At 44.0% G+C, this 72,089-nt stretch overlaps 2 protein-coding genes and 1 pseudogene across 2 annotated transcripts; 2 read left to right on the top strand and 1 right to left on the bottom strand.

Moving 5' to 3' along the window:
- Positions 1–13,536: 13,536 nt before the first annotated feature.
- On the bottom strand, positions 13,537–15,048 carry LOC134352515 (probable G-protein coupled receptor 139). Its single transcript, XM_063059780.1, has 2 exons — positions 15,009–15,048; positions 13,537–14,453 (listed from the first exon to the last, which is right to left on the bottom strand). Exons 1-2 carry the CDS (start codon positions 15,046–15,048, stop codon positions 13,537–13,539), a joined length of 957 nt encoding a protein of 318 aa, XP_062915850.1.
- A 425-nt stretch (positions 15,049–15,473) lies between these two features.
- Positions 15,474–17,702, top strand: LOC134352514 (probable G-protein coupled receptor 139; annotated as a pseudogene).
- Positions 17,703–37,150: 19,448 nt separating this feature from the next.
- Positions 37,151–39,912, top strand: LOC134353281 (probable G-protein coupled receptor 139). Its single transcript, XM_063061312.1, has 2 exons — positions 37,151–37,220; positions 39,011–39,912. Exons 1-2 carry the CDS (start codon positions 37,151–37,153, stop codon positions 39,910–39,912), a joined length of 972 nt encoding a protein of 323 aa, XP_062917382.1.
- Positions 39,913–72,089: the final 32,177 nt, after the last annotated feature.

Here is a 72,089-nt window from a genome sequence, read left to right as displayed (position 1 = left end):
AAAAGGGGAGGTGCAACGAGACCTGGGTGTCATTATACACCAGTCATTGAAAGTGGGCATGCAGGTACAGCAGGCGGTGAAAAAGGCGAACGGTATGCTGGCATTTATAGCGAGAGGATTCGAGTACAGGAGCAGGGAGGTACTACTGCAGTTGTACAAGGCCTTGGTGAGACCACACCTGGAGTATTGTGTGCAGTTTTGGTCCCCTAATCTGAGGAAAGACATCTTTGCCATAGAGGGAGTACAAAGAAGGTTCACCAGATTGATTCCTGGGATGGCAGGTCTTTCATATGAAGAAAGACTGGATGAACTGGGCTTGTACTCGTTGGAATTTAGAAGATTGAGGGGGGATCTGATTGAAACGTATAAGATCCTAAAGGGATTGGACAGGCTAGATGCGGGAAGATTGTTCCCGATGTTGGGGAGGTCTAGAACGAGGGGTCACAGTTTGAGGATAGAGGGGAAGCCTTTTAGGACCGAGGTTAGGAAAAACTTCTTCACACAGAGAGTGGTGAATCTGTGGAATTCTCTGCCACAGCAAACTGTTGAGGCCAGTTCATTAGCTATGTTTAAAAGGAAGTTAGATATGGCCCTTGTGGCTACAGGGGTCAGGGGGTATGGAGGGAAGGCTGGGTTCTGAGTTGGATGATCAGCCATGATCATAATAAATGGCGGTGCAGGCTCGAAGGGCCGAATGGCCTACTCCTGCACCTATTTTCTATGTTTCTATGTTTCTATGTTTCTATGTTTCTATATCCGAACCGTGGTGACAGCAAGTCTCGAGCAGAAAGATGGACCCAGCAGGGCAGGGTTGGAGGAACTCCTCTCTCCCGCAGAGTCACATCTGCCAGAAGTGCATGCGGCTGGGTGATCTGGAAGACCGTGTAAGGAATCTGGAGCAGCAGCTGGACGACCTTCGACTCATAAAGGAGAATGAGGCAGTCATAGATGAGAACTACAGGGAGGCAGTCACATCTAGGCTGTCGGAAGCAGGTCGTTGGGTGACAGTCAGAGGGGGGAAAGCGAAGGTGAGCAGACAGGTAGTGCAGAGCACCCCTGTAGCCATTCCCCTGAACAATAAGTTTACCGTCCTGGATACTGTTGGCGGGGACGACCGATCAGATGTGAGCCACGGTGGCAGGGCCTCTGGCACTGAGTCGGACCCTGTGGTGCAGAAGGGTGGGACGGAGAAGAGGAGAGCTGTCATCATTGGAGACTCTATGGTCAGAGGAGTAGACAGGAGATTTTTGGACGTGAGAAGGACACCCGCATGGTTTTTTTGCCTCCCGGGTGCCAGGGCCCGGGATGTCTCTGACCAGATGCACGACATCCTGGTACGAGACAGAAAGCAGCCAGGAGTCGTGATACATGTTGGGACCAACGACATAGGCAGGAAGAGGGATGAGGTCCTGAAGTGCGAGTTTCGGAAACTAGGCAGAAGGCTGAAGAACAGGACCTCAAGGGTGGCGTTCTCAGGATTGCTGCCAGTGCTACGTGACAGAGATGGTAAGAATTGGAGGAGATGGCAGTTGAATGCGTGGCTGAGGAGTTGGTGCAGGGGACAGGATTTTAGATTTTTGGATCATTGGGATCTCTTCTGAGGAAGGTGGGACCTGTGCAGATTGGATGGGTTGCACCTGAACTCGAGGGGGAGGAACATCCTTGCAGGTAGGTTTGCTAGCATGGTTTGGGACAGTTCAAACTAATTTGCGAGGGTAATGGGACCCGGAGCGATAGAGCAGTGAAAGAAGTGCATGGAGTAAAACCAGATCTAACATATCGAGAGGCTTTGAGGAAAGAGAAGCAGAATAAACGGTGTAAAGACAGTAAGGTAGAAGGGCTGAAATGTGTGTACTTCAATGCAAGAAGCATCAGGAACAAAGGTGATGAACTGAGAGCTTGGATACATACACGGAATTATGATGTACTGGCCATTACAGAGACTTGGCTGGCACCAGGGCAGGAATGGATTCTCAATATTCCTGGATTTCAGTGCTTTAAAGAGTACAATACAGCAACGGACAAAATGAATATGAAACATGTAAGTATGTGGAATATCAAAAGGTAAAGAAAATAGGGAAAGGGAAAACGTTAAACAGAATTTAAGCCAAAGCTTAATAAATTCTACAAAATTGAGCACAATAGCAAAATATAACAAAGCCAATAAACAGTGTCATTTTACCCACACTAACACATTCTTCTGACACAACATCGTGGTCCGAAACCCATCTGGAAAAGTCATCTTCTTGCGATTTCTGTCAAGGGTATTTGGACCTAGAAGATGAGAGCATTAGGAAAGTCATGCAGACTAGGAAAACAGTTTTTGTTGCTTGACTGAGGCTCGGAGACAGTATTATTACATGAATGTCTGAAATGACTTTGATTACTATATTCTAAAGCAGAGGTTTATGAAGCTCTGCCGTTGTCATGTAATGACAAAAAGGGAAATGTGGAAATATACTCTAAATTTTGAGATTTTTATATATTAGTTAGTTTTATACGTTAGTTTAGTGATCTGAGTGTCGCTAGTTCGAGCCTTGGGTGAGGGAGCGTGTTGTGTCCTTGAGCAAGGCACGTAACCATACATTGCTCTGCGATGACACCGGTGCCAAGCTGTATCGTCCCTAGTGCCCTTCCCTTGGACAACATCGGTGGCGTGGAGAGGAGAGACTTGTTGCATGGGCAACTGCCGGTCTTCCATACAACCTTGCCCAGGCCTGCGCCCTGGAAACCTTCCAAGGCGCAAATCCACAGTCTCACGAGACTAACGGATGCCTATATAAAACGTGGCAAAATGGAAACTGTATAGTCCCAGAGCGCTTTGCTATGAGCGAAGAGTGTACGTGAGAAGAGGCAGGTTATGTCTTGATCATTATCTATTATGTAACTGAGGGGAGATTCAAATACTGCATGGCCTTGAGTACTGATCCTGTTGAGAGGCCTACTCGCAGAACAGAAAATAGGCAAAGAATAGCCAGAACTCTTGCTTTAAAAAAGGAACTTTGTAAGTTGTAAAGCAGTAGCAGCCTGCTATTCATGGAATTGGAGATATTTTTCCTTGCAAGTAACAATCATGTCTTTGAACAGATCCACTGTGTTTTCTGGTTCTTTGTTGTAAGATGCAGCAAAAGGTACACGACAATACCTATTTTCAAGATAATTATGGTGAAGAACTAGACAACGGGCTGACACTTTGGGGCACCCTTTGAGAGAAGGGTAGTGCAGTCTGATGTGACCAGAATGAACATTAAATTTCCCTGAATGTTTTTGGTATCGCTTTGCTTTGGAAACTGAAGTAGAAAACCTCAGTTTATTAAAGAAGAACGACACGTAGCAAAGAAAGTATAGCTCCTCCTCGTTTAACGAAGAACACTTTTAATGGCATCATTTCTGGTTTATCTGCCACCCTTGTGTCTATTGTTGTCATTCTGGAGACATGCAGTCGTTTCATCCCCCGTCTCTACATCTCTTCTGCTGTTTGTTGTTTGTCTCTGATCCTGGAGACGTGCATGCCTCTCCTCCTCTGTCTCTTCTTCTCTCATCTTTTTTTGTCCTGACTCTTTGATCCTGGAGTCGTGCAGCGCTGGCCTCATCCGATTCTTGTTGTCTCCCTCTCCTTGCCGCTTCCCGACGACGTTTGGCGTCATTTCTTGACCATAACGTCCCTCTTCCCTTTCCACGCGGCGTAATTAGTCTGACCATTTTTTTTTTACTCTAATGCTGGATAGAAGATACGAAGCAGTAACACCAAAGGATGCTGATTATTCTTGATGATGTGGTTGGCTCTCGTAAATGGACGGGATATAGTCACTGCTGTCCTTTGACTGCAGCAAACGGTTTTATGGTGTCTCGAAGTACGTCATTACAATAAGATTTAATTATCTGTTATTGATGGGTGGCAGTTAGATCTGTCCTAATCCTGCACATGCTGATGGTGATGAACAGAATGTGACCCATCGAAATAGAGCTGCCCTGTCCTTTCTCTCCGATAGGTGTCGCTGCTGAGACTGGCCGTGTGCATGCGTCGGGCTGTCGCGTCCCGATTTCCATGATGGCCGATCGGCTCTCGGGTGAAAGGCAGCCTGTTGATTTTTAGTGAATGAGCAATTTTATACGAATATCTAACTCTGAACTCTGTCTGCATTCGGTAAATTAACGCATTTTAATTCGATTTAGCCAAAAAAAGTGCTGCTGTAATGCACCGTTTGCGCTAATTGGAGGTCACAAACAGATAAACAGACAGACAGAGCATGAGGGTTTTAGTAGCATATAGGTAAGTCGCTGAGGTGACGCCGATTGAGCGTTCTGGCCCTTTGCTGTTTCCGAGGGTTCTCTGTGAGGCTTCGAGCGAAGCGTGCAGTTTAGAGGAAAAGAAGCCTGGAGACAGAGAGAGAGAGATCATTATTGACTCCACTTGTCGCCGATTTGACGACTAAAGCGTCGAGGAAGTTTGAAATAATTGACATGAGAGCGGAAGGCGAATGGGTGTTCCGCGCCGTCAATAACCTCACGTTCGCTTCTGCCGGAGGAGGTGTCTGCTCGCTTTTGCCGGAGGTAAGAATCTACATGTGACGGTCTCTCTCCCTCTCGCTCTGTGTTCCCGGAGGAAGATCCATGCGCTCGAATGGCCCCCCTCTCTCCTTCGATGATGCCATGGGATGGTGCCAGAGTCCTGCGTCTTGTGCAAGGTTTATTGACGCGGTTTGGGGACTCTGTAGTTCACGTTGTGATGTATTTCTGGTTTCTCGTCGCTCCTCTACTTTGATTCTGCTATTTTGTGCGATTTTGATCGGGGTGGCCTGCAGATAACGACCGGCAGTGCGCTAAATTAAACTGGAGTCACTGAACCACTTCTGCTGGACTCTGTCCTTTACTTTGTGGGTTGGTATTTCATATTCCGTGTTTTCGTTCGTTTTTTTTTCTTCAGCCTGCGCGATTTGTATGGTTTTTTGGATTTTTTCAACGTGTTGGTGGGATGTGGGGTGTGTGTGTGTGTGGGGGGGGGGGGGTGGGGGTGTCTTCCCACTAAACAAAGAGAACGATGGTGGATTCCATCGTTCTCTTTGTTTAGTGGGAAGACGAATCTCGGACTTGGTGTTCGAGGGATATTCAGGCTCCAGTTAAGTGTAAGAGCGAACTACGTAGCAGGTAAAGGCAGAAAGGAAATAGGGTGATTAGACGGAATGCAAAGAAGAAAATACTGAGGGGTAAAGGAAGGCCTGAGTTTGTTCTGGTAGATAAAGTGAAGGAAAATCCCAAGGGCTTCTACAGATATATTTCTAGCAAAAGGGACCAAAATGCCTCACATGACGATCGGCCTAGTCATCTATGCTTGGCACCAAAAGAAATGGGGGACATCTTCATTGGATTATTTTTGCAACTGCATTTACTCGGGAGACGGACTGTGGACTGAGGCAAAACACTGGTGAGGAGCACGTACATGGATCGCATAGTCATAAAAAATACAGCACAAAACAGACTCCACGGTACATATAGTTCATACGGAAACTTTAAACTGCTTTCTTCCATCGAACTACTATAGTCCTCCATACATCAAACATCGCTTAAAAGCGAGCTCACATGTACCATTTTTGCTGGCAGTTTTTTCTACACATTCTCGACCCTCTCAGTGAAGAAGACTCCCCCCATGCTCCCCTTAAACTGCTCACGTTTAGCCCATAACACATGACATCTGATTGTAGTCCCACACAACCTCCGTAGAAAAGGCCTGCCTGCATTTCCGTATCCATTCCCCTCATAATTTTGTATACCTCTATCAAATCTCCTCTCAGTCATCTACGTTCCAAGGAATAAGTTCCAAACCTATGAATTCTTTGCTTATAACTCAGGTCCTTAAGACCTGACATCTTTGTAAATTTTCTATGTACTTATTTACATCTTCCTTGTAGGAAGGTGAACAGAACTGCACACAATGTTCCAAATTATTCCTCAACAACGTCTTATTCAACTTTAACATTACTTCCGAACTCCTACAGTGTTTTGATTTACGAAGGCCAATGTGCTAAAGGTTTTATTCACGACCCTATCTACCCGTGACGCCACGTTCAACGGATTACGAATTTATATTCCCAGGTCTCTGTTCTACCACGCTCCCGAATGCCCTACCATGCACAGTGTAAAATGGTTTGTCCTACCAACTGCAACACTTCACACTTGTCTGCATTTAATTCCATCTGCTATTTTCAGCCTATTTTTCCAGCTGATCCAGATCCCTCTGCACAGTACGATAGCCTTCCTCGCTGTCCACTACACCCGCAATCTTGGTGTCATCCGCAAATTTGCTGATCCAGTTAATCTCATTATATGGTATTGCTTATATAGTTGACAAACAACAACGAACCCAGCACCGATCCCAATGGCAGTCCACTAGTCACCGGCCTCCAGTCAGAGGCAACCATCTACTACCGCTCTCTGGCTTCTTCCATAAAGCAAGTGAATAATCCAATTTACTACCTCATCTTGAATCCTGAGCGACTGAAGCTTCTGTGCCATTATGCCATGCAGAACCTTCTGAAACGCCTTGCTAAACTCCATGCAGAGAACACCCCCTCCTTTGCCTTCATCCAATTTCCCGGTAATTTCCTCCAAAACTCTAAAAGACTGGTAAGCCATCAACTACCACACACGAAAACATGTTGATCAGGTCGTGTCTATCTGAATACTTTTATATCCGGTCCCTTATAATACCTTCAAATAACTTTCCCACAACCGATTTCAGAATCGATGGCCTACAATTTCCTGATTTATGTTTACGGCCTTCCTTAAAGAGAAGAACGACACTGGCCTCGGGTACCTCTGCTGTTGCTAAGGATGATTGAAATCTGTATTTGCCTTCCGTAGTGTCCGAGAGAATACTCTGTAAGCCCCGGGAATTTATCTACCCTGATTTGTCCCAGGACGGCAAACACCTCTTCCTCGTAAATTGTATCGGGCCCATGAGGTTGATGCTGCTTTGCACACTTCTGTAGTCTCGATGCCAGACTCCTGATAAGATCTCCAACATGTCTTTTGGCTTCACATATGTATTCCCATTCTGATCTTTCAGAGGTCTAATTTTGTCCGTTACAATACTTTTTCTCTTAATACACCCGTAGAATCACTAACGAGTATCCTTCACCTTGTCTACTAGGGCCACTTCATGCCTTCTTTAGCCCTCCTGCTTTCTATCGGAAGTGCTCTCGTACATGCCGTACACTCCACAGGCATCTCTTTCGTTCCTACCTGCCTACACCTGCTATGCGCCTCCTTTCTTCCTTAACCAGTGCGTCAATATCTCTTGAAAACCAAGGTTCCCTATACTTGTTCGCTTCACATTTTATTCTGACAGGCGAAGTTTTGCACTTTCGAAATTTCAGTTCTGAAGGCGTCCGACTTACCAAGAATACCTTTGCTAGAAAACTGCCTGTCCCCATCGATACTTACCCAGGTACTTTCTGATACCGTCAACATTGCTTTTTTCCCTTCCAATTTAGAGTCTCAGCCCGTGTACAAGTCCTACCGTTTTGCATATTTACTTTGAAACTAATGGCATTGTGATCTCTAAATGCAAAGTGTTTCCAACACAAACTTATGTCACCTGCCCCGTCTCATTCTCGAATAGTAGACCTAGTATCACACATTCTGTCGTTGGGATTTCTAGGAATGATTAAAGAAGTGTTCCTGAACACATTTGACAAACTCTATCCCGTCCAGTCATTGTGCAGTGTGCGAGCCTCAGTCAATATGTGGAACGTGAAAATCACGGACTATAACAACCTTATGTTTCTTGCAACAGTCTGCGACCTCTCTGCAAATTTGTTCCTCTAAATCCCTTGGACTGTTGGGTGGTCTGTAACTTAGCCCCATTAACGTGGCTATACCTTTCTTCTATCTCAGTTCCCCCCATAACGCCTCACGAAACGGGTTCTTCAGTCTGTCCTGACTGAGTACGGCCGCGACGTCATCCCTGATTAGTAACACCACCCCTTCTTTAATTCCTCCCGCTCTGTCACGTCTAAAACAACGGAACCCCGGAATACTGAATTGCCAGTCCTACCCCTTTTGCAGCCCAGTTTCACGAATGGCCACAATATCATAATTCCAGGCGTTGATCCATACTCTGAACTCATCCACCTTTGCATCGACGCTTCTTACATTGAAATATACGCAGATCAGGACATTAGTGGCAGCATGCTCAAGCTTCCGATTACTGACTTTGCCTGAGGTCTTACCAACGTCTGTGTGCACGAACTCTTCACTAACCGTTCTGTCACTTTGGTTTACATCCCTCTGCAACTCTATTTTAAGACCTTGACCTCTGGTTCTTCACCCTACTACTTAGGATTGGTGAGGACCCGATCCGAGATGTCCCAGACACTGGCACTCTGGTGGCAATATACCATGTGGGTACCTCGCTGTCACCCAAAGAACCTCTTTTGTGTTCCCCTAATTGACGAATCCGGCAACACCTCAGCTAACCTGTTCTCCCACCTCTCCCTGCCGAATTACAGAGTCAGACTCCCGACCGCTGTGACCTTCCTCTGATAGGTCACCACCACCAGCAACACTCACCCCCAACAATAGTACCCAGAGTGGTATATCTGCTGCTGAGGCGATGGCCACAGAGGTACTCTGGACTGGTGAAGAGGAGGTGATGCTGTCATGAGGAAAAATTCTCGTGGGAAGTACAGACGCTTGTTATGGCCTCTCCTCGGACCTTGTGGGAGGCTGGTTCAGAAACTGCGTGGAACATGGCAGAGATACCACTGGTGAAGTGCCAGGGGACTACAGGATAGGGAATGATGTTCGGCTTTTCAATATATGCCAGGAAATTATAGGTCATACAGCCTGCTTTCAATAGTGGAAAATTATTGGAAGATATTGGAAAGGGCCGGATATATGAGTATTTGGACAGACTTGGCCTACTTGGGAATAGACAACATAGCTTTGTGCGTGGTAGCTCGTCTCTGACCAGTTTTTTTTTCCCAGGAGCTTATCAGGGAAGTTGATGAACTAGATGATGTCTACACGGACTTCATTCAGGACTTTGGACAGGGCCCGCACGGGAAGCTGGGCAAGAGGTTCAGTTGCCTGGCATTCAGGATGAATTAACAAATTGGTTTCGTTATTTTCTTAGCAGGAGAAGCCAGAGAGTGGTAGTAGAAAGATGTGTCTCTGATTGGTGGCTTGTGACTAGTGTTGTACTGTAGATATATGACAATGTGGTACAATGGATTAACAGCTTTGCAGATGCCACCAAGATGGGGGATGTAGTGGACAGCGAGGAAGGGTAACAAAGCTATCAGAGGGATAAGGATCACCAGGAAAAAGATGGGCTACATAATGACTGATGGAACTTAATGTAGACAAGTGTGGGGTGTTGTAATATGGAGACAAATCTGGGTATGAGTAACACAGTGAACGATAGAACAGAAGTAACTGGGAATACAGGTCAGTAATACCGTGAAAGTAATCTCGCAGATACATACGGTCGTAAAGAGATCATTTGGCACATTGGCCTTCATAAATTAGAGTACATTACTGAGTACAGGCATTTGGATGTTATATTGAAGTTGTATAAGTATGTGACTGCATTTGGAATAGTGTGAGCCGTTCAAGCCACCTATACAGAGGAAATATATCCATAGGATTGAAAAAGTACAGAGAAGATTTACAAGGATTTACCGTGGCGCTGCTTGAGTACATGAGGTCTAAAGATGGCATTGAATAGATTAGGAGTTTTGTTTCCCCAGGAATGCAGGAGCATGAGTGGAGATTGATGGAGGTATATAAACTAATGAAGGGTATAAATGTTTTTAAGAGAAGCAGGCTTGATTCCACCGTGGTTGGATGATACTAGAACTAGACGTCATAGGTTAATGACGGAAGGTAAAAGGTTTAAGAGAGATGAGATTCGGTGATCCATCTCAAAACTGAGGTAAGACTTATTTAGTAAAACCACAATGAGGGTATGGTCGAGCCGCCAGATGAAGTGGTGGATGCGGGTTCAACTTCTACGTTTAAGAGAAGTGTAAACAGATACATGTATGGGAAGGGCATGGAGTGCTATGCCCCTTGCTGGTGAATGGGACAAGGCAGAATAACAGTTTGGCGCAGATTATATAGATCTAAGGGTTTGTTTCTACACTGTAATGCTCCACGATTCGATGGTTCGATGGTTCTACTCTGCATATGCTCCTCATTATCTTATAAAGTTCCATCAAGAGAATACATCACTTGTCCAACCTTTAGCTTTTTCATATATCCTCTAATCTATACTGCTTCCCGGTAAACTTCTGCATCCACTCAAAGTTTCCACATCTCAACTATAATGGGACAATCAGAAGTGAATGTGATATTACAGATGATGCCTACTACGGCTGCATGAAGCTCAAAGGATCTCAAAAATTGATTTATTATCAAAGTATACAACTCTGAGATTCTTCTTGCCCAGATAGCCACGAAACCAAGGAAACAAGAACGGCCACAGAATCAGCAACCTCTAAACCCCCACCCCCGCCTGAAACGCAACAAGAACATCGTTCCCCAAACGCCCACCGCCGCACAAAAAAAACGAAAAATAACGGGCGAAAAGCACAGAAAATATATAAAAAACATGACTGAAGGCAGTCCATAGACCATGGTCCAAATAAATATTCATATCCATATCCAAAACGCATAAAACCTCGGTACTATTCTCCGGACAAAGCAGCAGGCCACACAGGCTCCTCTCTCCGGCAGAAAAGTGATCCCACCAGCGATCAGAAGGCAGGCACACCGCGGTCACATTCAACATTCGGCTCGATGTTTCAATCTACCTCGTCGCTTTAATCGGCAAACAATGGCAGCTTTCTTCAGCGAAGTGTAGTCAAACACCCGCTCCGCACCCCACCCCGCAACCTCCACAGCCATCTCACCTCGAGGCTCGCTGCCTCCCGGAAGCCTCTCTGACACCGCAAAATGCTGGATGACCTAAACAATCTCCAAACTGTAAATCACAGTCTCCTACAATCCGAGAAATGCATTCAATACGAAAAGCAGACATAAAAGACATAAAAGAAGTGAAATACATAGTTTCGTGTTTATTCAGAAGAGATCGACAGCGGGAGCTTCGTACGCAGGCGCCAGCAGAGAATCGTGATACTTGAGCTGAATTCTTCGACAAATAAAGGCAATACTTAGCACAGTACAGGACCTACGGCCCACAATGTTGCAATGTTATACCGATGTTGTAGCCTACTCTAAGATCAATTTAACTCTTTCCCCCAATATAGCCATCCAGATGTTTATCATCATTGTACCCATCTAAGACTTCATTAAATGACTATAATGTAGCTGCCTCTATCACCTCCTGTTGCAGGGCATTCCAACACTCACAAACGTCTGTGTAAACAGCTTATCTCTGGCCTCCTTCCAATACTTTCAACCAATCCCATTAAAATTATACCCCCTCGAATAAGCTATTTGCGCCCTGGGAAAAAGTCTTTTTCTTATCCACTCGATCTGTGCATTTTATCATCTTGTATACAAGATCAGGTCACCTCTTGTTATTTATCGATCAGCAACCATAAAGTTCAAAGTAAATTTATCATCAAGGTAGATGTGTGTATGTCACAATAATAACTCTTGCGTTCATTGTTTTCTGGCATACTCAACAAATACATAATAGAATAATAACCACAATAGAACCAAGTGTAGACCACAAAAATTGGGTGTTCAATCAGTGTGCAAAAGACATCAAACTCTACAAATAGAAAAAGAAAGAAATAATAATAATAAATAAATAAAGAAACAAACAATAACTATTGAGAACATAAATTCAGAGTCCTTGAAAATAAGTCCATAGGTTACAGGGCTATTCCAGTAATGGGGCAAGTGAAGTTGAATGAAGTTATCCCCTTTGGTTCAAAAGCCTGATGGTTGAGGGGTAAGAAATGTTCCTGAACCTGTTTGTTTGAGTCCTAATTCTCCCGCACCTTCCTGGTGGCAGCCGCAAAAAGGGAGCATGACCTGGGTGGTGGGTGTCGCTGATGATGGATACTGCTTTCCTGCGAAAACGCTCCGTGTACATGTGAGAAATGGGGGGAGGGTTTTATCCGTGATGGACACGGCCGTATCATTGCCTTTTTATAGGATTTGAAATTCAAGAACATTGGTGTTTCGACAACAGGCTGTGATACTCTTCACTATACATCTATAGAAGTTTGTCAAACTTTTAGATGTCATGCCGAATCTCACAAACACTTAAGGAAGTAGAGGTACTGTCGTGCTCCCTCCGCATTGCAGCACCCCAGGCAGGTCCTAGGAAATGAGGAATTTAAAGTTACTGACCTCTCCGCCTCTGATCCTTCGATGAGAACTGGCTCATGAACGTTGGCATCCTCATCTTGAAGTCAAAAATCAGCTCCTTGGTCTTTCTATCAACGAGTAAGAAGTTGTTTTCGTGACACCACTCAGCCAGATTGTCATTCTCCATGCTATATGCTGATTCGTCATCAGTTTTGATTCGGCCGACACAGTCACACAGTCACACAGCCGCACAGTCAGAAGTATAACGCGAGTAGATCAGGGGGGCTAAGCACGCAGCCTTAGGCTGATGGAGACTGTCCAGGAGATGTTCTTGCCAATTCGAAATAACTGTGGAAGCGGTTCTAAATCTGTTGTCAGGAAGGAGTTGATATGGTTCATCATCAATCTGTCAGAACACTTGAGCACAGGTGGATATAAGCCTTACTGGACGATAGCAACCTGTTTTGGGCTGGGAACGTTCGTGGAGGGTGGAGCGTCCGTGGCGTAAGTAGAGCATGGAGCACGTGTTGCTATTTCCGAGTAATATTCCGAGCGAATTACAGACTATGTGGGTCTGATACTTCTAAAACAAGCAGCGATCATTATATTTTTCCTCTGCAATCCCAGTGTGGATTACTAACATAATATTTGAATATATCAAGAGACCATTTGGCCAGTCATGTCTCCTCTGCTATTTAATGAGATCAGGTATCATCAGAGCTATTCCATTTACCTCCAAAAACTCTCCGTAAAACCCGCATTAATTATTATTCAAAATTCTGTTGTACTTGTAACCGAGGCACCACTGTCCTCTTAGAAAGAGAATTCCGAAGTGTCACCAATCCAGGGCTATTTTTATATAGCTTTTTGCGGTCCTAAATGGCTGATCCCTACATTATGATGGTCATCATTGATCCATCATACTCCTGCTGGGGAATCTATCATTTCTAGACCAATTCGGTGAGCCCCGGGGAGAGTTTTCCTTTTTTAAAAAATAAATGAATTCAGAAAAAGGTCCGTGCGTCTCTCCATCACGATGAACCCAAGGTGTCCAGCGCGCTTCATTGGCAATGAGAGTGTTTTTGCCAGCCACAATGAGTAACAGACCGTCGATATCTGTCAGCAAAGGTTAGTTCCACGAATCAGAAAGACTACATCCGAGATAGATACACAGATGGGAACACGCGTGGCCTATTTGTGAGCGGATGCATGAAAAATCAGAACTGATCTCGAAGGCAAACTCACCTTCTATGATCGTGATCTCAGCTGTTTCCTAATTCGAATCAACGGATATTTCAAACCATTTATGAATTCCTCTCTGAATTTCGTTTGAGTACCCGCGTAAATACAAGTGTTTGTGCAGCAGCTCAGAAGCTGCGACATATTTCCTGTTTCTTGAAGAATAAACCAGGGGTCGTTGAGATTCGAGTCTGTCGAATAACTATTGATTGTAAATCTCACGTGAAAGAAATGTACGACATACAGTGTCCATAATACCAAAAAACTTCCAGAGATGGTGAAGAGTAAAACGATTGACTTTCTTCGGCTCTCCATCTCCGGATCGTTTTGCCTGTCTCCAGTATTCTGGACCCGGAGTCTCCGGCGGGCTCTGTTCGCCACGAGAATGTTTCTGACAGTCAATGCATTGAGTAACAACATCACGAGGAATGGGGCACAGGGGTTTAAAATGCGGTCAATCCAATCAAAAGCTGCCCAGAATAGTTCCGAATAAAAACTTGATTTAATGTTGCAGAACCACGGGTCACCGTCAATTATATATAAAGGTTCATAAACAAAGTACCATGGTATGTTTTTCACACAGCTCACAGCACAGACGGCTGCGATAACCATACGTGCCATTCTCTCCGTGCGATGTTTTGTTTTCCAGTTCTGGCAGCAAATCGCTACAAAGCGATCAAAGGTGAAAGCGACCGTTAACCAAACTGAGCTATCTCTAGCGGCGTATATCAGAGCTATTTTTAGGCTACACACAGGTGTGATGGAGTGGAAAAATACCGGGAGGTAAATGACACTCATCCGGTTTAATATAACCGCTATGATAAGAACCAGGAGATCCGTCACTGCCATCCCCACCAAGTATCGAGTAATACATCTAGAAAGACCGCATCTTCCGCGGGACAGGATCACAATTGTCGTTAGATTACCTATTTAAAAGAAAGAAACGTCGATATTAGTAACTTTAGATGTTGCTGCATCTGTGCAAAGCACAAAAACATAACAGTTTCCGCAAATCTCACAGAGGGAAAACAAAATTAAATCTAGAACGTTATTTCGGATGCTTTACTTTAAATAGCTCAATTCAGTTAAACAATGAACAGTCACATGTTGGATCTTCACTCAGTGCAGCATTGATTTTCATCTTGGTTCCCCCCCCCCCCCTTCCTTCGTATTAGCTCAAGGCTATCCATGATCTGCCAGGAATTGTCGGTGAACAGTAAAGAAGATTTCCCACCTCATTCTCTGCCACTGTTATTCTCCATTTTCTCACATCAGTAATAAATCAATCACCTCCGAATGTATGTACAGCAATCACATCACAATTGGGCCTTTCTTGTCTTTTGCCGTGCATAAGTACATAAGCCATATTTGGTATTGGTTAACTCTTCCCCACAATCCACCACGTTTGCGCTACCAACCTAATTGACTCGAATGATTTACCCAATTCAATGTATTGGTACTGAAATCAGCCTTCCCATTACGTTCATCGGAAGTGCCGTGGTCTGAATAAGCACTGGCCATTCAGGTTTACATATCTGCTGACAGTCATCTTGTGAAATGATTAATTTAAAGAACACTGCGCTCTTTCTAATTTAGTTAAATTGTCACACTCGATACTTCCGCGGTGCCGATCCAGCAGCGTTTACATATTACGGTAAAATAAGTCTAAAATAAGGTACGAAGTAATGCCATTGACTTGGCTAATAAGATGAGAACCAGCCGATAGAGATTAATCCAGATAAATATGAGATGACGAACGAGAAAACGTATTTACATGCATGAATTATGAGGGCAGAGGCAGGTCGATGAATTTGCTCAGAAGCAATATGGGATACTGGTTTTCATTAGCCGGGGCTCTCCATATAATAGCAGAGAGATTATGGTTTAACCTAATTAATCATTGTTCAGATTTATGTCGATCTACGAGATGTTCTGAGCACCACATCATGGAAAGTATGATATAGTGATGGTAGCGGTGAGAGGAGATTCACCAATAAGTTACCTGAGGAGAGATGGCAGAGGCGATGTCTGATTTTCCCAGAGCACTGTATGCTGAAGGGGAACACGATGGAGTGATGCGAAATTATGCCACCGCAGAGAGCAGGACACTTTTAACAGTATCAGAATTAGATAAAGTTATTGATCATAGATTTATGCATACGATTTACGTGGATTTTACTTTTCTTCTAGATCAGATAGAACAAAGTCGAAGAAGGATTCTGCCATCACATCCTCCTTCCCTTTCGCCCATGGCAACAACAAAGCAAACCACCGGGTCAGTCGCCGTTCTACATTGCGAGGCGACCAGATTCAGTACACTAGAAAATAAGATGTTCCTTCCAGAATCGCTTCGTCGAACACTTTTGATCTGTCCGCCTCAAAGCACAGTATCTGAGGGTGGCTACCTATTTCAGTTTGACTTTCCTTTCCCATTCTAACCATGGCCTCTCTACTGGCATGATGAGACAAAGCTCAGTTTGGAATATTAACACCGTTCCTCGTTCTACTAACCCTCTCACCCCTGGTCTTCCCCTCACTTGGCCATCACATCCTCCTTCCCTTTCGCCCATGGTCCACTATCCTCTCATAGCAGAATCCTTCTTCGGCTGTTTACCTTTCCTACCTATCACTTCCTAGTTTCGTACTTCATCCAGCCTCCCCACGCATCCATCTGCGTTCTCAGCAGGGCTCACCTAACAGCTACAGCTTGTACTCCTCACTCACCCCTTCCTTTTCAGTCCTAACGAAGGGTTTCAGCCCTAACGTTGACTGTTTAGATGCTGCCTGATTTCTGAGTTACTTCAGCATTTTGTGCGCTGTTTAAGATTTCCAGAATCTACGTTATAATAATGAAATTTTATATTCTATATCGTATGGAAGTTCGTTTAGGAATTGTGACTCGCAATTAACTTGTAAAACACATGTTATCCGACTGATTTTATTTCATTAACAAATTTCTGTCTATCCTCTCCCTGCACAATCCAAACGACCATCCCGCAACCCCACACCGCTATTTCTGAATTCCTTAAATGGCAGTAGAATAAAGAGTATTGACTATGCGGGTTATTGAACATGGAAAACTGACGAGGTTGATGTATTTAACATCGACGTTATTAATCGTTGTGCATATCATTATAAATGTAAACGCTTTATTTCTTTCGCCAGCGTCTACACCGCTGATATTTGTATCTTTGAGCAATATTTTTATCATTGCACTATATCATTGAGGTGTTTATTCCACATCATACTACTCTGTCTTTCCCTTCTTTATTGTAGCTAACTTAATGGCGATTGTGATCCTTTGCAAAGGAAGATGTGGTCTCTCCCGGTGTATAACGAAGTATCTGGTCTCAATGGCGGCGACCGATCTCCTAGTTATTATCACGGCTGTTTTATTAAATAGGATTCCCGGTATTTATTTCCCGAATAGCTTTCTATCCATTACACCCGTATGTAGTCTCTCCATTGCTTTAATTTCTATGTCCAAAGACAGCTCCGTTTGGTTGACAGTCGCTTTCACTTTTGATCGATTTGTGGCCATTTGCTGCCAAAAGCTGAAAACAAAATACTGCACCGAGAAGACGGCGGTTGTGGTTATAGGAACGATTAGTGTTTTGGGATGTTTGAAAAGCGTACCCTGGTATTTTATGCACGAACCAATGTTTCTGGTTAATGACGTTCCCTGGTATTGAAAAGAGAAGGAAATCCGTTATACTTCTGCCTTGTGGAGAGCATTCGACTGGTTCGACCGTATTTTGACCCCGTTCGCTCCGTTCTTCCTGATACTCCTGTTCAATGCTCTGACCGTCAGGTACATCCTAGTAGCTAGTAAAGCTCGCAGGAGGCTTCGTGTGCATGGCAATGGAGAGAAACAAGGTGACCCAGAGATCGACAACCGGAGGAAATCCATCGTTTTACTGTTTACTATCTCGGGTAGTTTCATCCTCTTGTGGATGACAAATGTTGTACAATTTTGTAATAAGCGATTTACGAATAATTATCAAATTGCCGGCTACAACGATCCCAAATTTATTTTACAAGAAAGTGCTTGTATGCTTCAGTTATTGAATTCTTGTACTAATACCTTTATATACGCGGTAACTCAAAGTAGTTTCAGAAAGCAGTTAAAGAACGCAGTGATATTTCCACTCAATATAATATGTAGAATAGCGTAATAATTAAAGTCTAAATCTGAATTAATACTCTTTTCAACAGAAGTATCTGTGCAACTATTCTAAGTCCAAAAACTTTATTACTGCAGTTATTATTCACCTGAATTTCAAATAATTTGAGCTTTCTCGGCTGCGACTTAATACAAGCAGAAAATACTGGAAGCACACATCGTATAAGCCGGCAACTGAGGAAAGATAATCAAGATTTCAGTTCCGAGACTCTTCAGCGGAACTGTAGGAAAATGAAAGCAATTTACTGTCAAACAGCAGAAAATTTTGCAGAGTACAGTAGAACCGAGGGAATACTTCGGATCGGGTAACTCCGTCCGAAAGTCCGTTAGAAGCACATTATGTTTCCTGGTAAGCGGACGGGATAGGGGAAAACAAATAACAGAACTAAATTAGTGGCAGGCAGAAAAGTCAAATTCAGATGAATTTTACAAAAATGTGTGAGTTGGGAGCATTCAAAATTAAATCTGGAAGGCTGCAATGACCCCAGGCTGAAGATGGAGTTGGCGCTTCTCATCTTGCATTGTGTTTTGTGGTAACAGTGCAAGAAGCTGCAGAGACAATTGTCTAAACGGGAATGGGAAATTTCCAGAACAAATGTACTCACATTGTTCGGCGTGATCGTGTACATCTATCCCTGTCTTCTGTTCCCTCTTCGCTACCCATCCTTCTCTTGATCCCCGATACCCCCAATCAGTCTCGATATTTGCACAATCTCTTACTGCCCTATTTCCGTCTCCATTCTCCATTCTCACGTTATCACTTTGTGTTTACTACAGTATATAAAAATTTATCCTTTGCTTGGTAGCCTTCAAAATGACACTGTCTCTAACCCTAACTTATTCGATATACACAAACATGTGCAACTCTCTTTCTACTCTCTCTCTGTCTATCCCTCTCTCGCTCTCTCTCGCCTCCCCTCTCTCTGTCTCTCTCTGTCTGTAAATATATAAATGTTTTATTGTTTTACAAAATTGAATCACAGTGGATTTAATTTGACTTTTTTGACACTGATTAACAAAAACAAAAAAAAAATTTGGTGTCAAAGTGAAAACAGATTTCATCATAGTTGATCCTGTTGCATCTCTACTCCGATCCCCTGCCTCCTCCCAGCATTCCGTTGTGCTCTGGCTATCAAGAAACTACCTCTGCCTCTACCGAAAGAACTGGCCTTCACTGCGGTTGGTGGTAAGAAACCGGCAGGTACACCACTCTCTTTCTAAAGGAATTCCTCCTCATCTCCGTAATGAATAGACGACCCTCTAATCCAGGGCTCTGTCATATTTTTTTTACAGCACCCCACCATAGGATACATACTCTCCACATCCACTTCATGGAGGCCTTTCTACATTCGACAGGTGTCAAGGAGATTCCCAGCCAGCCCTCCAATTTTCTGAATTCCAGTTTGTAGAGTTTTAGGGCTATCAAACGCTTCTCAGATAAGCTTTTCAATCCAGGAATCATTTTAGTGAATCTCCTTCAAACGCTTTCAAATGTCAGCACATCGCTTCTGAGATAAGGGGCCCAATACTGCTCACAATACTCCAAGTGAGACCGTATCTATGCCTTATAAAGCCTCCAACATTACATCCTTGCTTTTATATTCTTGTCCTCTTGAAATGAGTGCTAACATTGCATTTGGCTTCCTCACCACTGAATCAACCTGCAAATTAACCTTGAGGGAATCCTGCATAAGGACCTCTCCCTAGGTCCCTTTGCACCTCAGATTTTTGAAGTTTCTCTCAATTTAGAAATTAATCCACACTTTTATTCCTTCTACCAATGTGAATGACCACTCATTTACCGACGCTGCATGTCATCTACCATTTCATTGTCCATTCTCCCCATCCGTCTAAATCCTTCTGTAGCCACTCTGCTTCCTGAAATTTACCTACTCCTCCACCTATCCTTTATCGTCCACAAACCCGGCAACAAACCATCAATTCCGTCGTCCAAATCATTGTCATAAAACACAAAAAGTGGTCCCCATAAAGACTCCCTTGGAAAACCACTGGTCATTGGCAGGCAACCAGAAAGGGCTGCCTTTATTTCCACTCGTTGCCTCCTGTCAATCAGCCAGTGCTCAATCCATGCCAGAATCTTTCCTGTAATACGCTGGGCTTTTAACTTGATAAGCAGCCTCATGTGTGGCATGTTGTCAAATGCCTTCTGTCCCTCTCTTTTTCTAAAGGGTTGAGTGAAGTGACACTTGTAATTTGCAGTAGTCTGAAACCACGCCAGGATCCATTGATTCTTGTAGGATCATTACTAATGCCTCCACAATCTCTGCAGCTACCCCTTTCAGAAACCTGGGATGTAGACCATCCAGTCCAGGTGACTTATTTACCTTCAGACCTTTCAGTTACCCAAGCACCTTCTCCCTAGTAATGGCAACTTCACACACCTCTGACCCCTGACACTATGGAACTTCCAGCAAGCTTCTGGTGCCTTCCACAGTGGAGACTGATTCAAAATACTTTTTCAGTTAGGCTGCCACTTCTTACTACCCTATTGTCACCTCTCCAGCATCAGTTTTCAGTGGTTCACTATCTACTCTTGCCTCATCGTTACATTTTATACATATGCAGAAACGTTCGGTATCCCTTTTAATGTTATTGGCTATCTTATCTTTGTATTCCATCTTTTCCATCTTTATGACACTTTTAGTAGCGTAGTGTTGGTTTTTAAAAGGGTCCTAGTCCTCTAACTTACCACTAATTTTTGCTCTATTATATGCCACTGTTTAGCTTTTATGTTGGCTTTGACTTTTCTTGGCATCCACAGTTACATTATCCTGCATTTAGAATACTTCTTTGTTGGGATAAATTTATTTTACCCTTTCCTTATTTATCCCAGGTATTTCAGACATTGTTGTAAACCCTTGTGAGTTTTCCTTTCCGGTAAATCCTAATCCTCTCCCATGGCTCTGTATTTCCTTTTTAATACTCTTTAATATTGATACTTCTGACTTTGGCTTCTCCTTCTGAAATTGCAGAGTGAATTCCATCATATTATGATCACTGCTTCCAAAAACTTCCTTTACTTAAGTTCTCTATTCAATTCCAAATTCATTGTGCAACACTCAATCTAGAGTAGCTGGTCCCCATGTGGGCTCAACCACGAGTTGCTCCAAAACGACATCTTGTCGGCATTCTATAAAATTTCCTCTCTTGGGATCCAGTACCAACTTGATTCAACCAATCAAAGCACATTTATTATGAAAGTATGTATGTGGTATACAACCTTGAGATTCGTCTTCCCACAGAAAGTCACGAAAAAAACTAAAAAATACTTGGAACTGGTTCAAAGAAAAACACCAATACCCGAAGTGCAAACGGCAAAAACATAAACAAACAAGCTGAAAATACCTTACGTAAAACAGCAACCCAGAAAGGTAATTGAAGGAGCACAAGCGCATTCAACTCAGTTCAGCCCATCCCAATCCACTGCAGGCCACAGGCCACAGGCTGCCTTAATCAAAATCGAGCAACAACAACAACAAAATAATGAGTGACCAGAAACCAGAAGCACATCACATCACAAACCAGTGTCCAATCCATAAACTGCGCCGATTAAACCTTTTCCAAGACCAGAATTCAGGCAGCATCCTCTGACAGCATCGAGGGAGAAAGGTACCATTCGAACGCAGAGATATTCCTGAGGGAGCAGCAAGCGAGATGGAAACAGAGACCGCCACATATAGACACCATCCGCCAGCATCAGCGAGCGAGAGGCTGGTAGACAGCTCGCCTACCGCTCTCGCCTCTATTATTTCAGATTTTCTCGACGCTTTTATCAGCTAGATCAGAGAGAAATGGAGTTAATCAAGAGATTGCGCTCTCTCTCCAGGGTCCTTGGATTCCTGTCCGCACATTTCACTCGAAACCTCACAGGACACGCTCGGAGACTGCAAAGTGCCACATCGTCCATTGAGCCCGAAAACACGCCACCAAAATGTAGATCACAGGTCCCACAATAGCAGAACCAAACGTGAAAGCCGAAGAGGTTATGAAAGAACTGAAAGTAGTTCTTTGCACCAGCTGGAGGATGACGCCCTTGGTTACATTGTTCACTGGCGTCATCTTCATTCCCCCGCACCACCCCCCCCCCCACCCACACAATCGACCAGCATATTGAAATCCCCCATGACTATTGTAACATTGCTCTTTTGAGATGCATTTTCTATCTCCGTAGTTATTTGTAGCCACATCGTTACTGCTATTTGGAAGTCTGTATATAATTCACATCAGGATCTTTTACACTTACATTTTATTAGCGATTATACCCCTTAGAATCCTATGCCTTCTCTTTCTCTTAATTTGATTTCTCTTTTTTTTTAACCAACAGACCCACCCCCTCCTTTGGCTTAATTGTCTGTCCTATCGATAAAATATGCATCGTTGGACGTTCAGCTGCCAGCTTATTTGGTATACTGCGTGCATTCGAATATATCACTCACAACACGCTGGAGGAACTCAGCAGGTCGGGCAGCATCCGTGGAAAAGAACAGTCAACGTTTCGGGCCGGAACCCTTAATCAGGACTGAAGAAGGAGGGGGCAGGAGCCCTATAAATAATGTGGGGGGAGGGTGGGAAGGGAAAGGCTGGTTGGTGCCAGGTGAAAAACCAGTAAGGGGAAAGATGATGGGGTGGGAGAGGGGAAGCAAGGAGGGGATAGGCAGGAAAGGCGAAGAAGGAATAGGGGAAAGCACAATGAGTAGTAGAAGGAAGCAGAACTATGAGGGAGCTGATAGGCAGCTGGGGGAGTGGGAAGAGTGAAACTAGCATGGGGGAAGGGAGGGGGTGGGAATTACCGGAAGCTGGAGAATTCAATATTCATACCAAGGGGCTGGAGACTACCCAGACGGTATATGAGGTATTGCTCCTCCAACCTGAGTTTAGCCTCATCATGGCAGTAGACGAGGCATTTATGGACATCTCCGAATGGGAATGTGAAGCAGAGTTGAAGTGGGTGGCAACCGGGAGATCCTGTCTGTTGTGGCAGATGGAGCGGAGGTGCTCGACGAACGGGTCCCAATCTGCGTCGTGTTTCACCGATGTAGAGGAGGCCGCACCGGGAGCACCGGATGCAATATATGACCCCAACAGACTCACAAGTGAAGGACTGTTTGGGGCCCTGAATGGTGGCAGATATATCACGTTCAGTCCTGCATTCATCGCACTTTTCAAATTTGTCCCCCTTTTGTATTGCAACTTCTACTGTTCACTGCAATTTTGATCCATCATTAGCCTCTCCTTGCCAGCATATTCACTACATTCTGCATTTATTTGTAATCCAACTACCCCATCCTCAACTCTATCACTCCGACTTCCATCCTCCCGCCAAATTAGTTTAAACTCTCCCGACAGCTCGAGCAACCCTGCCTGCAGGGATACTGGTCTCCCTCCGATTCAGGTGAAACACATCCCTTTCGCAAAGATTGTACCTACTCCTGAAGAGATGCCAATGATCCATAACTCTGACCTCACGCCCCTGCACCAGTTCCTCAACCATGCAGTCATCTGCCAAATCATTCTGTTCTTACCTCAATGGTAAGTCCAGAGGCAGCAGTCTAGCGATTACTACCCTGGAGGTCCTGCTTTCCAGCTTTTTACTTCGCTCGTTAAAATCTCTCATTAGGACTCCCTCACCTTTCCTACCTATGTCATTGATGCCAACGTGTACTAAGGGTTCTGGCTGCCCACTCCGCCTTCATCCGCCAGCCCGCCCCCACAACCTTTGGACACGATCTGTGACATCAACGACCCTGGCATCTGCAAGGCAACATGCCTTCCGGATGTCTCTATCGCATCCACAGAATCTCTTCTGTATTTCACTGACCATGGAATCTCCAATCACTACTGCAGTTCTCTTCACCTCTCTACTTTTCTGAGCCAGAGTTCCACACTCAGCACCAGAGACACAATCGCTGCCGCTCTCCCGGGCAGGTCGTCCTCTCAACAATATTTCAAAGTAATATACTTATTATTGAGCCCAATAGACACAGGAGTACTCTGCACTGGTTATACAGTTCCCTTGCTTCTCCTGGAAGTCATTAATTTCAATGTTTCTCGCAACCTAGGATTTACTGCCTCCTTCTAGATCATATCTTTCACTCCCTCGGTTTGCCATAGGAGCCGAAGGTTATCAAGCTGCAGCTGCAGTTCCTTAACAGGTTTGCTGAGGTGCTACAGCTTGGTGCACCTAGTGCAGATGTGGTTATCTGGGAAACTAGACATCTCCCAGCATCACGCTGAACAAATCACGGCTGCTACAGTCATTCTTACTGCACTAAATGTGCCTTAACAAATGAGGAACGAAGGATAAGGAGGAAGAACAAGAAACTTATCAGATATTTACGTCGTCCAAGCCTGATGAAACAAAACCACTCCAACACTGGCCTATTCGCACAATGGCCGCTCCGCTTGCCCCTGACTATTTTCATTCGACCTTTCTAATGAAACCCGTTCACTGATTGGGCACAATCTATCAATGAAAACTGCTGCGACGTGCTGCCTTTTTACTCTTCAGCCTTGGACCTAAATAAAATCATTGCTTCTTCTTGTGGTTCCACTCAGATGTTCGTCAAGACTCCAGCAATCACGTCTCTTCCCTTTCTCAAAAACCTGGGCTACATATGTATATAATGGCCTGGAGACTTACATACCCTAATGCTCTTTAAGGGACCCATCGAGAACTCCTCATTAACATCGTATATTATTACTCTCTGCGCTGATCGCCTTATCCTCTATATCCTTCTCCTTGGAAAATACCAATGCAAAGTATTCATTGAGGACATCACCCGCATTCTCTGCATCCATGGAAATGTTACCACCTTTCATCCTTGAATGGTCTTACCCTCTCCCCAATTATTCTCTTACTTCTGATGTATGTATAGAATGCCCTGTAGTTCTCTTTAATCCTGCTTCCAAAAGACCTTGCATGGTCCCTCTTTGCTTTCCTAATGCTCTCTTTGAGTTATTTTCTCGTTTCATTATAAGGATTTTATTCTAAGTTCCTAACTTTGCATGTTTTTCCTTTTCCTTATCAATCCAAATTCATCACCTCCCTCGAGATCTAAGGTTCTCTTTATCTTGCTGTCTTTGTCCATCCTTCAGACTAAAACATATCTGTCCTGTACTCTGTGTAGGTCACCTTTAAACAAGCTTCATGTGGCGGATGAGGATTTGCTCCTGCCTGATGTGATGAGCAGCTTCAATGCCATGCATAAATTCGCCGACATTATCATTGTTGTTGACCGAAACATAAGTGGTGATAAGTCAGGCAACAAGAGCAAAAACTGACATTTGGTTGAGTGGTGTCACAACAACAAATGCTCGCTCACCATGAGTGAAACTAAAGAACTGATTATTGACTACAAGGAGAAGGAGGAAGAACGTGTGTATCGCCAATGGAGATGATAAGCAGCTTTAATTTCCTGGGTGTTAACATAATGGATAACTTGTCCTATGCCCACCAAGTAGATTGAAACACTGGTCAGATTTACCAGTGTCTTTACATTCGTAGAAGATATGGAGGTTTGGCTTGTCACCAAACACTGTAAGGAAGCATCTATACATATATTGTTTAAGTATCCTGACTGGTTGTATCATGTTCTGGTATGGCCAGAATGCACAGGAACATAGAAAGCTGTAGACAGAATAATACACACAGATAATACAGGAATTCAGGAATGAACCAATGATCAGCGGGGCAGTAAGACAGCGGTAGCACTAGCTGCGGCGCTGCGCTGCCCTCTGCCTGCCTTTGACAAGGTTTAAGTTGTCCATGTAGACGGGTCACCCTGAAAAACAGAAACTTTCCAAATACCGTGAACAACTTACACTATCAAATAGATGAGACAGATCAAAATTATAATGTTGATGATGAGAGCAATAATTAATGATCTCAGAATAAAAGATCCAGTGGGGACTAATGATAGAATTTACAACAACGAAGTGAAAATCTTCGGTATGACAGCTGTCTCAAACTCAGAAAAAGGTAATGGAATGTTGGAAAAATTGGCTAATGTGAACTCGAAAATGGATGAAACAGAAGGGTAAATAGGGACAATAATTAAAGAAGACAGGTCTTTATTCTTAAGGAAGATATATTGCATTACGAAGTAATAACGTAATGAGGAAAATTGTTCATCTCTGACTCTTCAAAAAAGGGCGGGGAAGAAATCATCTAACATGCTGGCCATCATAGTTTTGGGCATAGAATAGAAGATATAGGATATTCTGCTATAAGCCACTGATTAGCCCACAGGTTGATTATTATTTATAGAAAATAGAACATAGAACATAGAATAGTACAGCACAGTACGGACCCTTCGGCCCACAATGATGTGGCGACCCTTAAACCCTACCTCCGCACCTTAAATTCCTCCGTCTACCTGTCTAGCAATCTCCTAAATTTCACTAGTGTATCTGCCTCCACCACTGACTCAGGCAGTGTATTCCACGCACCAACCACTCTCTGAGTAAAAAACCTTACTCTAATATCCCCCTTGAACTTCCGACCCCTTACCTTAAAGCCATGTCCTCTTGTTCTGAGCAGTGGTGCCCTGAGGAAGAGGCGCTGGCTATCCACTCTATCTATTACTCTTAATATCTTGTATACCTCTATCATGTCTCCGCTCATCCTCCTTCTCTCCAAAGAGTAAAGCCCGAGCTCCCTTAATCTCTGATCATAATCCATACTCTCTAAACCAGGCAGCATCCTGGTAAATCTCCTCTGTACCCTCTCCAATGCTTCCACATCATTCCTATAGTGAGGCGACCAGAACTGGACACTGTACTCGAAGTGTGACCTAACCAGAGTTTTATAGAGCTGCATCATTACCCTGCGACTCTTACACTCTATCCCTCAACTTATAATAGCTAACACCGCATGAGCTTTCTATGGACATGTACCTCCAGATCCCTCTGCTCCTCCACACTACCAAGTATCCTGCCATTTACTTTGTACTCTGCCTTAGAGTTTGTCCTTCCAAAGTGTACCACCTCACACTTCTCCGGGTTGAACTCCATCTGCCACTTCTAAGCCCACTTCTGCATCCTATCAATGTCTTTCTGCAATCTTCGACAATCCTCTACACTATTCACAACACCACCAACGTTTGTGTCATCTGCAAACTTGCCAACCCACCCTTTTACTCCCACATCCAGGTCGTTAATAAAAATTACGAAAAGTTGAGGTCCCAGAGCCGATCCTTGTGGGACACCACTAGTCACAACCCTCCAAGCCAAATGTACTCCCTCTACCACGACCCTCTGCCTTCTGCAGGCGAGCCAATTCTGAATCCACCTGTCCAAACCTCCCTGGATCCCATGCCTTCTGACTTTCTGAGTAAGCCTACCATGTGGAACCTTGACAAATGCCTGACTAAAATCCATGTAGATCACATCCACTGCACTACCCTCATCTATATGCCTGGTCACTTCCTCAAAGAACTCTATCAGGCTTATTAGTCACGATATGACCTCACAAAGCCACGCTGACTGTCCCTGATCAAACCATGATTCTCTAAATGCCCATAGATCCTATCTCTAAGAATCTTTTCCAACAGCTTTTCCACCACAGACGTAAGGGTCGCTGGTCTATAATTACCCGGACTATCCTTATTATCTTTTTTGAAGACGGGGCCAACCTTTGCCTCCCACCAGTCCTCTGGTACCATTCCCGTGGACAAGTACGACATGAAAATCCTAGCCAGAGGCTCAGCAATCTCTTCCCTCGCCTCGTAGAGCAGCCTGGGGAATATTCCTTAAGGCTCCGGGGACTTATCCGTCCTAATGTATTTTAACAACTCCAATACCTCCTCTTTATTAACATCAACATGTTCCAGAGCATCAACCTCACTCATATTGTCCTCACCGTCATCAAGTTTCCTCTCATTGTTGAACACCGAAGAGAAGTATTCATTGAGGACCTCGCTCACTTCTACAGCCTCCAGGCACATCTTTTCACCTTTATCTTTAATTGGTCTTACATTCACTCCTGTCATCATTTTGTTCTTCACATAATTGAAGAATGACTTCACATATCCCCTTCTTGCTCTCCTCATCCCCTTCTTAAGCTCGTTTCTTGCTACCCTATATTCCTCAATCTGATCCTTGCTTCCTAAACCTCGTATGCTGCCCTCTTCCACCTGACTACATTTTCCAGCTCACTAGTCACCCATGGTTCCTTCACTCCACCATTCTTTACCTTCCTCACCGGGACAAATTTATCCCTAACATCCTGCAAGAAATCCCTAAACATCGAGCACCTGTACAGAAGAGCCGAGAGGTAATGTTTCAGCTGTATAGGACCCTGGTCAGACCGCACTTGGAGTACTGTGCCCATTTCTGGTCGCCTCACTACAGGAAGGATGTGGAAATCATAGAGAGGGTGCAGAGGAGATTTACAAGGATGTTTCCTGTATTCGGGTTGCATGCCCTATGAGAATAGGTTGAGTGAACTCGGCTTTTTTTGCTTGGAGCGACGGAGGATGAGAGGTGCCCTGATAGAGGTGTACAGGATGATGACAGACATTGATCGTGTGGATAGTCAGATCCTTTTTCACAGCGCTGAGAGGGCACAGTTTTAAGGTGCATGGAAGCAGGTACAGAGGAGATGTCAAGGGTTAGTTTTTTTTATTCAGAGAGTGGTGAGTGCGTGGAATGGGCTGCCGGCGATGGTGGTGGAGGCGGATACGATAGAGTCTTTTAACAGCATGGGTAACCCTATGTAATTTCTAAGGTAAGGACATGTTTGGGACACTTTGTGATGTCTGATTTCCCCAAAGCACTGTACGCTGAAGGGGAATACGATAGAATGATGCGAAATTATGCCACCGTACAGAGCAGAAAACGTTTCACAGTATCTGAATCAGATAAAGTTATTGAACACAGATTTATGTATACGATTTCCACGGATTTTACTTTTCCTCAGGATAGGATAGAATGAAGTGTCGGTGCAACAACAAAGAAAGACACCGGGTCAATCGCCGTTCTACATTGCAAGGCGACCAGATTCAGTGCATTATGAAATAAGATATTCCTTCCAGAATCGCATCATCGAACAGATTTGGTCTGTCCGCCGCTAAACAGAGTATCTGCGGGTGGCTACCTATTTCAACTTCACTTTCCTTTCCCATTCTGACAATGGCCTCCTCTACTGGCATGATGAGACAAAGCTCAGTGTGGAAGACTAACACCTTATCTAGGTATTACCGTCTATGTCGTCTCCATCCTTGTGATATGAACACTAGTATCTCCAATTTCGGGCAATTACTCCTAACCCATCTTTCTCTCTTTATCGGTTACTCATTCTACTTACCTTTTTACCCTCCTCAGAGGGTAAATATACGATGGTCCTCACTTGACCATCATATCCTCCTTCCTGCTCGCCCATTGTCCACTGTCCTCTCCAATCAGATTCTTTCTTCCGTACTTTACTATTCAAACTTATCACTCCCCAGCTTCGTACTTCATCCACCCTCCCCAAGCATCCACCTCCGTTCTTATCTGGTCTCACCTAACAGCTACAGCTTGTGCCCCTCACACCCCCCTTCCTTTTCAGTTCTAATGAAGGGTTTCAGCCCTAACGTTGACTGTTTTTTCCCCTCCATAGATGCTGCCTGAATTCTGTGTTCCTTCTGCATTCTGTGCGCGGCCTAGGTTTTCCAGCATCTGCAGAATCTTTTGTGTTTGTGGCGACAAAATAGTCACCGCAGCGCCTGGGTAGACGTAAGGCAGGACACTTTTCTATTATAAAAGTCAAATGACATTTGGATAGTATAAACGGCATGCACCACATCAAGTATGAAATATGTGAGATATTGTTTTTCCAAATTATATTGATCTATCGTGCTATAAAATAATAAAAACCGGAAGTTTTTTTTACAGTATGGAGTGCTGTCTATAATCGGTGAACTACAGTTAGAGTAGAACTCGAAGAACAAAATGTGAACTTGAATTATATTTATAGTTTCTATCCAGAGTTGCGTTTCCCCTATGCATTTCAACTTGCACATTATGGTTAACGCCGTGCTTTGTCATACAACTTATAGCAGTGTTTGAATGTGTCAGTTTAAGTTAACTTTAGGTGCTGGAGTCCTTTGATTGGAACGGCGTTTGTAATGCATAGAGATTTGTTGCCTACAATGTAAGGTAGTTTTATTGACGAATAACAATTAATATGGGGAATTCTGCTTTGACCAAATTGGTTGGGCCTAAATTTTTGGAAGCATTTATACTTTACAAATGGTGCGTAATTTGTACAATTAAGCAGGATTTTTTTCATTGCTCTTTGATGGCATATAAAGAATTTTACAAAGCGGCGGCGGGCGTGAGAATGCAGAGGCTGGCTTTATTTAATGCTGATATCGATGGAATTCATTTAAGGGCCATGGCAGAAGTGAAATCCCAACTCTGTGGTACAAGATGAAAAGATAAGCCATAAGCCATGAAATGTTGTATCTCTCCTGCCGCCGTTAGTGGCGAAGGAATTGCTCGATGCCAGTCAGATGAAGAATTCCATCCAGTACGTTAGCTATATGAAATAATATCTGACCGTTGTTGGTGAGCCTACAGAAAGGTTGATGTGGAGAAAGTATAGAACTGTGAAGAACACGTGATCATTTGCGAACGTAACTGGAGTCCACTGAATAAATTGAAAATATGGCTGTGTAAACGCCGTCTATGACAATGGGCTCTTTATCCCACATTCAAGACTCATGCTGACTTTCTCATCTATTTGCATCAACGTAATACTTGTCAACGGTCGGCGAGGCGCCACGTTAATAAGGCTCAGATGCACACAATTCCTTGTGTAAATTTCTTGCTGATTGTATTACATTTGCTCAGGCTTATCCCCACAAGTGGAAATATTATCCCTGTATCTACTCTATCCAAGCCCCTTTTCGTTAAAAGACAACCTCATATTTCTAACCTCAAGAGAGCGGGAGTTCGATACTTTCTCTCTCTTCTCCTGCTTTCACAATAGTTCTTTTGGCATTATATATCCTTTTGCATCCGAACCAATCCAGCTATCACCAGTTTATAAGATGACGAGGAGAATCTTGTGCAATAACCTTACATTGTCCTTGTGGGAATAAACCACAATACCTAGTATGCAAGTTTATTTTCCAAACCAATTGCACAATATGTAGGAAATACTGCAGTTGTGCTCCAGGTATCTTTGTTCATGTAATCCCGCTATATCTAGACAGACATATCATCCGTCCTGACATGGCCGGCGGCCCCAACATGGCAGCGCACTTTGCGAAGACTTGTGGCACTGTTGGTTGCCCCTGTTTCCTTCCACATGGAGAACATATTCTTACAAATTGAATTAATTGCCACGCCATGTAATATTAAATTATTGAAGTAAACATTCTCTGTTGCATGACATAAAATATAACGTATAATCAACGGCACCTGCTATATTCCAGCCTACAAACACTGCTTAGAACTATTTAGACCAGATAGACCATGTACAGCGGCATGCAAAAGTGTGGGCCTTCTGGTCAAAATTTCTGTTACTGTGAATAGAAGGTGAACTGATCTCCAAAAGTCATAACGTTAAAGATGAAACATATTTTTCAACATTCTAAGCAAGATTAGTGTATCATTTTTGTTTTGTACAATTTTAGAGTGGAAAAAAAAGGAGAGGAGCATCAGGCAAAAGTTTGCGCACCCCAAGAGATTTGAGCTCTCTGTTAAGTTCTCAGACCTTAATTAGCTTGTTAGGGCTATGGCTTGTCACAGTCATCGTTAAGAAAGGCCAGGTAATGCAAATTTCAAAGGTTTATAAATACCCTGACTCCTCAAACCTTGTACCAAAAATCAGCAACCATGGGCTCCTCTAAGCAGTTGCCTAGCACTCTGAAAATTAAAACAAATGATGCCCACAAAGCAGGAGACAGTTATAAGAAGATAGCAAAGCGTTTTCAGGTAGCTGTTTCCACAGTTCGTAATGTAATTAAATGGCAGTTAACAGGATCGGTGGAGGTCAAGTTAAGGTCTGGAAGACCAAGAAAACTTTCCGAGAGAACTGCTCCTAGGATTGCCAGAAAGGCAAATCAAAACCGCTGTTTGACTGCAAAAGACCTTCAGGAAGATTTAGCAGACTCTGGAGTGGTGGTGCACTGTTCTACTGTGCAGCAACACTTGCACAAATATGACTTTCATGGAAGAGTCATCAGAAGAAACCCTTTCCTGCGCCCTCACCACACAATTCAGCGACAGAAGTTTGCAAAGGAACATTTAAACAAGCCTGATGTATTTTGCAAACAAGTTCTGTGAACTGATGAACTAAAAATAGAACTTCTTGGCGGCAATGAGTAACGGTATGTTTGGAGAAAAAGGGGTGCAGAATTTCATGAAAATTACACCTCTCCAACGGTTAAGCACGAGGGTGGACCGATCATGCTTTGGGCTTGTGTTGCAGCCAGTGGCACGGGGAACGTTTCACTGGTAGAGGGACGAATGAATTCAATTAAATACCAACAACTTCTGGAAGCAAGCATTACACCGTCTGTAAAAAAAAGCTGAAGATGAAAAGAGGATGGCTTCTACAACAGAATAATGATCCTAAATACACCTCAAAATCCACAATGGACTACCTCAAGAGGTGCAAGCTGAAGATTTTGCCATGGCCCTCACAGCCCCCCGACCTAAACATCATCGAAAATCTCTGGATGGACCTCAAAAGAGCAGTGCATGCAAGACGGCCCAAGAATCTCAGAACTAGAAGCCTTTTGCAAAGAAAAATGGGCGAAAATCCCCCAAACAAGAATTGAAAGATTCTTAGCTGGCTACAGAAAGCGTTTCCAAGCTGTGATACTTGCCAAAGGGGGTGTTACTAAGTACTGACCATGCAGGGTGCCCAAACTTTTCCTTTTTCGTTATTTTGAAACTTTAAAAGATGTAAATACAAAAGTAATCTTGCTCAAGAAATTTAAAAAAATGTGTCATCTTTACCTTTATGCCTTTTGGGAATCAGGTCATCTTTTACTCGCTTAGCTATTCCCAGTAACAGAAATTTTGACCGAGGTGCCCAAACGGTTCCACGCCACTGTATTTGCATTACTTCGAAGATGCGTGACTGGGAAGACTGAACAAGATTTCCAGAAACGTTATACGCCAATGGATTGTGATAAGAAAATGCAGAACTGGATTCGAGTACAAGATAAAAGTCGTTTGCATCTTATGGGTTGTTCTTCGCTACCGGGTGTTCAGATGAAATGGGCAGCATCAGATAATGACTATCAAATCTAGTTACCGTCATGTAGAAGCTCCAGAAAAACATGAAATATCTCACGTCTGGTCAATGCAAACCCTGTCAGTGACATTTTAGAGCAAGAAATCAAAGGTTGATATATGAGAAATGTCAAGTGATGTTTCCCAGGGATCAATGGTAAAGTATTGCTTTCCCAGAGATGACTTTAGAACTTGAATGTTGACGGAAACACTTCAAAATGCTGCCTGATTTCTGAGTTCGTTCAGCATTCTGTGCGCGGCCTAGGATTTCCAGCATCTGCAGAATCTTTTGTGTTTGTGGCGACAAAATAGTTGCAGTAGCGCCTGGGCATTCGTAATGCAGGAGAGGCTTCTATAATAAAAGTCAAGTGACATTTGCACAATATAAACGACATTCATACACATCAAGTATGAAATCTGTGAGATATTGTTTTTCCAAATTATAATCAGCTGTCGTGCCATAAAATAATAAAAAATCATAAGTTCATAGTAGTCATAGTCATAGTGATAGTCATACTTTATTGATCCCGAGGGAAATTGGTTTTCGTTACAGTTGCACCAACCAAGAATAGAGTATAAATAAAGCAATATAAAACCATAAATAATTAAATACTAATATGCAAATGCCAGGAAATTAGTCCAGGACCAGCCTTTTGGCTCAGGGTGTCTGACCCTCCAAGGGAGGAATTGTAAAGTTTGATGGCCAGAGGCAGGAATGACTTCCTATGATGCTCTGTGTTGCATCTCGGTGGAATGAGTCTCTGGCTGAATGTAATCCTGTGCCCAACCAGTCCATTATGTAGTGGATGGGAGACATTGTCCAAGATGGCATGCAACTTGGACAGCATCCTCTTTTCAGACACCACCACCAGAGAGTCCAGTTCCAACCCCATAACATCACTGGCCTTACGAATGAGTTTGTTGATTCTGTTGGTGTCTGCTACCCTCAGCCTGCTGCCCCAGTACACAACAGCAAATATGATAGCACTGGTCACCACAGACTCGTAGAACATCCTCAGCATCGTCCGACAGATGTTAAAGGACCTCATTCTCCTCAGGAAAAAGAGACGGCTCTGACCCTTCTTGTAGACAGCTTCAGTGTTCTTTGACCAGTCCAGTTTATTGTCAATTCGTATCCCCAGGTATGTGTAATCCTCCACCATGTCCACACTGACCCCCTGGATGTAAACAGGGGTCACCGGTGCCTTAGCCCTGCTCAGGTCCACCACCAGCTCCTTAGACTTTTTCACATTAAGCTGCAGATAATTCTGCTCACGCTATGTGACAAAGTGTCCTACTGTAGCCCTGTACTCAGCCTCATCTCCCTTGCTGATGCATCCAACTATGGCAAAGTCATCAGAAAACTTCTGAAGATGACAAGACTCTGTGCAGTAGTTGAAGTCCGAGGTGCAAATGGTGAAGAGAAAGGGAGACAAGACAGTCCCCTGTGGAGCCCCAGTGCTGCTGGTCACTCTGTCGGACACACAGTGTTGCAAACACACGTACTGTGGTCTACCAGTCAGGTAATCAAGAATCCATGACACCAGGGAAGCATCCACCTGCATCGCTGTCAGCTTCTCCCCCAGCAGAGCAGGGCGGATGGTGTTGAACACACTGGAGAAGGCAAAAAACATGACCCTCACAGTGCTCGCTGGCTAGTCCAGTTGGGCGTAGACACAGTTGTGTACGTTATGGAGTGCTGTCAATAATCGGTGAACTACAATTCGAGCAGGATTTGAAGAACAAAAAGTGAACTTGAATTATACTTATAGTTTCTATCCAGTGTTGCGTTTGCTCTATGCATTTCAGCTTGCACATTGCAGTTAACGCCGTGCTTTGTCATACAACTTATAGCAGTGTTTGAATGTGTCAGTTTAAGTTAACTTTTACTGCTGGAAACTTCCGATTGGAACGGAGTTTGTAATGCATAGAGATTTGTGGTTTACAATGTAAAGTAGTTTTATTGACGCAAAACAATTAATATGGTGAATTCTGCTTTGTCCAAATTGGTTGGGCCAAAATTTTTGGCAGCATTTATAACTGACGAATGGAGCATAGTCATAGTCATAGTCATACTTTATTGTTCCCGAGGGAAATTGGGTATAGTTTGTACAATTAAGCAGGATGCTTTGTTTTTTCATTTCTCTTTGACGGCACATAAAGAATTTTACAAAGGGGCGGGCGTGGAAATGTAGAGGCTAGCTTTATTTAATGCTGATATCGATGGAATACATTTAAGGACAATGGCGGAACTGAAATCCAAACTTCGTGGCACAAGATGAAAATATGAGCCATGAAATGTTGTATCTGTCCTCCTGCCATTAGTAGCGATGGAATTGCACGACGCCAACCAGATGAAGAATTCCATCGAGTACGTTTACTGTATGAAAACGTATAGTTAAATAATGTCTGACCGTTGTGGGTGAGCTAACAGAAAGGTTGATGCGGAGAAAGTATTGAAGTGTAAATAAGACGTGATCAGTTGCGAACGTAAATGGAGTCCATAGAATAAATTGAAAATATGGCAGAGTAAACGCTGTCTGAGACAATGGACGTTTTTATCCTATCTTCAAGTCTGATGCTGACTTTCTCATCTATTTGCATCAACGTAATACTTGTCCCTTAAACTGTTGACGAGGTGCCACGTTAATAAGGCTCAGATGCACACCACTCCTTGTGTTATTTTCTTGATGATTGCTTTATATAGGTGTCCTTTGCTCAGGTTTATCCCCAAAAGTAGAAAGATTATCTATCTATCTACTCTAACCAAGCCCCTTTTCGTTAGAAGACGATCTCCTATTTCTAACCTCAAGAGAAAGGGAGTTAGATATTTTCTATCTCTTCTTCCGTTTTCACAATATTTCTTTTGACATTTGCATCCTACCCAAACCATCTATACCCACTTTATAAATGACGATCAGAATCTTGTGCAATAACCTTACACTGTCCTTTTGGGAATAAATCACAATACCTAGTATGCAGGTTTATTTTCCGAAACAATTGCACGACATATAGCAAATACTGCAGTTATGCTCCAGATATCTTTGCTAACGTACACCCGGCACTTCTAGACGGAAATACATCCGTTCTGACCTGGCGGGAGGCCCCAACATGGCAGCACACTTTGCGAAGACTTGTGGCACCGTTGGTTGCCCCTGTATCCTTCTGCATGGATAACACATTTTGTTCAATTTGAATTAATTGCCATGCCTTGAAATATTAAATTATTGAAGCAAACATTCTCTGTAACATTACATAAAATATAACGTATAATCAACTGCACCTGCTATATGCCAGTCTAGAAACACTGCTTAGGACTATTTAGACCAGATAGGCCATGGATTTGCACTCCTTCACAGATATGTGAATGGGAAGCCTGGAAAAGATTTTCGGAAATGTTATACACCAATGGATTGTGATAAGAAAATGCAGAATTGGATTCGAATCTGAGATAAACGCCAGTTGCATCATATGGGTTGTTCTTCACTACCATGTGTTCAGATGAAATAGGCAGCATCAGATAATGACTATCAAATCTAGTTACCTTCATGGAGAAGCTCCAGAAAAGCATGAAATATTCAGGTCTGGTCAACACAATCCCTGTCAGTGACATTTTAGAACAACAAAGCAAAGGTTGCCCAGATATATGAGAAATGTCAAGCCATGTTTCCCAGGGATCAATGGTAAGGTATTGCTTTCCCAGAGATGACTTTAGAACTTGAATGTAGACGGAAACGCTTCAGACTTTGCCGGTGTGGCAGAAGTTGAAAGTGTGCTGAACAGCGAAGAGAAGTGAGACTTCAATTGAATATTCATGTGATGTTGTGGAGTGAATATATGTGTGTGTGTGTGTATATATATATATAGATAGATAGATAGATAGATAGACAGACAGAAATTTGTGAATATCCTTTTAAATGAACATGTTATTCAGTTTGATCCATTTCTCTGCATGAAAAACGAAACTCAAATTAATTGCTATGCTATGTTTCTTCAATGAATGTAAATAACAAAGATGTTCTCAGATGGTTAGAATTATTTAATGGTAAATTAAGCTATTTTCTAGTTGTACCTCTCAGGAATTGGGGTAGGAGGGAGGACTCGTCCATTATGATTGGATATAAAGGATCGTGTGAATGTCAATTAGATTGAATGTATGTGCGATTCCGAACAGACTCGCTCGCATGGATGCATGCCCCGCCGAGAGGTCCAGTGTACGCTCTTTATTACACTGCCCTTGCAGTATGCGCTATTCCAGGTGAAACTTTTCAGCAGGATATTATTCCTTACTGTAGCCTGTTTCTTCCAGAGTCCGTTGTTTGGTGGTTGGGTTGATGGATAATGCGAATTGTTATTTGTACCTCAGTATTAATTGACCTGATTTAATTTCCCGAAGTGAACGCGGAGATACGACACAGGGGAATGGAAAGTGGCCCGTTCATAGACCTCACAATAATCATTTAAAATATACCTGCGATTTTGCCTGCGCAAGTTTCCAGCAGGTTCTGTCTAAACTCATTCGTCAACATCTAGACGGGAAGTAAAAGAACATTTTGGCAACCACAGCAGTTTCTACTTTAAGCTATGTTGAAGTGCCTATAATTTTATTTATTGTTCCGAAAGTATGTTGATAATTCGAGTCGCAGGCTCCTTTTCTTCCTACTTGTGATTACAGATTGGGGGAAACGAAAAGTAATGAGTCAATATACTATTTCAAAATATAAAGTCGCGCTGTGAATTAGGTCGTACTATGTGCCATGGGCATTGGATGTGAGTGGGAAGATGAAATGGAAATTGTATTTTATTTACGTAAAGTCCATAAGAAGTCCAAAAATATTCAACCTGGCACCAGCATGTAGAATGCGCCGGGGTGGGAAATGAGCCAAGGTGGAAATTGTGAATACGGTCCTCTTACGATCTCAGAACTGCACATCTCATGTGCGACCCACTTATTAATTAATAGGCCGATTTTTTTCTTAGCGATGTTAATCAGTATGAAATCAACTATTATTATCTTAACATCCTGCATTTAACTTAAATTAACAGTAAGATTTTTGCCTTAGGTTTCCACGGTTTTGCATGAACACAGTGGGTTCTTCCCAAACCCTGTTTTCATACTGACAGAACACAGATATAGGTCCCGTTTGGCAAGCGAAGAATATGTTTATCATCAATCACTTGTTTTACTAATCCCATTTTTATTATCCCCATGTCCAAATGAAATTTCATCTGATTTTGTTACTTGGTGACAGAATAGACGCAATTTAATATACCCCATTAACCCACTAACCTGCACGCCTTTGAAAATTGGAGCACCGGGAAGGAACCAACTTGGTCACGGGGAGAATCTGCGTCGCACTTAAAAATATTTTCTTGAAGAATGTCTGGCGCTGTGTCGCTATGTTTCTGAGTGTCTCTTAGCATCATTTTTAAAGGTTATAGCAAAATGTTGCTTTACCACCATAACAGCTGCGGAAGTAACCGAAATGATTGTTTTCATCCATTTGGTTTGGAATTCACCAGAACGGCAATGGGTTCTAACCAATATGGATAGCCCGGGTTTTATTAATACGTCAATTTATCGATGATGGCGCCAATATAACCAAAATAAGAACGAAAATTTCGGTTTATATTAATAAATTTACGTTATAATAATGGGTAGTTATATTCTATATCGAATGGAAGTTCGTTGATGAATTGTGAGTTGCAATTAACTTGTAAAGCATATGTTTTCCGACTGATTTTATTCCATTAATCAATTACTCTCTATCCTCGCTCTCCACAATCCATCCGACCATTCCGCCCCTGCACCCCGCTCTTTCTCAGTTCCTCAAGTGGCAGCAGGGATAAAGAGTGCTGACTATACGGGTAATTGAACACAGAAAACTGACCATGTTGATGATTTTAACATCCTTGTGCATACCTTTATAAATTTAAACGCTGCTTTTTCGATGGCCAAAATCTACACTGCTGATATTTGTACTTAGCGCAATATCATTGAGGTGCTTATTCCACATCATACTATTCTGTCTTTCTCTTTTTTTGTAGTTAACTTAATGGCGATTGTGATCCTTTGCAAAGGAAGATGTGGTCTCTCCCGGTGTATAACGAAGTATCTGGTCTCAATGGCGGCGACCGATCTCCTAGTTATTATCACGGCTGTTTTATTAAATAGGATTCCCGGTATTTATTTTCCAGGTAGCTTTCTGTCCATTACACCCGTATGCAGTCTCACCATTGCTTTAATTTATTCAACCAGGGACAGCTCCGTTTGGTTGACAGTCGCTTTCACTTTTGATCGATTTGTGGCCATTTGCTGCCAAAAGCTGAAAACAAAATACTGCACCGAGAAGACGGCGGTTGTGGTTATTGGAACGATTAGTGTTTTGGGATGTTTGAAAAGCGTACCCTGGTATTTTATACACGAACCTATGTTTGTGATCAGTGATGTTCCCTGGTTTTGCAGTGTGAAGGAAATCCGTTATACTTCTGCCTTGTGGAGAGCATTCGACTGGTTCGACCGTATTTTGACCCCGTTCGCTCCGTTCTTCCTGATACTCCAGTTCAATGCTCTGACCGTCAGGTACATCCTAGTAGCTAGTAAAGCTCGCAGGAGGCTTCGTGTGCATGGCAATGGAGAGAAACAAGGTGACCCAGAGATCGACAACCGGAGGAAATCCATCGTTTTACTGTTTACTATCTCGGGTAGTTTCATTCTCTTGTGGATGACATATGTTGTACAATTTTGTTATGAGCGATTTACGAATAGTTATCAAATTGCCGGCTACAACGATCCCAAATATATTCTACAAGAAAGTGCTAATATGCTTCAGTTATTGAATTCTTGTACTAATACGTTTATATACGCCGTAACTCAGAGTAGTTTCAGAAAGCAGTTAAAGAACGCTGTGATATATCCACTTAATATAATATGTAAAATCATGAAATAAATCTGAGTTGATACCCTTTTCATCAGAAGTTTCTGTGCACATTCCAAGGTCAAAACGTTATTGCTGTACTTATTATTCACCTGCATTTAAAATACTGTGTATTTGAGTTTTCTCGGCTGGGGCAAGTAAAACTGAGCTGATTTAATCCACGCAGAAGATACTGGAAGCACTCAACGTATACGCCAGCATCTGAAGAAAGATGATCAAGATTTCAGTTCCGAGACTCTTCGGCGCAACCGAAGGGAAACGAAAGCAATTTACCGTTCAACAACAGAGAACGTTGCAGAGGACAGTAGAACAGAGGGAATACTTCGAATCGGATAAATCCGGCCGAAAGTCAGAAAGAAGTATATTGTGTTTCCAGATATGTAGATGGGATGGGGCGGGGGGTGAAGTAATTGAATTAAATTAATGGCAGGCAATAATAGCAAATTCAGATAAATTTTACAAGAGTGTGTGAATTGGGAGAATTCGAAATTAAATCTGGAAGGCTGCAATGATCCCAGGCTGAAGATGGAGTTGTCCCTTCTCGTCTTGCGTTGTGTTTTGAGTTAACAATGCGGGGTGCCGCAGAGACAAATTCCTATACGGCATTGGGAAATTTCCAGCACAAATATACTCACACAGTTCGGCGTGATCGTGTACATCTATTCCTGTCTTCTGTTCCTTCTTCGCTACCCACCCTTCTCTTGATCGCCATTTCATAGAAACATAGAAACATAGAAAATAGGTGCAGGAGTAGGCCATACGGCCCTTCGAGCCTGCACCGCCATTTATTATGATCATGGCTGATCAACCAACTCAGAACCCCGCCCCAGCCTTCCCTCCATACCCCCTGACCCCTGTAGCCACAAAGGCCATATCTAACTCCCTCTTAAACATAGCCAATGAACTGGCCTCAACAGTTTGCTGTGGCAGAGAATTCCACAGATTCACCACTCTCTGTGTGAAGAAGTTTTTCCTAATCTCGGTCCTAAAAGGCTTCCCCTCTATCCTCAAACTGTGACCCCTCGTTCTGAACTTCCCCAACATCGGGAACAATTTTCCTGCATCTAGCCTGTCCAATCCCTTTAGGATCTTATACGTTTCAATCAGATCCCCCCTCAATCTTCTAAATTCCAACGAGTACAAGCCCAGTTCATCCAGTCTTTCTTCATATGAAAGTCCTGCCATCCCAGGAATCAATCTGGTGAACCTTCTTTGTACTCCCTCTATGGCAAAGATGTCTTTCCTCAGATTAGGGGACCAAAACTGCACACAATACTCCAGGTGTGGTCTCACCAAGGCCTTGTACAACTGCAGTAGTACCTCCCTGCTCCTGTACTCGAATCCTCTTGCTATAAATGCCAGCATACCATTCGCCTTTTTCACCGCCTGCTGTACCTGCATGCCCACTTTCAATGACTGGTGTATAATGACACCCAGGTCTCGTTGCACCTCCCCTTTTCCTAATCGGCCACCATTCAGATAATAATCTGTTTTCCTATTTTTGCCACCAAAGTGGATAACTTCACATTTATCCACATTAAATTGCATCCGCCATGAGTTTGCCCACTCACCCAACCTATCCAAGTCACCCTGCATCCTCTTAGCATCCTCCTCACTGCTAACACTGCCGCCCAGCTTCGTGTCATCCGCAAACTTGGAGATGCTGCATTTAATTCCCTCATCCAAGTCATTAATATATATTGTAAACAACTGGGGTCCCAGCACTGAGCCTTGCGGTACCCCACTAGTCACCGCCTGCCATTCTGAAAAGGTCCCGTTTATTCCCACTCTTTGCTTCCTGTCTGCTAACCAATTCTCCATCCACACCAATACCTTACCCCCAATACCGTGTGCTTTAAGTTTGCACACTAATCTCCTTTGTGGGACCTTGTCAAAAGCCTTTTGAAAATCCAAATATACCACATCCACTGGTTCTCCCCTATCCATTCTACTAGTTACATCCTCAAAAAATTCTATGAGATTCGTCAGACATGATTTTCCTTTCACAAATCCATGCTGACTTTGTCCGATCATTTCTCCGCTTTCCAAATGTGCTGTTATCACATCCTTGATAACTGACTCCAGCAGTTTCCCCACCACCGACGTTAGGCTAACCGGTCTATAATTCCCCGGTTTCTCTCTCCCTCCTTTTTTAAAAATTGGGGTTACATTAGCCACCCTCCAATCCTCAGGAACTAGTCCAGAATCTAACGAGTTTTGAAAAATTATCACTAATGCATCCACTATTTCTTGGGCTACTTCCTTAAGCACTCTAGGATGCAGACCATCTGGCTCTGGGGATTTATCTGCCTTCAATCCCTTCAATTTACCTAACACCACTTCCCTACTAACATGTATTTCGCTCAGTTCCTCCATCTCACTGGACCCTCTGTCCCTTACTATTTCTGGAAGATTATTTATGTCCTCCTTAGTGAAGACAGAACCAAAGTAATTATTCAATTGGTCTGCCATGTCCTTGCTCCCCATAATCAATTCACCTGTTTCTGTCTGCAGGGGACCTACATTTGTCTTTACCAGTCTTTTCCTTTTTACATATCTATAAAAGCTTTTACAGTCCGTTTTTCTGTTCTCTGCCAGTTTTCTCTCATAATCTTTTTTCCCCTTCCTAATTAAGCCCTTTGTCCTCCTCTGCTGAACTCTGAATTTCTCCCAGTCCTCAGGTGAGCCACTTTCTCTGGCTAATTTGTATGCTACTTCTTTGGAATTGATACTATCCCTAATTTCTCTTGTCAGCCACGGGTGCACTACCTTCCTTGATTTATTCTTTTTTCCCCCTGTCAGTCTCCATATTTGCACAATCTCTTACTCCCCTATTCCCCCTCTCCATTCTCACGTTATCACTTTGCGTTTACCAGAGTGTATAAAATGTCATCCCTTGCTTGGCATCCTTCAAAATGGCAATGTCCCTAACATGTTCAATCTCCCCCCCCACCCGGCCCCTCACGCTCAGCCTCCACCCCCCCCATCTCTCCCTCTGTGTGTTTGTGTGTGTATATATATATGTGTGTGTATGTGTGTGTGTGTGTATGTTTTATTGCTTTACAACATTGAATCACAGTGGATTTAATTTGACTTTTTTTGACACTGATCAACAAAACAGTCTCTTTGGCGTCAAAGTGAAAGCAGTTTTTATCGTGGTCGATCCACTTGCATCTCTACTGCAATCTCCTGCCTTCTCCCAGCATTCCGTTGTGCCCTGGCTAATCAAGAATCTATCTACCTCAGCCTACACTGCGGCCGGTGGCAAACAATTCTGCAGATTCACCATTCTCTTTCTAAGGGAATTCCTCCTCATCTCCGTACTAAACAGGCGACCTTCAAGGCTGTGCCCTCTTTTGTTAATCTCCCCACCATAGGAAAAATTCTCCCCACATCCACTTTATCGAGACATTTCAACATTCGTTAGGTGTCAAAGAGACCCCCCCCCCAACCCCCATTCTTCTGAATTGTAATGAGTAGAGATTTAGAGCTATCAAACGCTCCTCATATGACAAGCTTTTCAATCCCGGAATCATTTTTGTGAATTTGCTTTGAATCCTCTCCAATGTAACCACGCCGCTTCTTAGATAAGGGGCCCAAAACTGCTCCCAATACTCCAAGTGAGACCACATTCATGCCTTATAAAGCCACGAACATTATATCCTTGATTTTATATTCTAGACTTCTTGAAATGAATGTTAATATAACATTTAATTCCTCACCACCGAATGAACCTCCAAATTATCCTTTAAAGAATCCTACACGTGGACCTTCCCCGCTCTCCTCAGATTTTTGAAGTTTCTCTCCATTTGGAAAGTAGTCTACACTTTAATTCCTTCTACCAGAGTGAATGGCCACTCATTTCCCGATGCTGCATTCCATCTGTCATTTCATTGTCCATTCTCATCATCTGCTTAAGTTCTCCTGCAGCCTCTCTGCTTCTTCAAATCTACCTTCTCCTCCACCTATCATTTACTGTCCAAAACCCTGGTCACAAAACCATCAATTCCGTCGTCCAAATTATTGTCAAAAAACATAAAAAGAAGTGGTCCCAATGAAGATACCTGTGGAGCACCAGTAGTCATTAGGAGCAAACAGAAAAGGCTACCTTTATTTCCTCTCATTTCCTCCTGTCGATGAGCGAGTATTCAATCCATGCCAGAATCTTCCCTATAACACCATGGGCTTTTAACTTGACAAGCAGCCTCATGTGTGGTATGATGCCAAAGGCCTTCTGCCTCTCTCTTTTTCTAAAGACTGGAGAGACACTCGCAGTTTTCCAGTAATCTGCAACCATGCGTGAATCCATTGATACTTGAAAGATTATTACTAATGCTTCCACAATCTCTTCTGCTACCTCTTTCAGAACCCTGGGGTTAGACCATCCTGTCCAGGTGACTTATCTACCTTCAGACCTTCCAATTACCCAAGCACCTTCTTCCTAGTAATGGCAACTTCACACATTTCTGACCCCTGACACTCCTGAACTTCCAGCATGCTGCTGCTGTCTTCCACAGTGGAGACTGATGCAAAATACTCCTTCAGTTAGGCATCAACCTCCTTGTCCCCCATTGCTAGTTTTCCAGCATCATTTTCCAGTGGATTGATATCTACTTTTGCCTCCCCTTTACATTTAGAAACGTAAAAAAAAAACCCAACAGCACAATACAGGCCCTTCGGCCCACAAAACTGTGCCAAACATGTCCTTACCTTAGAAATTACCTAGGGTTACCCCTAGCCCTCTGGTTTTAACTACATATAGTACATGCACTTTGTGTCAACTTGTACATCTACATTTATTATTTTTATTATTAGTATTATCTGTTAATATTATTGTAATTATTGTTTTATGTGCTGTTTAACAAACTTTCGGTATCCTTTTTAATGTTATTGGCTATCTTATCTTCGTATTCCATCTTTTCCATCTTTATGATATTTTTAGTAGCCTACTGTTGGTTTTCAAAACTTACCTCTAACTTACCACTAATTTTTCCTCTATTATATGCCAATCCTTATCTTTTCTATTGGCTTTGACTTCTCTTGGCATTCACAGTTACATCATCCTTCTTTTAGAATACTTCTTTGTTGGGATGAATCTACTTTACGCTTTTCGTATTGATCCCAGAAATTCCAGACATTGCTGCTCTGCTGTCAACCCTTGCTAGTTTTTCTTTCCAGTAAATTCTTGTCAGCTCCTCTCTCATGCCCCTGTAATTCCTTTTACTCATGTCTAGTACTGATACCTCTGACTCTAGCTTCTCCTGAAATTGCAGAGGGAATTCTATCATATTATGATCACTGCCTACTAAAGCTTCCTTTAGCTTAAGCTCTCCATTCAATTCCAGTTCATTGCGCAACACCCAATCCAGAATAGCTGGTCCCCGTGTGGGCTTAACCACGGGTTGCTCTAAAAAGACATCCTGTAGGCATTCTATAAATCTCCTCTCCTGGGATCCAGTACCAACTTGATTAAAGGATTCAAAGTATATTTACTATCAAAGTATTATGCGGTGTACAACCCTGAGATTCGTCTTCCCACAGACAGTCACGAGAAAAGAAATAACATAGAACTGGTTGAAAGAAAAACACCAATAATCAAAGTGCAAATCTATCATACAAACGGCAAAAAAACAAGTGAAAAATACATTAAATAAAACAACAACCCACAAAAGTAATCGGAGGAGCACAAGCACATTCAACTCAGTTCAGCCCAGCCTAATCTAGTGCAGGTCACAGGCCACAGGTCACAGGCCACAGGTCACAGGTCACAGGCCACAGGCCACAGGTCACAGGCTGCCTCAATCACAATCGCACAGAAGACAACAACAAAAATGAGTGATCAGAAAGCAGAAACATATCACATCACGAACCAGTGTCCAATCCACAAATCGCGCCGATTAAACCTTGCCCAAGACCAGGACGCAGGCAACATCCTCTGACAGCCTCGAGGGAGAAAGATACCATTCGAACGCAGGGATCTTTCTGTGGGAGAAGCAAGCGAGAGGGAAACAGAGACCGTCACGCCAAGACACCATCCTCCACCAGCAGCGAGCGAGAGGTTGGTAGACAGCACAGAATACTCACTTGTCTACCACTCTCGCCTATATTGTTTCAGTTTTCTTGACGTTTTAATCAGCTGGATCAGAGAGAAATCAAGGGCTTGCTCTCTCTCTCCAGGCTTCTTGGCTTCCCGTTTGCACACTTCCCTCGAAACCTCACCGGAAGCTCACAATGTGCCACATTGCCCATTCAGCCCAAAAACACGCCAGCAAAACGTAGATCATGGGTTCCACAGTAGCAGAGCCAATCTTGAAAGCCAAAGAAGTTATGAAAGAACTGAAAGTAGTTGTTTTTCCCTCCTGGAGGACATTGCCCTTGGTTACATTGTTCACTGGCGTCATCTTCATTTTCCCCCACTATCAATCAGCATATTGAAATCCCCCATTACTATTGTAACATTGCACTTTTGAGATGCATTTTCTATCTCCGTAGTAATTTGTAGACTACATCTTTACTGCTGTTTGGAAGTCTGTGCATAATTCCCATCAGGATCTTTTTACACTTGCAATTTCTTAGCTTTACCTACAACAATTATACACCTTCTGATCCTATGCTATTAATTTGATTTCTTTCTTTTACCAACAGACCCACCTCGCCCCTTCGATTTTCGGTGCAATGTCTATCTGTGAACTTTAAGCTACCAGGTACAGTCTTCTACCAGCCACGATTCAGTGCTGCCACAACGACATACAAGCCAATCTGTAACCCGGCTACAAGTTCGTGTAGCTTATTTCGTATACTGCATGAATTCAAATATATCACATTCATCCCTGTTTTCATCGCCCTTTTCAGATTTATCCCTCTTTTATATTGCAACTTATCTTGTTCACTGTAATTTGCTCGATCATTAGCCTCGCCTTGCTAGCATATTCACTACACACTGCTTCTGTTTGTAAACCAGCTTTTCAACATAATTGTATAAGGGCTAAGAGAGTTGTAAAAGAGCACCTGAAGGCTTTGTGTGTCAATGCAAGGAGCATTCGTAACAAGGTGGATGAATTGAAAGTGCAGATTGTTATTAATGATTATGATATAGTTGGGATCACAGAGACATGGCTCCAGGGTGACCAAGGATGGGAGCTCAACGTTCGGAGATATTCAATATTCAGGAGGGATAGACATGAAAGAAAAGGAGGTGGGGTGGCGTTGCTGGTTAAAGATGACATTAACGCAATAGAAAGGAAGGACATAGCTGGGAAGATGTGGAATCGAGATGGGTAGAGCTGCATAACACTAAGGGGCAGAAAACGCTGGTGGGAGTTGTGTACAGGCCACCTAACAGTAGTAGTGAGGTCGGGGATGGTATTAAACAGGAAATTAGAAATGTGTGCAATAAACGAACAGCAGTAATAATGGGTGACTTCAATCTACATGTAGATTGGGTGAACCTAATTGGTAAAGGTGCTGAGGAAGAGGATTTCTTGGAATGTATGCGGGATGGTTTTTTGAACCAACATGTCGAGGAACCAACTAGAGAGCAGGCTATTCTAGACTGGGTTTTGAGCAATTAGGAAGGGTTAATTAGCAATCTTGTCATGAGAGGCGCCTTGGGTAAGAGTGACCATAATATGGTGGAATTCTTCATTAAGATGGAGAGTGACTTAGTTAATTCAGAAACAAAGGTTCTGAACTTAAAGAGGGGTAACTTTGAAGGTATGAGACGTGAATTAGCTAAGATAGACTGGCAAATGACACTTAAAGGATTGACGGTGGATATGCAATGGCAAGCATTTAAAGATTGCATTGCTGAACTACAACAATTGTTCATCCCAGTTTGGCAAAAGAATAAATCAAGGAAGGTAGTGCACCCATGGCTGACAAGAGAAATTAGGGATAGTATCAATTCCAAAGACGAAGCATACATATTAGCCAGAAAAAGTGGCTCACCTGAGGACTGGGAGAAATTCAGAGTTCAGCAGAGGAGTACAAAGGGCTTAATTAGGAAGGGGAAAAAAGATTATGAGAGAAAACTGGCAGGGAACATAAAAACTGACTGTAAAAGCTTTTATAGATATGTAAAAAGGAAAAGACTGGTAAAGACAAATGTAGGTCCCCTACAGACAGAAACAGGTGAATTGATTATGGGGAGCAAGGACATGGCAGACCAATTGAATAATTACTTTGGTTCTCTCTTCACTAAGGAGGACATAAATAATCTTCCAGAAATAGTAAGGGACTGAGGGACCAGTGAGATGGAGGAACTGAGTGAAATACATGTTAGTAGGGAAGTGGTGTTAGGTAAATTGAAGGGATTAAAGGCAGATAAATCCCCAGGGCCAGATGGTCTGCATCCCAGAGTGGTTAAGGAAGTAGCCCAAGAAATAGTGGATGCATTAGTGATAATTTCTCAAAACTCGTTAGATTCTGGACTAGTTCCACAGGATTGGAGGGTGGCTAATGTAACCCCAATTTTTAAAAAAGGAGGGAGAGAGAAACAGGGGAATCATAGACCGGTTAGCCTAACATCGGTGGTGGGGAAACTGCTGGAGTCAGTTATCAAAGATGTGATAACAGCACATTTGGAAAGTGGTGAAATCATCAGACAACGTCAGCATGGATTTGTGAAAGGAAAATCATGTCTGACGAATCTCATAGAATTTTTTGAGGATGTAACTAGTAGAGTGGATAGGAGAGAACCAGTGGATGTGGTATATTTGGATTTTCAAAAGGCTTTTGACAAGGTCCCACACAGGAGATTAGTGTGCAAACTTAAAGCACACGGTATTGGGGGTAAGGTATTGATGTGGGTGGAGAATTGGTTAGCAGACAGGAAGCAAAGAGTGGGAATAAACGAGACCTTTTTAGAATGGCAGGCAGTGACTAGTGGGGTATCGCAAGGCTCATTGCTAGGACCCCAGTTGTTTACAATATATATTAATGACTTGGATGAGGGAATTAAATGCAGCATCTCCAAGTTTGCGGATGACACAAAGCTGGGCGGCAGTGTTAGCTGTGAGGAGGATGCTAAGAGGATGCAGGGTGACTTGGATAGGTTGGGTGAGTGGGCAAACTCATGGCGGATGCAATTTAATGTGGATAAATGTGAAGTTATCCACTTTGGTGGCAAAAATAGGAAAACAGATTATTATCTGAATGGTGGCCGATTAGGAAAAGGGGAGGTGCAACGAGACCTGGGTGTCATTATACACCAGTCATTGAAAGTGGGCATGCAGGTACAGCAGGTGGTGAAAAAGGCGAATGGTATGCTGGCATTTATAGCAAGAGGATTCGAGTACAGGAGCAGGGAGGTACTACTGCAGTTGTACAAGGCCTTGGTGAGACCACACCTGGAGTATTGTGTGCAGTTTTGGTCCCCTAATCTGAGGAAAGACATCCTTGCCATAGAGGGAGTACAAAGAAGGTTCACAAGATTGATTCCAGGGAGGCAGGACTTTCATATGAAGAAAGACTGGATGAACTAGGCTTGTACTCATTGGAATTTAGAAGATTGAGGGGGGATCTGATTGAAACGTATAAAATTCTAAAGGGATTGGACAGGCTAGACGCAGGAAGATTGTTCCCAATGTTGGGGAAGTCCAGAATGAGTGGTCACGGTTTGATGATAAAGGCAAAGCCTTTTAGGACTGAGATTAGGAAAAACTTCTTCACACAAAGAGTGGTGAACCTGTGGAATTCTCTGCCACAGGAAACAGTTGAGGCCAGTTCATTGGCTATATTTAAGAGGGAGTAGTTAGATATGGCCCTTGTGGCTACGGGGGTCAGGGGGTATGGAGGGAAGGCTGGGGCGGGGTTCTGAGTTGGATGATCAGCCATGATCATAATAAATGGCGGTGCAGGCTCGAAGGGCCGAATGGCCTACTCCTGCACCTATTTTCTATGTTTCTATGTTTATCCAATCCTCAGCCCTGTCACTCCGGTTTCCATCCTCCCGCAAAATTAGTTTAAGCCCTCCCGACAGCTCTAGCAACCCTGCCTACAATGATATTGGTACCCCTCAGAATCAGGTGAAACCCATCCCTTTTGCACAGATTGTACCTTTAGAAACATAGAAACATAGAAAATAGGTGCAGGAGTAGGCCCTTCGGCCCTTCGAGCCTGCACCGCCATTCAGTATGATCATGGCTGATCATCCAACTCAGAACCTTGCACCAGCCCTCCCTCCATACCCCCTGATCCCTTTATCCACAAGGGCCATATCTAACTCCCTCTTAAATATAGCCAATGAACTGGCCTCAACTGTTTCCTGTGGCAGAGAATTCCACAGATTCACCACTCTCTGTGTGAAGAAGTTTTTCCTAATCTCGGTCCTAAAAGGCTTCCCCTTTATCCTCAAACTGTGACCCCTGATTCTGGACTTCCCCAACATCAGGAACAATCTTCCTGCGTCTAGCCTGTCCAATCTCTTTAGGATTTTATACGTTTCAATCAGATCCCTCCTCAATCTTCTAAATTCCAACGAGTATAAGCCTAATTCATCCAGTCTTTCATCATATTAAAGTCCTGCCATCCCAGGAATCAATCTGGTGAACCTTTTTTATACTCCCTCTATGGCAAGGATGTCTTTCCTCAGATTAGGGGACCAAAACTGCATACAATACTCCAGGTGTGGTCTCACCAAGGCCTTGTACAACTGCAGTAGTACCTCCCTGCTCCTGTACTCGAATCTTCTTGCTATAAATGCCAGCATACCATTCGCCTTTTTCACCGCCTGCTGTACCTGCATGCCCACTTTCAATGACTGGTGTATAATGACACCCAGGTCTCGTTGCACCTCCCCTTTTCCTAATCGGCCACCATTCAGATAATAATCTGTTTTCCTATTTTTGCCACCAAAGTGGATAACTTCACATTTATCCACATTAAATTGCATCTGCCATGAATTTGCCCACTCACCTAACCTATCCAAGTCACCCTGCATCCTCTTAGCATCCTCCTCACTGCTAACACTGCCGCCCAGCTTCGTGTCATCCGCAAACTTGGAGATGCTGCATTTAATTCCCTCATCCAAGTCATTAGAATATATTGTAAACAACTGGGGTCTCAGCACTGAGCCTTGCGGCACCCCACTAGTCACTGCCTGCCATTCTGAAAAGGTCCCGTTTATTCCCACTCTTTGCTTCCTGTCTGCTAACCAATTCTCTATCCACATCAATACCTTACCCCCAATACCGTGTGCTTTAAGTTTGCACACTAATCTCCTGTGTGGGACCTTGTCAAAAGTCTTTTGAAAATCCAAATATACCACATCCACTGGTTCTCCCCTATCCACTCTACTAGTTACATCCTCAAAAAATTCTATGATAACATCTTTGATAACTGGCTCTTGCAGTTTCCCCACCACCGATGTTAGGCTAACCGGTCTATAATTCCCTGGTTTCTCTCTCCCTCCTTTTTTAAAAAGTGTGGTTACATTAGCCACCCTCCAATCCTCAGGAACGAGTCCAGAATCTGAAGAATTTTGAAAAATTATCACTAATGCATCCACTATTTCTTGGGCTACTTTCTTAAGCACTCTGGGATGCAGACCATCTGGCCCTGGGGATTTATCTGCCTTTAATTCCTTCAATTTACCTAACACCACTTCCCTACTAACATGTATTTTGCTCACTTCCTCCATCTCACTGGACCCTCTGTCCCCTACTATTTCTGGAAGATCATTTACGTCCTCCTTAGTGAAGACAGAACCAAAATAATTATTCAATTGGTCTGCCATGTCCTTGCTCCCCATAATCAATTCACCTGTTTCTGTCTGTAGGGGACCTACATTTGTCTTAACCAATCTTTTTCTTTTCACATATCTATAAAAGCTTTTACAGTCAGTTTTTATGTTCCCTTCAAGTTTTCTCTCATAATCTTTTTTTCCCCTTCCTAATTAAGCCCTTTGTCCTCCTCTGCTGGACTCTGAATTTCTCCCAGTCCTCAGGTGAGCCACTTTCTCTGGCTAATTTGTATGCTTCTTCTTTCAAATTGATACTATCCCTAATTTCTCTTGTCAGCCACGGGTGCACTACCTTCCTTGATTTATTCTTTTGCCAAACTGGGATGAACAATTGTTGTAGTTCATCCATGCGATCTTTAAATGCTTGCCATTGCATATCCACCGTCAACCCTTTAAGTGTCATTTGCCAGTCTATCTTAGCTAATTCACGTCTCATACCTTCAAAGTTACCCCTCTTTAAGTTCAGAACCTTTGTTTCTGAATTAACTAAGTCACTCTCCATCTTAATGAAGAATTCCACCATATTATGGTCAGTCTTACCCAAGGCGCCTCTCATGACAAGATTGCTAATTAACCCTTCCTCATTGCTCAATACCCAGTCTAGAATAGCCTGCTCTCTAGTTGGTTCCTCAACATGTTGGTTCAAAAAACCATCCCGCATACATTCCAAGAAATCCTCTTCCTCAGCACCCTTACCAATTTGGTTCACCCAATCTATATATAGATTGAAGTCACCCATTATAACTGCTGTTCGTTTATTGCACACATTTCTAATTTCTTGTTTAATACCATCCCCAACCTCACTACTACTGTTAGGTGACCTGTACACAACTCCCACCAGCGTTTTCTGCCCCTTAGTGTTATGCAGCTCTGCCCATATCGATTCCACATCCTCCCGGCTAATGTACCTGCTCCCCAAGAGATGCCAATGATCAGTAACTCTGAACTCCTGTCCCCTGGACTAGTTCCTCAGCCATGCAATCATCTACCAAATCATTCTATTCTTACCTCAATGGTGTGGGCACAGGCAGCAATTCAGCGATTACTACCCTAGAGGTCCTGTTTTTCAACATTTTACCTTGCTCTTTAAAATCTCCCTTCAGGATCTCCTCACCTTTACTAGCCATGTTATTGATGCCAACATGTACCAAGGCTTCTGGCTGCCCACTCTGCCCCCAATCCAAGACGGCTCCGACCCTGGCACCTGGAAGGTAGGATATCATCCAGGTGCCTCTGTCGCATCCACAGAATCTCTTCTCTATTCTACTGACTAGGGAAACTCCTATCATGACTGCGGTTCTCTTCACCTCTCTTCTCTTCTGAGCCGGATTTCCACACTCTGTCATATTGGGGTCGGTGCTGGGAGTGGACCCAAATGCAAGATGCAGACACTGAAGTACTAAGAACAGGACAGGACTAGAGACTAGAGTTAGGGACGTGACTGGATGCAGACTAGGAGCTGGGACAAGAACACAGACTTGGGCTAGGACATTGGTTAAGCGAGCAGGACCAGGACTAGGAACTGGGAACTACGACCCTGGGCTTAGAATCTGAGCTGGAGACTGGACAAGGACCCAGAACATGTGTCTTGACTCGGGCTCAGACTCCGGAACTAGGCGAGGACATGACATGGCTACAGGACTGGATATGACTTGAGTTCTTCATGGCTTGAATATTTCATGGCTTGGGTTCTTCGAGGCGAGGACATGACGAGGCTTGGGTTCTTTGAGGCGAGGACATGATGAGGTTTGGGTTCTTCGAGGCGAGGACATGAGGAGGCTTGGGTTCTTCGAGGCTTGAGTATGGACTCTGAGCCAGAGACTGGGCAAGGACTCAGAACCTGGGTCTTGACTCGGGCTGGGACTCCAGAAGTAGACGAAGACATGACGTGGCTACAGGACTGGACGTGTGACTCCAGGACAGGACGAGGTAACCCCAGCACCGGCTGGGCGAGGCACATGGACGGGAGGAGAACATGAAACCTTGACTTGGACGAGGGAGTGGAAGAACACAGAGCCTTGGTCTTGAGAGACAGGAAAGCAAATCCTTGGTCGAGGGAGGACAGGAACGCAGAGACATGGAATACAGAGCCGGGATCCCTCCTTGGGAACAGGACTTGGGGCCGGGGCTCTGCACAGAGTTAGGACCCCTCCTAGGGAGCAGGCTGTAGGGCCGGGACTCGTACACAGAACACAGAGAGACAGTTCATAACACAAGGTAGCAGCAAACGGCGGGACCTACCCAGCGAAGGCGTGGACACAGAGACAGTTCCCAACACTAGGTAGCAGCAAACAGCCGGACCTACCTAGCGAAGGCGTGGGCACAGAGAGACAGTTCCAAACAACGACAGACAGTTTCTTATCCTGACACAGCAAAGCTCCGGTCCTGCTCCAACGGTTGAACTTTACAGTGGTGCAGGTGAAGGTTGCATACGAGGATTCAGGCGATGCAAGGGTTACAGGCGAGGCAGGGCAAGGCTTCAGGCACTGGTTGCAGGGCAAGGCTTCAGACACTGATTGCAGGGCAAGGCTTCAGGAGGAAGGGGCCGAGAAGGGATTCCAACAGGGAGTTTTGACAGGAACAATCCAGCAGCGGAAGCGGAACCAAGGAGCTATTTACGTAGCCAGCCCAAAATGTGAATCAGCTACCTCAATTAGAGCACCCAACAGAGAAATGGGAAAACCAGAAAACCTGGAATAAAGAACGATGGACCGGACCGGACCGTAAACCGGAATCTGAACTTCATGGACCGAACCATGGCACACTCTGCACCAGAGACCAGTTGCTGCAGCTCTCCCTGGTAGGTCGTCACCCTCAACAATATCCAAAGTGGTATTCTTATCATTGAGGGGAATATACACAGGGGTACTCTGCACTGGTTACACATTTCCCTTGCTTCTCCTGGAAGTCATTAAGTTACATGTTTTTGCAACCTAGGAGTTACTACCTCCTTCTGGATAATATCTTTCATTCCCTCGGTTTCTCATTTGAGCCGAAAGTCATCGAGATGCAGCTGCAGCTCCTTAACACATTCGCTGAGGTGCTAGACCTCGTGGAGATGTGGTTTTCTGGGACACAAGACATCTTCTAGAACTCCCCCGTCTCACGCCGAACAAATCATAGCCGCTAGAGTCATTCTCACTGTACTAACTGTGCCCTAACAATTGAGGAACGAAGAATAAAGAGAAAGAACAAGAAACTTATTAGATACTTACCTCGTCCAAGCCTCATGAAACAAAGCCACTGCAACATTGGCCTCCTTGCACAATGGCCACTCGGCTTGCCTCCGCCTTTTTTTATTATCCCATTCTAATGAATCCCGTTCATTAATTGGGAAGAGTCTAACTCTGAAAACTGCGGCGACGTGCTGCCTTTTTTCACATCAGACTTGGACCTAAATGAAATCACTGCTTCCTCTTGTGCTCCAACTCAGATATTAGTCAAGGCTCCAGCAATCATTTCTCTTCTCTCTCTCAATAAACTGGGCTATTATGTATATGACGGCCTAGGGACTTACATTCCCTGATGCTCTTTAAGGGACCGAACGAGAACTCCTCATTTACTTCGTATATTATTACTCTTGGCACTGAACTCCCTATCCTCCAAATGCTTCTCCTTGGAAAATACCGATGCAAGGTATTCATTGAGGACTTCACCATGATACCCTGCATCCATGGAAATGTTACCACCTTTTGTCCTTGAATGGTCTTACCCTCTCCCCAATTATCCTCCTATTCCTGATGTATGTATGGAATGTTTGTGTAGGCACGTGTCCAGGTGGTTAAGGCATTCAACTAGCGATCTGAAGGTCGTGAGTTTGAGCTCCAGTCGAGGTGTCTTTGAGCACACATTTAGTCACACAAATCTCTGCGACAACACTGGTGCCAAGCTGTATGGTTCCTAATACCCTTCCCTTGGACAACGTCATCTATATAACCTTGCCCAGGCCTGCACCCTGGAGAGTGAAGATTGTCCAGGCGCAGATCCATGGTCTCGCAAGACTAAAGGATGCCTTGTGGTTCTCTTTAATCCTGCTTACAAAAGACCTTGCATGGTCCCTCCTGGCTTTCCTAATGCTCTGCTTGTTATTCTCTGGTTTCATTATAATCTTCATGGATTCGTTTCTAACTTGCTAAGCTTCACATATTTTTCCTTTTCTTTCTTGATCCAAATTAACCACCTTCTTCAAGATCCAAGGTTCCGTTTATCATGCTATCCTTGTCCTTTCTTCTGACTAAAACAAGCTCCCTGTGGCGGATGTGGATTTGCTCGTGCCTGATGGGAAGGAACAGCTCCAATGTCAAGCATAAATTTGCCGACATTTTCATTGTTGTTGATCAAACCACAGGTGGTGATAAGTCAGGCTATAAGCCCAAAAACTGATATTTGGTTGAGTGTTGTCACAACAATAAATGCCTGCTTAACATCAGAGAAACTAAAGAACTGATTATTGACGACAGGAAGGAGAAGAAGGAAGAACATGTGTGTATCACCAATGGAGATGATAGCAGCTTTAAGTTCCTGGGTGTTAACATAATGGATACCTTGTTCTGTGCCCAGCAAGTAGATGCAAGCACAGAGCAGATTCACTAGTGTCTTTACATTCTTAGAAGATACGGAGGTTTGGCTTTTCACCAAAAACTATAACAAGCATTTATAGCTATACTGCCTAAATATCCTGACTGGTTGTATTATGGTCTGGTGTGGCGAGAATGCATGGGAACGTAGAAAGCCGTAGGCAGTATAATAAACACAGATAACACAGGAAGTCAAGACTGAACCAATCATCAGCGGTAAGAGAGTGGTAGCACTAGCTGTGGTGCTGCACTGCTGCACTGCCCTCTGCCTGCCCTTGACAAGGTGTAGGCTGTACATGTAGTGGATCTCTCTCTTGAAAAAACAGAAACTCCTCAAATACCGTGAACAACGTTCACTATCCAATCGATGAGACATATCAAAATTGCAAAAATGGCCCAGAATGTTGATGATGAGAGGAATAATTAATGATCTAATAACAAAAGAGCCGGTGGGGAAGAATGATAGAATTTCTGAGGATGAGCTGAGAAACTTCGGTATGACACCTGATTCAAACTCAAAAAAAAGATGATTACATTGGAATATTGGAAAAATTGGCTAATGTGAACTAGGAAATAGATGAAACAGAAGGGTAAATAGGGGAAATAATTAAAGAAGTCAAGTCTTTATTCTTAAGGAAGATATATTGCATTAAGAAGTAATGCCACAATGAAAGAAATTGTTCATCTTTGCCTATTCAAATCAAAAAGGGGTGGGGAAGAACACATGCATGCTATCATAGTTTTGCGCATAGAATATAAGATATGGGATATTCTGCTATAAACCACTGGTTAGACCTCAGGTAGATTATTCTTTGCAAGTCTGCTTGCCACCCCATAGCATGGGGGTGATTGCACTGTAGATGGTGCAGAGGAAATTCACCAAGATATTGCCTGGAAATGAGGTCTTCGGCTGTGGAAGATATTGGATAAGTTGTTCTTGTTTTCTTAGAAATGATCAATGTTAAAGTATGACGTCACAGTGGAATGTAAACTTATTTAGAAAAAAATTACTGGTGGAATGAATAGGTAAGACATGAGGTGACTTATTTTAAGGTGGGAGGAAGGGAATTAAAGTGGAACTTGAGTGAAAAGCGTTTAGGCAGTGAGTGGTTGCATCTCGTTGCTAGAGCTGATGTATAATCAAATGCAAAAATCACATTTAAGATACAATACATTTAATCTGGCACTTGAAATGCTGAGGTATACCAGGATATAAAGAGATTATCCATGCTCGAATCTGAAACAAATTAAAGCAGAATGCTGGAAGAACTCAGCGGATCAGACAGTATTTGTGGAGGCAAAGGTGCAAGTCAACCTTTTGCCTCGAGACCCTTCGTTAGAACATAAAAGAATATGGACCTTATATGGTAATTGAATCAGAGTAGTTGGGCAAAGCACGGGCATTGTAACTCTGTTCTACGCTATAGGGTTCTATGATTCTACAACTCTTAAAATTAGTAGCGAAGTAAAAGATGTACAGTATTAAACAAGTGGAATACTGTAAAGAAGAAACTAAATTAAGTGAGTTAACTGGCAAGAAGGAGGAGCTTAGGAGACAATGGCGCCTAACGGCGACTCCATTACTGTCGTTAGTATCTCTATTTTTCCCTTTCAGGGTTCTTTTGAAGACCCTAACCTGCAGTTACACGCTGACTTCGGTTCTTTGCGGGAATGGGACCGACCCGCTCTCGGGGTCTCACGACTGATCATTATTCGACATACCAAGAACACGGCCTAGAAGATAAACTCGCCTTCGTGTTTCGGGATTTCGTGGCTCTGGAGGCAGGCGGACTCGAGGTCGGTGCCTCTGCAGGTAATCGGTGTGTCGTGGAAGACGGAAGATCGAAAGCAGCAAGCTGGCTGCTGGCTGTGTGCCCAGAGACCCGAGTGCTTTAGGCATAGAGCTCGGAAAGCGACGCATAGGACTTTTAACGTCGTAAATCAGAGAATTGTTATGTTTTATCTCTTGCTGTGAAACGGAGACATTGCTTTTTCTCTTATTAAGGAGAAAGAGAGCCTCTGCTATGTCGAATTACCGGGTGAACGAGTAGTCTTTGGGGTACTGCATATCTGTCTTTATTGATGCTTTCCTGCACGATTCAGTGCTCGCTGGGAGGCGCCGAAGCTATTTTTTTGGCTGGTGGGGGAGGAGGGATCGTTGCTTTGCTTCTGCTTGCGCGTGGGAGGGGGGTTTAGGGTTCTAACATTTAACTGTCATTCATTCTTTAGGGCACTCTTCTGTTTTCGTGGATGGTTGCGAAGAAAAGGAATTTCAGGTATATTGTATACATTTCTCTGACATTAAATATACCTTCGAAACTTCTAAAAATTTGAAGAAACATGTGAAGGCAACGTTTACACGTATATAAAAGAGAGGAAATAGTTCCGTAAACATTAGTATCTAATAAGATAAGACCATAAAACATAGCAAAAATAAACTAATTCACTCAGCCCATCGAGTCTACTTCTCCACACGATCATGACTAAGTTATTATCATGGCTGGAGTTTGATGGACTCAGGGTCATTCGGGAGGCTAAAGTTATTACAGATTATTCTTTTGAAGAGGTGGTCACACCTACTGCACAGCCTTTGGACAGGAGATGCCTGATCACCAGGATAGGTAACAGGTTAAGAAGTCATTGCAGGGTTCCCCTGTGGCCATTCCCCTCAGCATCAAGGATATCGCATTGCATACTCCTGGGGAGTTGCCCCATCGGATCAAGGCAACAGCAGCAGCTCGAATCATTCTGGCTGGCTCTGGGCTCAACAGGGAAGGGTAAAGTCAGTTAGTGCAGTGGCTACCAAAGAGATACCGGGATGCCTCCCTGTGCTAGGGTTCATGATGTATCGTAGTGGCTGCAGGATATTCTCAAGGGGGAGGGGGAACAACCAGAGTCTGTGACGTATAGTAGCACCAACGACAAAAACAGAAAAGGAGAAGAGGTCCTACGCAGTGAGTATATAGAGTAAAGGCAGAGACTGAAAAGAAGGACCTCCAAATTAGTAATGTCCGGATTACCTCCTGTGCCACGGGCTTGTGCAGCCAGGAATGAGGTGATAACACGGATGAATAAGTTGCTGAGGAGATGGTGCAGGGAACAGGGTTTCAAGTTACATAGAACATAGAACATAGAATAGTACAGCACAGTACAGGCCCTTCGGCCCATAATGTTGTGCCGACCCTCAAACCCTGCCTTCCATATAAGCCCCCACCTTAAATTCCTCCATATACCTGTCTAGTAGTCTCTTAAACTTCACCAGTGTATCTGCCTCCACCACTGACTCAGGCAGTGCATCCACGCACCAACCACTCTCTGAGTAAAAAACCTTCCTCTAATATCCCCTTTGAACTTCCCACCCCTTACCTTAAAGCCATGTCCTCTTGTATTGAGCAGTGGTGCCCTGGGGAAGAGGCGCTGGCTATCTACTCTATCTATTCCTCTTATTAACTTGTACACCTCTATCATGTCTCCTCTCATCCTCCTTCTCTCCAAAGAGTAAAGCCCTAGCTCCCTTAATCTCTGATCATAATGATCTAAACCAGGCAGCATCCTGGTAAATCTCCTCTGTACCCTTTCCAAAGCTTCCACATCCTTCCTATAGTGAGGTGACCAGAACTGGACACAGTCCTCCAAGTGTGGCCTAACCAGAGTTTTATAGAGCTGCATCATTACATCGCGACTCTTAAACTCTATCCCTCGACTTATGAAAGCTAAAACCCCATAAGCTTTCTTAACTACCCTATCCACCTGTGAGGCAACTTTCAGGGATCTGTGGACATGTACCCCCAGATCCCTCTGCTCCTCTACACTACCAAGTATCCTGCCATTTACTTTGTACTCTGCCTTGGACTTTGTCCTTCCAAAGTGTACTGCCTCACACTTCCCCGGGTTGAACTCTTATCTGCCACTTCTCAGCCCACTTCTGCATCCTATCAATGTCTCTCTACAATCTTTGACAATCCTCTACACTATCTACAACACCACCAACCTTTGTGTCATCTGCAAACTTTCCAACCCACCCTTCTACCCCGACATCCAGGTCGTTAATAAAAATCACGAAAAGTAGAGGTCCCAGAACAGATCCTTGTGGGACACGACTAGTCACAATCCTCCAATCTGAATGTACTCCCTCCACCATCACCCTCTGCCTTCTGCAGGCAAGCCAATTCTGAATCCACCTGGCCAAACTTCCCTGGATCCCATGCCTTCTAACTTTCTGAATAAGCCTACCATGTGGAACCTTGTCAAATGCCTTACTAAAATCCATATAGATCACATCCACTGCACTACCCTCATCTATATGCCAGGTCACCTCCTCAAAGAACTCTATCAGGCTTGTTAGACACGATCTGCCCTTCACAAAGCCATGCTGTCTGTCCCTGATCAGACTATGATTCTCTAAATGCCTATAGATCCTATCTCTAAGAATCTTTTCCAACAGCTTTCCCACCACAGACGTAAGGGTCACTAGTCTATAATTACCCGGACTATCCCTACTAACTTTTTTGAGCAAGGAGACAACATTCGCCTCCCTCCAATCCTCCGGTACCATTCCCGTGGACAACAAAGATGTAAAGATCCTAGCCAGAGGCTCAGCAATCTCTCCTCTCACCTCGTGGAGCAGCCTGGGGAATATTCCGTCAGGCTCCGGGGACTTATCTGTCCTAATGTATTTTAACAACTCCAACACCTCCTCTCTCTTAATATCAACATGCTCCAGAACGTCAACCTCACTCATATTGTCCTCACCATCATCAAGTTCCCTCTCATTGGTGAATACCGAAGAGAAGTATTCATTGAGGACCTCGCTCACTTCCACAGCCTCCAGGCACATCTTCCCACCTTTATCTCTAATCGGTCCTACCTTCACTCCTGTCATCCTTTTTTAATTCACATAATTGAAGAATGTTTTGGGGTTTTCCTTTACCCTACTCGCCAAGGCCTTCTTATGCCCCCTTCTTGCTCTTCTCAGCCCCTTCTTAAGCTCCCTTCTTGCTTCCCTACATTCCTCAATAGACCCATCTAATCCTTGCTTCCTAAACCTCATGTATGCTGCCTTCTTCCACCTGACTAGATTTTCCACCTCACTTGTCACCATTGGTTCCTTCACCCTACCATTCTTTATCTTCCTCTCCGGGACAAATTTATCCCTAACATCCCGCAAGAGATCTCTAAGCATCGACCACATGTTCATAGTACATTTCCCAGCAAAAACATCATCCCAATTCACACCCACAAGTTCTAGCCTGATAGCTTCATAATTTGCCCTTCCGCAATTAAAAATTTTCCTGTCCTCTCTGATTCTCTCCTTTTCCATGATAATGCTAAAGGCCAGGGAGCGGTGGTCACTGTCCCCCAGTTGCTCACCCACTGAGAGATCTGTGACCTGACCCGGTTCATTACCTAGTACTAGATCTAGTATGGCATTCCCCCTGGTCGGCCTGTCCACATACTGTGACAGGAATCCGTCCTGGACACACTTAACAAACTCTGCCCCATCTAAACCCTTGGAACTAATCAGGTGCCAATCAATATTAGGGAAGTTAAAGTCACCCATGATAACAACCCTGTTATTTTTGCACCTTTCCAAAATCTGCCTCCCAATCTGCTCCTCTGTATCTCTGCTGCTGCCAGGGGGCCTATAGAATACCCCCAATAGAGTAACTGCTCCCTTCCTGTTCCTCACTTCCACCCATACTGACTCAAAAGAGGATCCTGCTACTTTACCCACCCTTTCTGTAGCTGTAATAGTATCCCTGACCAGTAATGCCACCCTTCCTCCCCCTTTTCCGCCCTCTCTATCCCTTTTAAAGCACTGAAATCCAGGAATATTGAGAATCCATTCCTGCCCTGGTGCCAGCCAAGTCTCTGTAATGGCCACTATATCATAATTCCATGTATTTATCCAAGCTCTTAGGTCATCACCTTTGTTCCTGATGCTTCTTGCATTGAGGTACACACATTTCAGCCCTTCTACCTTACTGTCTTTGCACCGTTTATTCTGCTTCTCTCTCCTCAAAGCCTCTCTGTATGGTAGATCTGGCTTTACTCCATGCAGTTCTTTCACTGCTCTATCGTTCTGGGTCCCATCCCCCTTGCAAATTAGTTTGAACTGTCCCGAACCATGCTAGCAAACCTACCTGCAAGGATATTGCTCCCCCTTGAGTTCAGGTTCAACCCATCCAATCTGTACAGGTCCCACCTTCCCCAAACGAGATCCCAATAATCTAAAAATCTAAAACCCTGCTCCCTGCACCAACTCCTCAGCCACACATTCAACTGCCATCTCCTCCAATTCTTACCATCACTATCACGTAGCACTGGCAGCAATCCTGAAAACGCCACCCTTGAGGTCCTTCAGCCTTCTGCCTAGTTCCCGAAACTCACACTTCAGGACCTCATCCCTCTTCCTGCCTATGTCATTGGTCCCAACATGTATCACGACTTCTGGTTGCTTTCCCTCTCGTACCAGGATGTCGTGCACCTGGTCAGAGACATCCCGGACGCTGGCACCCGGGAGGCAACAAACCATGCGGGTATCCTTCTCACGTCCACAAAATCTCCTGTCTGCTCCCCTGACTATAGAGTCTCCAATGACGACAGCTCTTGGATCATTGGAAAATTTTCCCGGAAAGGGTGACCTGGACAAGAGGGATGGGTTGCACTTGAACTGGAAGGGAGCCAATATCCTGACCGGGACGTTTGCTGATGCTACTCGGCACAGTTTAAACTAATCTTGCAAGGAGCTGGAAAGAGGGGCCCCAGGTCAGTAAGGAAAGAATCGGACTGGAGGGTAAGTGTCAGGGAAAGTATTGAAAGGCAAAATCAAACTAATAGGTATGTTGGGTCAAGCAACATACATCAAAGTTGCTGGTGAACGCAGCAGGCCAAGCAGCATCTAGAGGAAGAGGTGCAGTCAACGTTTCAGGCCGAGACCCTTCGTCAGGACAGTTTGAGGTGTGCTTAGTGCTAGGAGTATTATAGGTAAAGGTGATGAACTTATAGCGTGGATCCATATATGGAATGACAATGCTGTAACCATTACTGAAATTTTGCTGGGGAGGGGGCCAGGAATGGGTGATTAATGTATCAGGTTTTCAAAGTTTTAGAAAAGATAGAGGAAGAGGTAAAAGGAGAGGGGAGTTGCACTGCTAATCAGTGACAATATCACAGCTGCATACAGAGGAGACATAAAGGAAGGACCAGACACTGAGTCTATCTGGGCAAAACGCAGGAACTGAAAGGATGCAATCATATTGATGGGATTGTACTACAGGGACCTCAATATCTACCAGGATATTGGGGAGCAGATATGTAATCAGATTAAGGAAATGCGTAAAAATAATAGGGTTTTGTCATGGTATATTTCAACCTCCCTAATATAAACTGTGGCCTTCTTGGTGCAAGGGGCTTAGGTGCAGTAAAACTTGTAAAGTGCATCTAGGAAGGTTTCTTAAATCAATATGCGGACGGTTCAACGAGAGGAGGGGCTGTGCTGGTCCTGGTGTTGGCTAATAAGCTTAGCCAAATGACAGACCTTTCATGGGTGAACAGTTAAGGAACAGTGACCTTAACTTTCAGGATAGCTATAGGTAACAATAGGTATGTTCCTTGTGGGAGAGTTCCTTGGAGCAGGGCAAATTACGAGGGCATTAGCAGAAACTAAGAAGCTGTCTGTCTGTATCTTGTTTTACGGTGGTTGGCATCCAGCTTAATGGTGCATTACCGCCACCCTCTGCTCCAGAATGTGCACTATACATACATTCTAAATACACACACACACACACACACACACACACACACACACCACCCTCCCATCTTTGACTATCCTAGTATCCTATTCCTGTTTATTCGTCATATTCTATAAAAAACCCCTGTACCCCTTAAAAACGCTAAAAATACCTGGACTTGTGCTCTCTCACCCATGCCCGGCAACCCTTTTAATGTGAATTCCTGCACCCCCAACTCCCTTAATTTATTTCTCATCATCTCTCTCTGTCTCCCATACTTCCTGCAACACAAAACTACATGTTCCACTGACTCCTCTTCCTGACATTCCTCACACAATCCTGTCTGGTGTTTCCCTATCATTTTCAATGTTTTGTTTAATGCATTGTCTCCTCTCATCCTCCTTCTCTCCAAAGAGTAAAGCCCTAGCTCCCTTAATCTCTGATCATAATGATCTAAACCAGGCAGCATCCTGGTAAATCTCCTCTGTACCCTTTCCAAAGCTTCCACATCCTTCCTATAGTGAGGTGACCAGAACTGGACACAGTCCTCCAAGTGTGGCCTAACCAGAGTTTTATAGAGCTGCATCATTACATCGCGACTCTTAAACTCTATCCCTCGACTTATGAAAGCTAAAACCCCATAAGCTTTCTTAACTACCCTATCCACCTGTGAGGCAACTTTCAGGGATCTGTGGACATGTACCCCCAGATCCCTCTGCTCCTCTACACTACCAAGTATCCTGCCATTTACTTTGTACTCTGCCTTGGACTTTGTCCTTCCAAAGTGTACCGCCTCACACTTCCCTGGGTTGAACTCTTATCTGCCACTTCTCAGCCCACTTCTGCATCCTATCAATATCTCTCTACAATCTTTGACAATCCTCTACACTATCTACAACACCACCAACCTTTGTGTCGTCTGCAAACTTTCCAACCCACCCTTCTACCCCGACATCCAGGTCGTTAATAAAAATCACGAAAAGTAGAGGTCCCAGAACAGATCCTTGTGGGACACGACTAGTCACAATCCTCCAATCTGAATGTACTCCCTCCACCATCACCCTCTGCCTTCTGCAGGCAAGCCAATTCTGAATCCACCTGGCCAAACTTCCCTGGATCCCATGCCTTCTAACTTTCTGAATAAGCCTACCATGTGGAACCTTGTCAAATGCCTTACTAAAATCCATATAGATCACATCCACTGCACTACCCTCATCTATATGCCAGGTCACCTCCTCAAAGAACTCTATCAGGCTTGTTAGACACGATCTGCCCTTCACAAAGCCATGCTGTCTGTCCCTGATCAGTCCATGATTCTCTAAATGCCTATAGATCCTATCTCTAAGAATCTTTTCCAACAGCTTTCCCACCACAGACGTAAGGGTCACTAGTCTATAATTACCCGGACTATCCCTACTAACTTTTTTGAGCAAGGAGACAACATTCGCCTCCCTCCAATCCTCCGGTACCATTCCCGTGGACAACAAAGATGTAAAGATCCTAGCCAGAGGCTCAGCAATCTCTCCTCTCACCTCGTGGAGCAGCCTGGGGAATATTCCGTCAGGCTCCGGGGACTTATCTGTCCTAATGTATTTTAACAACTCCAACACCTCCTCTCTCTTAATATCAACATGCTCCAGAACATCAACCTCACTCATATTGTCCTCACCATCATCAAGTTCCCTCTCATTGGTGAATACCGAAGAGAAGTATTCATTGAGGACCTCGCTCACTTCCACAGCCTCCAGGCACATCTTCCCACCTTTATCTCTAATCGGTCCTACCTTCACTCCTGTCATCCTTTTTTAATTCACATAATTGAAGAATGTTTTGGGGTTTTCCTTTACCCTACTCGCCAAGGCCTTCTTATGCCCCCTTCTTGCTCTTCTCAGCCCCTTCTTAAGCTCCCTTCTTGCTTCCCTACATTCCTCAATAGACCCATCTAATCCTTGCTTCCTAAACCTCATGTATGCTGCCTTCTTCCACCTGACTAGATTTTCCACCTCACTTGTCACCATTGGTTCCTTCACCCTACCATTCTTTATCTTCCTCACCGGGACAAATTTATCCCTAACATCCCGCAAGAGATCTCTAAGCATCGACCACATGTTCATAGTACATTTCCCAGCAAAAACATCATCCCAATTCACACCCACAAGTTCTAGCCTGATAGCTTCATAATTTGCCCTTCCGCAATTAAAAATTTTCCTGTCCTCTCTGATTCTCTCCTTTTCCATGATAATGCTAAAGGCCAGGGAGCGGTGGTCACTGTCCCCCAGTTGCTCACCCACTGAGAGATCTGTGACCTGACCCGGTTCATTACCTAGTACTAGATCTAGTATGGCATTCCCCCTGGTCGGCCTGTCCACATACTGTGACAGGAATCCGTCCTGGACACACTTAACAAACTCTGCCCCATCTAAACCCTTGGAACTAATCAGGTGCCAATCAATATTAGGGAAGTTAAAGTCACCCATGATAACAACCCTGTTATTTTTGCACCTTTCCAAAATCTGCCTCCCAATCTGCTCCTCTGTATCTCTGCTGCTGCCAGGGGGCCTATAGAATACCCCCAATAGAGTAACTGCTCCCTTCCTGTTCCTCACTTCCACCCATACTGACTCAAAAGAGGATCCTGCTACTTTACCCACCCTTTCTGTAGCTGTAATAGTATCCCTGACCAGTAATGCCACCCTTCCTCCCCCTTTTCCGCCCTCTCTATCCCTTTTAAAGCACTGAAATCCAGGAATATTGAGAATCCATTCCTGCCCTGGTGCCAGCCAAGTCTCTGTAATGGCCACTATATCATAATTCCATGTATTTATCCAAGCTCTTAGGTCATCACCTTTGTTCCTGATGCTTCTTGCATTGAGGTACACACATTTCAGCCCTTCTACCTTACTGTCTTTGCACCGTTTATTCTGCTTCTCTCTCCTCAAAGCCTCTCTGTATGGTAGATCTGGCTTTACTCCATGCAGTTCTTTCACTGCTCTATCGTTCTGGGTCCCATCCCCCTTGCAAATTAGTTTGAACTGTCCCGAACCATGCTAGCAAACCTACCTGCAAGGATATTGCTCCCCCTTGAGTTCAGGTTCAACCCATCCAATCTGTACAGGTCCCACCTTCCCCAGACGAGATCCCAATGATCTAAAAATCTAAAACCCTGCTCCCTGCACCAACTCCTCAGCCACACATTCAACTGCCATCTCCTCCAATTCTTACCATCACTATCACGTAGCACTGGCAGCAATCCTGAAAACGCCACCCTTGAGGTCCTTCAGCCTTCTGCCTAGTTCCCGAAACTCACACTTCAGGACCTCATCCCTCTTCCTGCCTATGTCATTGGTCCCAACATGTATCACGACTTCTGGTTGCTTTCCCTCTCGTACCAGGATGTCGTGCACCTGGTCAGAGACATCCCGGACGCTGGCACCCGGGAGGCAACAAACCATGCGGGTATCCTTCTCACGTCCACAAAATCTCCTGTCTGCTCCCCTGACTATAGAGTCTCCAATGACGACAGCTCTTGGATCATTGGAAAATTTTCCCGGAAAGGGTGACCTGGACAAGAGGGATGGGTTGCACTTGAACTGGAAGGGAGCCAATATCCTGACCGGGACGTTTGCTGATGCTACTCGGCACAGTTTAAACTAATCTTGCAAGGAGCTGGAAAGAGGGGCCCCAGGTCAGTAAGGAAAGAATCGGACTGGAAGGTAAGTGTCAGGGAAAGTATTGAAAGGCAAAATCAAACTAATAGGTATGTTGGGTCAAGCAACATACATCAAAGTTGCTGGTGAACGCAGCAGGCCAAGCAGCATCTAGAGGAAGAGGTGCAGTCAACGTTTCAGGCCGAGACCCTTCGTCAGGACAGTTTGAGGTGTGCTTAGTGCTAGGAGTATTATAGGTAAAGGTGATGAACTTATAGCGTGGATCCATATATGGAACGACAATGCTGTAACCATTACTGAAATTTTGCTGGGGAGGGGGCCAGGAATGGGTGATTAATGTATCAGGTTTTCAAAGTTTTAGAAAAGATAGAGGAAGAGGTAAAAGGAGAGGGGAGTTGCACTGCTAATCAGTGACAATATCACAGCTGCATACAGAGGAGACATAAAGGAAGGACCAGACACTGAGTCTATCTGGGCAAAACGCAGGAACTGAAAGGATGCAATCATATTGATGGGATTGTACTACAGGGACCTCAATATCTACTAGGATATTGGGGAGCAGATATGTAATCAGATTAAGGAAATGCGTAAAAATAATAGGGTTTTGTCATGGTATATTTCAACCTCCCTAATATAAACTGTGGCCTTCTTGGTGCAAGGGGCTTAGGTGCAGTAAAACTTGTAAAGTGCATCTAGGAAGGTTTCTTAAATCAATATGCGGACGGTTCAACGAGAGGAGGGGCTGTGCTGGTCCTGGTGTTGGCTAATAAGCTTAGCCAAATGACAGACCTTTCATGGGTGAACAGTTAAGGAACAGTGACCTTAACTTTCAGGATAGCTATAGGTAACAATAGGTATGTTCCTTGTGGGAGAGTTCCTTGGAGCAGGGCAAATTACGAGGGCATTAGCAGAAACTAAGAAGCTGTCTGTCTGTATCTTGTTTTACGGTGGTTGGCATCCAGCTTAATGGTGCATTACCGCCACCCTCTGCTCCAGAATGTGCACTATACATACATTCTAAATACACACACACACACACACCACCCTCCCATCTTTGACTATCCTAGTATCCTATTCCTGTTTATTCGTCATATTCTATAAAAAACCCCTGTACCCCTTAAAAACGCTAAAAATACCCGGACTTGTGCTCTCTCACCCATGCCCGGCAACCCTTTTAATGTGAATTCCTGCACCCCCAACTCCCTTAATTTATTTCTCATCATCTCTCTCTGTCTCCCATACTTCCTGCAACACAAAACTACATGTTCCACTGACTCCTCTTCCTGACATTCCTCACACAATCCTGTCTGGTGTTTCCCTATCATTTTCAATGTTTTGTTTAATGCATTGTCTCCTCTCATCCTCCTTCTCTCCAAAGAGTAAAGCCCTAGCTCCCTTAATCTCTGATCATAATGATCTAAACCAGGCAGCATCCTGGTAAATCTCCTCTGTACCCTTTCCAAAGCTTCCACATCCTTCCTATAGTGAGGTGACCAGAACTGGACACAGTCCTCCAAGTGTGGCCTAACCAGAGTTTTATAGAGCTGCATCATTACATCGCGACTCTTAAACTCTATCCCTCGACTTATGAAAGCTAAAACCCCATAAGCTTTCTTAACTACCCTATCCACCTGTGAGGCAACTTTCAGGGATCTGTGGACATGTACCCCCAGATCCCTCTGCTCCTCTACACTACCAAGTATCCTGCCATTTACTTTGTACTCTGCCTTGGACTTTGTCCTTCCAAAGTGTACCGCCTCACACTTCCCCGGGTTGAACTCTTATCTGCCACTTCTCAGCCCACTTCTGCATCCTATCAATATCTCTCTACAATCTTTGACAATCCTCTACACTATCTACAACACCACCAACCTTTGTGTCGTCTGCAAACTTTCCAACCCACCCTTCTACCCCGACATCCAGGTCGTTAATAAAAATCACGAAAAGTAGAGGTCCCAGAACAGATCCTTGTGGGACACGACTAGTCACAATCCTCCAATCTGAATGTACTCCCTCCACCATCACCCTCTGCCTTCTGCAGGCAAGCCAATTCTGAATCCACCTGGCCAAACTTCCCTGGATCCCATGCCTTCTAACTTTCTGAATAAGCCTACCATGTGGAACCTTGTCAAATGCCTTACTAAAATCCATATAGATCACATCCACTGCACTACCCTCATCTATATGCCAGGTCACCTCCTCAAAGAACTCTATCAGGCTTGTTAGACACGATCTGCCCTTCACAAAGCCATGCTGTCTGTCCCTGATCAGTCCATGATTCTCTAAATGCCTATAGATCCTATCTCTAAGAATCTTTTCCAACAGCTTTCCCACCACAGACGTAAGGGTCACTAGTCTATAATTACCCGGACTATCCCTACTAACTTTTTTGAGCAAGGAGACAACATTCGCCTCCCTCCAATCCTCCGGTACCATTCCCGTGGACAACAAAGATGTAAAGATCCTAGCCAGAGGCTCAGCAATCTCTCCTCTCACCTCGTGGAGCAGCCTGGGGAATATTCCGTCAGGCTCCGGGGACTTATCTGTCCTAATGTATTTTAACAACTCCAACACCTCCTCTCCCTTAATATCAACATTCTCCAGAATATCAACCTCACTCATATTGTCCTCACCATCATCAAGTTCCCTCTCATTGGTGAATACCGAAGAGAAGTATTCATTGAGGACCTCGCTCACTTCCACAGCCTCCAGGCACATCTTCCCACCTTTATCTCTAATCGGTCCTACCTTCACTCCTGTCATCCTTTTTTAATTCACATAATTGAAGAATGTTTTGGGGTTTTCCTTTACCCTACTCGCCAAGGCCTTCTTATGCCCCCTTCTTGCTCTTCTCAGCCCCTTCTTAAGCTCCCTTCTTGCTTCCCTACATTCCTCAATAGACCCATCTAATCCTTGCTTCCTAAACCTCATGTATGCTGCCTTCTTCCACCTGACTAGATTTTCCACCTCACTTGTCACCATTGGTTCCTTCACCCTACCATTCTTTATCTTCCTCTCCGGGACAAATTTATCCCTAACATCCCGCAAGAGATCTCTAAGCATCGACCACATGTTCATAGTACATTTCCCAGCAAAAACATCATCCCAATTCACACCCACAAGTTCTAGCCTGATAGCTTCATAATTTGCCCTTCCGCAATTAAAAATTTTCCTGTCCTCTCTGATTCTCTCCTTTTCCATGATAATGCTAAAGGCCAGGGAGCGGTGGTCACTGTCCCCCAGTTGCTCACCCACTGAGAGATCTGTGACCTGACCCGGTTCATTACCTAGTACTAGATCTAGTATGGCATTCCCCCTGGTCGGCCTGTCCACATACTGTGACAGGAATCCGTCCTGGACACACTTAACAAACTCTGCCCCATCTAAACCCTTGGAACTAATCAGGTGCCAATCAATATTAGGGAAGTTAAAGTCACCCATGATAACAACCCTGTTATTTTTGCACCTTTCCAAAATCTGCCTCCCAATCTGCTCCTCTGTATCTCTGCTGCTGCCAGGGGGCCTATAGAATACCCCCAATAGAGTAACTGCTCCCTTCCTGTTCCTCACTTCCACCCATACTGACTCAAAAGAGGATCCTGCTACTTTACCCACCCTTTCTGTAGCTGTAATAGTATCCCTGACCAGTAATGCCACCCTTCCTCCCCCTTTTCCGCCCTCTCTATCCCTTTTAAAGCACTGAAATCCAGGAATATTGAGAATCCATTCCTGCCCTGGTGCCAGCCAAGTCTCTGTAATGGCCACTATATCATAATTCCATGTATTTATCCAAGCTCTTAGGTCATCACCTTTGTTCCTGATGCTTCTTGCATTGAGGTACACACATTTCAGCCCTTCTACCTTACTGTCTTTGCACCGTTTATTCTGCTTCTCTCTCCTCAAAGCCTCTCTGTATGGTAGATCTGGCTTTACTCCATGCAGTTCTTTCACTGCTCTATCGTTCTGGGTCCCATCCCCCTTGCAAATTAGTTTGAACTGTCCCGAACCATGCTAGCAAACCTACCTGCAAGGATATTGCTCCCCCTTGAGTTCAGGTTCAACCCATCCAATCTGTACAGGTCCCACCTTCCCCAGACGAGATCCCAATGATCTAAAAATCTAAAACCCTGCTCCCTGCACCAACTCCTCAGCCACACATTCAACTGCCATCTCCTCCAATTCTTACCATCACTATCACGTAGCACTGGCAGCAATCCTGAAAACGCCACCCTTGAGGTCCTGTTCTTCAGCCTTCTGCCTAGTTCCCGAAACTCACACTTCAGGACCTCATCCCTCTTCCTGCCTATGTCATTGGTCCCAACATGTATCACGACTTCTGGTTGCTTTCCCTCTCGTACCAGGATGTCGTGCACCTGGTCAGAGACATCCCGGACGCTGGCACCCGGGAGGCAACAAACCATGCGGGTATCCTTCTCACGTCCACAAAATCTCCTGTCTGCTCCCCTGACTA

The sequence above is a fragment of the Mobula hypostoma genome, chromosome 10 (assembly GCF_963921235.1).
Source record: "Mobula hypostoma chromosome 10, sMobHyp1.1, whole genome shotgun sequence".
Taxonomy (NCBI): domain Eukaryota; kingdom Metazoa; phylum Chordata; class Chondrichthyes; order Myliobatiformes; family Myliobatidae; genus Mobula; species Mobula hypostoma.
This window is presented reverse-complemented; position numbering and strand designations above follow the sequence as displayed.

What these genes read in the sequence shown, in the direction of transcription:
- LOC134352515 (XM_063059780.1), bottom strand. Translation starts at nt 15,048, where the DNA reads ATGGCCAGTGCTTATTCAGACCACGGCACTTCCGATGAAC. An exon ending in CCACGGCACTTCCGATGAAC is followed by an intron (nt 14,454 to 15,008) that starts GTAATGGGAAGG and finishes TCTTTTAAATAG; the next exon opens with GTAATCTAACGACAATTGTG.
- LOC134353281 (XM_063061312.1), top strand. Translation starts at nt 37,151, where the DNA reads ATGCATGCCCCGCCGAGAGGTCCAGTGTACGCTCTTTATTACACTGCC. An exon ending in TGCAGTATGCGCTATTCCAG is followed by an intron (nt 37,221 to 39,010) that starts GTGAAACTTTTC and finishes CTTTTTTTGTAG; the next exon opens with TTAACTTAATGGCGATTGTG.